General features: G+C 41.3%; 5 protein-coding genes across 5 annotated transcripts in view; 1 reads left to right on the forward strand and 4 right to left on the reverse strand.

Moving 5' to 3' along the window:
- LOC106564845 (ewing's tumor-associated antigen 1 homolog) overlaps positions 1–98 on the forward strand; it is a 4,267-nt gene extending 4,169 nt beyond the window's left edge. The window contains exon 6 of the mRNA XM_014131300.2: positions 1–98. This exon is cut by the window's left edge and continues 660 nt beyond it. The gene's annotated coding sequence lies outside the window, so the exon portion shown is untranslated.
- A 7,045-nt stretch (positions 99–7,143) lies between these two features.
- Positions 7,144–27,141, reverse strand: LOC100380679 (calcineurin subunit B type 1). The gene is made up of 6 exons (XM_014131301.2): positions 26,879–27,141; positions 20,413–20,452; positions 10,603–10,779; positions 10,145–10,204; positions 9,706–9,890; positions 7,144–9,416 (listed from the first exon to the last, which is right to left on the reverse strand). Exons 1-6 carry the CDS (start codon positions 26,879–26,881, stop codon positions 9,369–9,371), a joined length of 513 nt encoding a protein of 170 aa, XP_013986776.1. The 5' UTR covers positions 26,882–27,141; the 3' UTR covers positions 7,144–9,368.
- Positions 27,142–27,674: 533 nt separating this feature from the next.
- On the reverse strand, positions 27,675–29,889 carry cb032 (CB032 protein). The gene is made up of 3 exons (NM_001141013.1): positions 29,690–29,889; positions 28,950–29,094; positions 27,675–28,627 (listed from the first exon to the last, which is right to left on the reverse strand). The coding sequence occupies exons 1-3, from the start codon at positions 29,869–29,871 to the stop codon at positions 28,463–28,465; spliced, it is 492 nt and encodes a 163-aa protein (NP_001134485.1). The 5' UTR covers positions 29,872–29,889; the 3' UTR covers positions 27,675–28,462.
- A 2,412-nt stretch (positions 29,890–32,301) lies between these two features.
- fbxo48 (F-box protein 48) lies at positions 32,302–36,872 on the reverse strand. Its single transcript, XM_045691288.1, has 3 exons — positions 36,759–36,872; positions 33,060–33,397; positions 32,302–32,835 (listed from the first exon to the last, which is right to left on the reverse strand). Exons 2-3 carry the CDS (start codon positions 33,360–33,362, stop codon positions 32,674–32,676), a joined length of 465 nt encoding a protein of 154 aa, XP_045547244.1. The 5' UTR covers positions 33,363–33,397; positions 36,759–36,872; the 3' UTR covers positions 32,302–32,673.
- A 27,887-nt stretch (positions 36,873–64,759) lies between these two features.
- Positions 64,760–70,960, reverse strand: LOC106564843 (NLR family CARD domain-containing protein 3). The gene is made up of 6 exons (XM_045691289.1): positions 70,404–70,960; positions 70,042–70,170; positions 68,043–69,882; positions 66,449–66,616; positions 66,163–66,336; positions 64,760–65,049 (listed from the first exon to the last, which is right to left on the reverse strand). Exons 3-6 carry the CDS (start codon positions 69,860–69,862, stop codon positions 65,040–65,042), a joined length of 2,172 nt encoding a protein of 723 aa, XP_045547245.1. The 5' UTR covers positions 69,863–69,882; positions 70,042–70,170; positions 70,404–70,960; the 3' UTR covers positions 64,760–65,039.
- Between the last annotated feature and the right edge of the window lie 163 nt (positions 70,961–71,123).

A 71,123-nucleotide genomic window follows, 5' to 3' on the forward strand; every position in this document is an offset into this window, starting at 1 on the left:
ATGTTTTTACATTGTTTATGTTTGTCATTTGCACAAAAATGAAACTGCCTCAAAAGATGGCACACAGATATTAAAGTTGCGAAAGGATTCCTCCCCTTTTTCCAGACAATACTATGTTGTGTACAGCAGTGACATCTAGTGTCCTTTTGTTTCTGTGTCATGGAAGGTCACACTTCCTTTAGCATACACTCAATTGTTGTATTCCACAAGAAGAAATGTAAGAACTACTGTCACTACGCACAAAATAACCAGTATGATGCAACAGTCAACACAGTACAATGAGTTCCTTTAGGACCGGCACACATAGTAATGAGTAGTGTGTTCAACAGAGATGGTATTGCATCCCAAATGGCACCCTATTCCCTGTATAGTGCACTACTTTTGACCAGGGCCCATAGGGAACTAAATAGGGAGTAGTGTGCCATTTAGGATGCACCCATGGTTTAAGCCTTGTTTATACCTATCTAACCTTTCTTGATCTTATCCACATTTTGATTGTGCCCACATAGCTGTTGCATCTAGACATGCAAGTAAAATGTCTGTCCACATTGTGACCGGATATCCTGGTATGTACATGTACCCTGTATGTAAATTTTTTTAGATATTCTTTCAAAATAATGTACGTTTTTAAATTAAGACTGTTAATTGATACCATAAGACAATGGTGCTATGCCAATTAATTTATAGACCTGTATTATGATTTCAATAGTTTCATTCAGATCTGTTTACACTTGATTGATATCCGGATACAATGGGTCCCCGACTACCTCCGGAGTTGGTCAGGAAGATCTGATCACAATTAGATAACAATGTGTCTTTTAATTGTCTACACTTGTCTAAAAATGTGGCCACAATCAGGATGTGGACAAGATAAGAACAAATTATGCCTGTTAGAACCAGGTATAAACAGGGCTTTAGGAAGGTTTGAAAGCGGTTAGCCTTCGACTACACCACACATGCAGTCTGGTAGAGCGTGTGAGTAGAGACCTGAACCCTTTCAGCATCCTGTAACTTGGGATCTTATGAATCCTTCAGCCATAGTCGAATATCAGTTTGCACCGTGGGAGCCTCAGGATCTGGCCCTGACTGAACAGTCCGCTCGTTTGGATTTGGCCCCACTTCAATCACATCCACACCATGTATCACTTTATTACATAGATCCTTTACACTCGGTTATTCGAGGAGCTGTATTGGTCTGCCTGCAAGCTCTGCTCACCGTGTTGATGGGACAAGCCATAGACATTAGAGACAAAGGAATATTAATGTAATGTCTATGGTAAACTCTTCAATCCAGCGCAGACACACACACCACTCAAAACCTTTAGGGAGTCTTACTATTAAAGTGATGCTCCAGGGCATTTGTATAATTTCACACAGTTTAAGGTAGTGCTCACCAGCAATTTTATTTTTTTTGCAATTCGTATGATATTTTATGAATTTCTAAGTGCTTAAGATCTGGGACTGAATCTTTGTCTATAAAGCTTGGCAAACCATTCAACCCAGCACACACACCACTCAGTGCATTTCAGTTTCATTCGAGGAGTGCTCCGAGGCACCTTGCTCAGCAGCCCAGCCTATGCAGTCAACCCATCCGGACGGACTCGTCAGGTCTCTTCGTTAGTTGGCTGGCAGCTGTCTGATGGAGAGGCTTGCTACCCACCCTGGCTGGGGCACATGTAAGGAGAGTCGCATTATCATCAGACCGGTGTGTAACTGTACCGGTAGTCTGGGTGCACAGCATTGTTGCTGCAAATCAGTGGCAATTGTTGTTGCTGCAAACCAAGATGCCAATCTCCTACCTACTGGACTTACAATGCTATTGTTGTTGAATTTTTTTTTTTAAGTATCTGTTTGTAAAGGGATTTGACTAGACCCTCTCTTGCCAAATGTAAATAACAATATTTCACAGTTCACTATTGCAAATGTTTTAAAGAAAACTGGTAGGAGTTTTGTAATGATATCACCTATGACACACCAAAGGGGAACAGTTTGTGGTTTTATGGCCCACCTGACACTTAGAACAAGATGGCTGAAAGTGTTTACTAGAGGTTGACCGATTATGATTTTAACGCCGATACCGATTATTGGAGGACCAAAAAGGCCGATGCCGATTTTTACTTTTTTTAAACATTTATTTGTAATAATGACAATTACAACAATACTGAATGAACACTTATTTTAACTTAATATAATACATCAAAATCAATTTAGCCTCAAATAAATAATGAAACATGTTCAATTTGGTTTAAATAATGCAAAAAAAGTGTTGGAGAAGAAAGTAAAAGTGCAATATGTGCCATGTAAGAAAGCTAATGTTTAAGTGCCTTGCTCAGAACATGGGAACATATGAAAGCTGGTGGTTCCTTTTAACATGAGTCTTCAGTATTCCCAGGTAAGAAGTTTTAGGTTGTAGTTATTATAGGAATTATAGGACTATTTCTCTCTATACGATTTTATTTCATATACCTTTGACTATTGGATGTTCTTATAGGCACTTTAGTATTGCCAGTGTAACAGTATAGCTTCCGTCCCTCTCCTCACTCCTACCTGGGCTCGAACCAGGAACACATCGACAATAGCCACCCTCGAAGCGGCGTTACCCATGCAGAGCAAGGGGAACAACCACTCCCAAGTCTCAGAGCGAGTGACGTTTGAAACGCTATTAGCGCGCACCCGCTAACTAGCTAGCCATTTCACATCGGTTACACCAGCCTCATCTTGGGAGTTGACAGGCTTGAAGTCATAAACAGCGCAATGCATTGCGAAGAGCTGCTGGCAAAACGCATGAAAATGCTGTATGAATGAATGCTTACGAGCCTGCTGGTGCCTACCACCACTCAGTCAGACTGCTCTATCAAATCATAGACTTAATTATAATATAATAAACACACAGAAATACGAACCATAGGTCATTAATATGGTCGAATCCGGAAACTATCATCTCGAAAACAAAACGTTTTTTTTCCCCCAGTGAAATACGGAACCGGTCCGTATTTTATCGAACGGGTGGCATCTCTATGTCTAAATATTCCTGTTACATTGCGCAACCTTCAATGGTATGTCATAATTACGTAAAATTCTGGCAAAATAGTTCGCAACGAGCCAGGCAATGAACGCAGGAGCAGTGACACAATTTCATGTTAGCAGGCAAACTAAATATGCAGGTTTAAAAATATACTTGTATATTGATTTTAAAGGCATTGATGTTTATGGTTAGGTACATTGGTGCAACAGTGATTTTTTTCGCAAATGCGCTTGTTAAATCACCCGTTTGTCGAAGTAGGCTATGATTCGATGAGAAATGAACAGGCACCGAATCGATTATATGCAACGCAGGACACGTTAGATAAACTAGTAATATCATCAACCATGTGTTAACTAGTGATTATGTTAAGATTGATTGTTTTTTATAAGATAAGTTTAATGCTAGCTAGCAACTTACCTTGGCTTCTTGCTGCCCTCGCATAACAGGTAGTCAGCCTGCCATGCAGTCTCCTCGTGGAGTGCAATGTAAGGCAAGTGGTTAGAGCGTTGGACTAGTAACCAGAAGGTTGCAAAAACGAATCCCCGAATCCCCCCTGAACAAGGCGGTTAACCCCCGTTCCTAGGCCGTCATTGAGAATAAGAATGTGTTCTTAATCTGACTTGCCTAGTTAAATAAAGGTGTGACAAATATCAAAAAAAAAAAAAAATCATCGGTGGCCAAAAATACCGATTACCGATTGTTATGAGAACCTGAAATCGTCCCTAATTAAATCGGCCATTCCGATTAATCGGTCGACCTCTAGTGTTTACTGACGATAATGTTTCCCTGTTGCAGCCACCTGACATTCGCTTCAGGTGAAATTACGTTATCTGAGAATTTCATTGAACTCCCAATGACCCCTTCTTTGCCCCAACTCAGTGTTCCATTAATTAGTCTCATCCCAATCAGTCAGGACACTGATACTTCTAGGCTTCCTTCATCCCAAATGGCACCCTATCCCCTATATAGTGCACTGCTTTTGACCAAGGCCCAGAGGGCTCTGGTCAAAAGTAGTGCAATATATAGGGAGTAGGCTACCATTTGGGACAGACGTTCACACATTGAACCGGGCATCCCGCCAGAGGCCATATCCCTCTCTGGACAACGGGTCGAGCACGAGGAAGGAGAGGGAATATTCACTTCAGGGTCCTCTGTCTTGATATCCTGTAATCTCTGTCAAGTCACATCCTCGTAACTCTTTGTTGCTTTGCCTGAAACAACTGATCAGTCAGTTCACCCATCTCAGGGAAACCTGAAAGCTTGCAAGTCATTTGAGCAAAATCGAATCTTATTGACATGGGATGTTGATACACGGTGTTCTCGCTGGATTAATATTAGGATGGAGGCCGAGACCAAGTTTATTCTTGATAGATGGTAATTCGTGTATTTGGTTTCTTTAACGCTGCATAGTCAAGGAACTACAGACTTTTGGTACAACATTTGCTGACTAAACTCAACTCCATGGTGCAGGGTTTCTGATTAACTCCTCCAATGGAGTTGAGCAGAGACCAGGCTTTGTGGAATTCAGCTCAGAATATTGATTCGCCCAAGGTCAATACTTAAAAAAATGTAAATTATGAAACGCTTACCTTCTACCTGTGTTTCGAAATCCATACTTTTTTATTAAAAGGTAATCAGCACAGACGTTTGCTCGTTTCTGTTTCTCGAAGATGGCAACTTTACACAATCTGTAGATTGTGATTTTACAAAACCTGCTCTCTGCTCAACAACGGTGCTGGAGTTCATCAGAAACTTTCTTCACCATGGAGTTGAATTTAGTCAGCTAATCCAAAATAAGCATTTTTGGATATTAACGAGCATGGTTCCCATGCGAGGTGAATAATCTTGAAGGCTCAATCAGTAATTCTTATTACCCAACTTATTTTATTGTACAGCAAACAAATATACAGGCCATTTGATGAAAATGGCTTTTGAACACCCACAGGGCACAGGCAACTTACGAGCGAACCTCATTAAAAGAGCTGGAAAACCGACAATCATTAAAACACTAGTGGGCTGAATGAAATTTTGTGGAACTAAGTAGCCCAGAGTAATCAGAACCACATGAAGCTCCGCTGGGAGATCGGTCAGAGAGTGGTTTTCATTAACAGGGAATCTATCACCAAGGGATTTGGGTTTTTGGAAAGCTATACATTCTCTTTTGGGAGGGAATTCCATCACACGATTCAAGAATGACAAGCTACTTTTCTCAAAGGCTAAGAGATGTGTAGTTCTATTATGCTGAACAATTTGTACTTCACATTTAAATTATAATTGACCCCAACCCTGTCAAGCAACTCTCACCAAACTCTCTATTCTCCAAAGCCAACCCACACTAACTTTCTCTATTGCTCGACAGTTCGCTTCAGGTTGAGCTATGGGTTCTGGTCTAGAAGTTCTGGTTTAGTCATTCACACCTCAGAGAAATTGATTATGACATCTGTACAAATGAGGCAGATTTTCCCCCTATGTTAGTGGAACTGTAGGATGTCTGGAGTTCATTCCAACTTGTGCTGTCCCTTTTCACACTGGATCATTTTCAGTAACCTGAGCTACTAAGCCACCCAGAGGTTTTCCTAACAGTATAAAAGGTCCTCAAGATCGACCAGAGGTTCAAATCGAGTACGGTTTCCTTTCATGAGAATAAAGGCGCAACAGTTGGCGCTTCTTTCACAGGTTATCTATCCATGGCCATCAGTACTGCCGGGATTTACTAACTACTACGGTCTTTGTCGAATGTTCAATGAAAGCTTTTAGATGCAAAATGTTTAAACGTTCCAACAAACTGTCAACTGCATTTATGGTACCTTTCTATGCATTATTCATGGATACATTTTCCTTGTATCCTTCATCTAAAAGAACCATGCAATGGAATCGACTTCACTTGTCCCCCCCCCCCCCGCAAAAAAACCTCAAGACATGTTGAAATCAAGGGAAATTTGTCCCACCCCACAAAAAAAAAAAAAGTGTCTGAAAATACACATAGGTTGTAATTGTATTTGTGTAGGGTTCAGCCATTTGGCAAGATTATTTGGAGGGGCCAAAATGGCATTTTTGAAGTTGGGTCTTTCATGTTGGGCTGTTTAAGCGAATCTCCAGATTTATTTTTAAAGTCCAAATCACAAACAGATGAGCAGGTTCCATGAGAATGGCAGTCTTTTGGAGGTCCATGTGTGGCTCGGCTGAGGAATACAAATGGGACTTTTAATTGGCAGTGACAGGCACAACTGGCCACATTCTGAACTGTCCAGGAAACAGTGACATGTTATCTGAGGGAAGGGGATTCTAGTGAAATATGATCCACGCATCCATGGGTATTTTGTGTGTAAAATAAAGGGTATCTTATTACAAATCGATGGTTTTCCAGTGGCCTTGTGCTTGAAATCAAACCCAGCTTCCGAGACATTTGCCTCTTTTCCCAGTTTCTTTTATACCAAACAGTAGGGTGCAGTACTTGCATGCAACATAAGGCAATGTGAATGGAAGATGCAGCACTCAAGATGACGCTGCTTTAATCTTTCATTAGTAAGTCTAATTAAGATCTTATTCAGAAAGTGTCAAGATATTAAGTGCGTGGCAAGCTCGTGATAGCCGTTCGGTAAATAATAAAAAACACTACTCTGAAGACGCGTCTTTTCACCACCTAAAAACAAGGCCCGAGAGAAGGAACCATTGTGAGGAGACAAGGAGAGAGGACACAAGGAAACCATTTTTGAGATTCACCCACACTCAATAGCAACTTTTGAGTTCTTATGCTGCCATCTAGTGGTCAGTTTAGAGTATAACAATAACACACCCATGACCATCTGTGCATTCTGCTCCTGCTTGGTTGAGTGCATTTTTCAGTACAATAGAATTAGGTTGTCCTATTATGAAAACAGTGCTGTACATGTGGGGATACTAATCATCAATAAACACATTTCCCCTCCTACTTTCATAGGACAAATATCCCTTTGCTGCTGGTCTTTTGACAAATCGGCTGGCATTCTACTAAAGCGCATTCACACTTATTCTGCAGCGTGCCATCACAACTGCATACATTCTAACTGAAGCCCCATCTTGCAACGGTCAAAATTCACACAGTACATGTATTGTCACACAATTCACAGCCTCTGTAACAACTTTCAAATCTTTTATTTCTCTTTTTCATGTAGCAAGTTTCAATGGTTCCCACAGCAGATGCAGCATGCAGAGATGGATAAGAAGAAAAGTAAAACCTAAGACTGAAACTGTTTTTGCCTTCACCCTATACCACCCCATAATAAAACACACACACACACACACACACACGATCCCTTTCATCCAATAGTGGACATATTTAGCACAAACCTAAAAAAATAAACTAATGAGGGAGCACTAATACTACCGTGTGTATAACAAATATCTGTTAAAATACCCAAAAAAATACAGGGGGAAAAAAATACCATTGAATGGTTTCCACCTGAAACAGAGCTGGTAGTCTACTCTGGGGCATAAGTGAAGCTTTGCTGGAATAGAAGTGACAGAGATATCCAAAAGATTATAGTTGTTTAGAATAACAGTTACATGTAGTGGAGTTACTTTTAGTCATTTCCATATTAATTCAACATTTACCAATATTTTTTTTGGCAACATCCATATATGTCATTTTCATTCATGTTATAATATATTAACATTAAGATTCATATGTAAACAGAGCTTATCAAAAATGGATCTACAAGCACAAAGAGAAAAAAGGTGGGCGGGGCGGGGGGAGAAAGAGAACCCTCCGTGTCATGCAAGCACGTCACAAGACTTCGGGGCCTTTTAGGATCTGATAAGAACCATCGTCGTGCAGCACGCCGTCGAAGAAAACAGCGGCGCGAGGTTGGCAGGCGCGTGTGGCACAGGATCACGCACTTCATCACCCGCCCGTTGGTACATTCAGTTGAGCAAAAAAAGCAGAGCCTCAAACTGAAATACGTTTAATTCCATAAAATGTATAGATACAAATAAAACCTGTTCCGTCTTGTCCCTTATCTCTGTGTAAAAAAAACATCGGTAGCTTTGTAATAAAATGCCCTTGTTGGTTGCATCTTCTCAACAAAACTCAAAAAAAAAAAAAAAAATGGTCAAAGGTAGGGAGGAAGAGGGACAGTATACCTGTGACCTTGCACTATTACTTCAACTCACGGCAAGAGTCCATACAATGTTTGAGAAACCGAATTAAAGACGTTCATGAAATAAGCAAATTACATTGTCGAGAAGGCAAAACGTGTACGTTGAAATCAACGCCTCTCATAAGCCTAACCAACTTAACATCCCTCAATGTTCTAACTATAGCCTACTTACTGGAAGTTACCTCAGCTCTGCCTGTAGTTAAAGTTGGTAAATTAAACATTTACCATATCACAAACATTTAAACCAAAAGCACTCATCTCTACTTCTATATGATAGTCTGTGACCAATCCATATCTGTAACTTAAACATGGCTGACGTTAAAGCAATAAATACAAAACACATAATATTCTAACGGCCTGTGATGTCATACCATCCAGAATGAAGACGTGCTTTTTGTTGGATTTAGAGACTAAGGTGAAAATTATTCACATAACCAACCAGTGACTCAAAAAAGACTTGTCCTTGAAGTAAACCGTAAGCTTGTATGTGCATAAATGTAAATATTATTTTCTCTACTCCACTGCATCTTCAAAAGCAAGATGATAGATGTCCCTGACAATATAAACATGTATTGTGCACAATCCCCCTTATTAAAAAAGCTGTCTTACATGATCTTAAACTTAGCTGTTCAAAATATTGAGTGAAAGTAGAGGGAAAAGCATTAGCCCTGAAAATGTAAATCAGATTGTTTGAATCGTGCCAGGTACACGTTGAAATAAGCAATTCTACCGAATTTTGATTGAATATAATGGTATATATCTTCTATCGGTTTATAATATGTTCTGATTGGCACTTCATGCTCTAATTTTGTGTTGTGTTGAAATCAAGTACATCTCAGTTAACTACACACATCCCCCCAAAAAGCCAAGACCAAAATAAATATGAAAAAAATCCCAACTGCCTCAAAACGAAAGAAAAAGAAACACACTAACCTTCCTCCACCAAACTGAAATACTCACTCAACGATAAAAAGCTGTCCTTCAGGCTTTTAAAGTGCTACACCGGGTTATTGAGAGAAATCATGTTCAATAACTCTTACAAATGGTTGGCTTCAGAAGGCTCGGGTTGGAAAAAAGGTGGCTTCACAGAGAAAAATACTTCCATTGAAAAATACACAGAGAGCGTTGCTGGATGACGCCTTGAGCAGATCCTCAGAAATGGAGAAGAAAGCGAAAAGGTGTTTTGAGGGGGCCCGTGAGGTCAGTCACACGTCCACAACCATCTTTTTGTGTATGTCTAATCCTCCCACCACCTAATGGAAGACAGAGGGGCAAGAAACTGTCACAGATGCAACAGACACCTTTGAATTTGAACAGAAGTGATGTACTGCGATCATGGGAATATGATTGCAACATTTCAGAAAGTTCTGGTATTTTTTGTTGTTGCAGAAATCCTTGTTGGAGGATTCCCTCCCTGATTATTCCCTACTGGTTCCAGAAATCCTCCAAATGGGATTTCTCAAAAACTTGTGACCATTTTATGGAACGTTTCAGGAAATCGGCAACCCTACCACAGAGTAAACCTTTGTTTCTTCGACTCACCGCACAAAACTCCTCGAAGGATATTCTCCCATCGCCGTCTTTGTCTGCGTTGATGATGGTTTTATCAACAATCTGCTGAAGCTGGGTGTCCTTTAAGTTGTTTCCCACCATCATCTTGAGGACCTGGAAGAGTTCTCCATTGGATATGTAGCCATCCTTGTCCATGTCATAGATCCTGAAGGCAACTATATGACAAGGGAAAGACGGAAGATTGGGTCAGACCTCTATTTGAAAAGGTTTTCAAAATATGCACTTGAGGGTTTTTGAAGGAAGAACTTCTGAACATCTGAGAAGGTGGATACATGTTCATACAGGCAATCAAATCACAAACATTTGCTTTATGAGCTCAGCATTGGTGTATCAACAAAGGTGGGTAATCATTTTAAAAATGGAGGAAACTTCAGTGAAAGCAGTTGAGATTAGTTGGCATTATACTTACAGCGCAATTTCATCTCTTTATCACCTTTGACACTGAACTGGGAGACACCCTCAATGAATTCTGTAAAACAATGTGAAGCCATTTTGAGTCAACCAACAATTAAAATGACCGTAACAAGGACATGAATACACATTGGGTCGTTATTCCATTCACTCAGTTGTATAAGAGCTAGAGGGTGCTTTCGAGGAAAATGCCCAACGGCACGACAAACCCTTTCACAACTTTTAAGGCATTTTCTGATTTAAGTAGGTCAGCATAAAGTCATATTGCAGGCTAACACTTACTCGAGAAAAAAAACATACATTTAAGCATTTGGTTGATGATTTAATTTCAAGGTGAAACAGCACCTATCGTTATCCACAAGGATAGCCTACACAAAGACACCAGACTAAACTAGACAACAAAAGCTCTTTTGAAGTTATAATTTAAAAAGGTGAATAACCCCATATCAGTCTTACCTTTGAAGTCGACTTCCCCATTGCCATCTGTGTCAAATATATCGATTACTCGCTGTACAAGGGGATTCTGTTGGAGTTCCGGTAAGGACATAAACTCTTCCACGCTCAAGGAGCCAGAGTTATCTAGGTCGAGTTTCTTAAATCTCTTTCCTAGCCTCTTAATCTCATCAGCATCAACTGAAATAGAAAAGGAGAGAGCAAGAAGGGCGGAATTAAAACAGTCCTATTCACATATAGGGGAACAAAACTTCCACAGCAGACTCCATTTTCTAGAGTAGCTACCACCACCACTGGGTTTCGGAAGCAAACTTTCAGCACATGGGGAAAAGAAAACAACGGGTCGGGCCTGCCCGGCCACTTACATCTGCTGTTATGGTCCTTTGCTGCCTTTAGAATCGATTCACCTGTCCCCGATTGATTCTTACCCGATTTCTTGCGAGCGCTGGCCATAGCATAGCCGTCCCAAGCTACCGCCCACCTTGTGTAGTTTGATACCGGTGGCCAACCTTGAGCTACAGAAGCAGCACACCTCTCGGTTCCCCACTCTAAGCTCTTTCATTGTGTCATGTGACACCTCCTTTACACACTAATCACTGGACTGATATCCATTAATCGTAACGTGGACTTAAGTGTGAGCTGTAATGAGGGCGGGACTTCACAGAATTAACCTTTCCCCCGGTGTACAATGCTTGATCCAGTTCTCTGTTTAGCGTTTAAACACCATATCATTTTTTTTACGTTTAATTCGACATACACTACCGTTCAAAAGTTCGGGGTCACTTAGAAATGTCCTTGTTTTTGAAAGAAAAGCACATTTTTTGTCCATTAAAATAACATCAAATTGATCAGAAATACAGTGTAGACATTGTTAATGTTGTAAATCACTATTGTAGCTGGAAACGGTTGATTTTTAATGGAATATCTACATAGGTGTACAGAGGCCCATTATCAGCAACCATCACTCCTATGTTCCAATGGCACGTTGTGTTAGCTAATCCAAGTTTATCATTTTAAAAAGGCTAATTGATCATTAGAAAACCCTTTTGCAATTATGTTAGCACAGCTGAAAACTGTTGTGCTAATTAAAGAAGCAATAAAACTGGCCTTCTTTAGACTAGTTGAGTATCTGGAGCATCAGCATTTGTGGGTTCGATTACAGGCTCAAAATGGCCAGAAACAAAGAACTTTCTTCTGAAACTCATCAGGTCTATTCTTGTTCTGAGAAATGAAGGCTAGTCCATGCGAAAAATTGCTAAGAAACTGAAGATCTGGTACAATGCTGTGTACTACTCTCTTCACAGAACAGCGCAAACTGGCTCTAACCAGAATAGAAAGAGGAGTGGGAGGCCCCGGTGCACAACTGAGCAAGAGGACAAGTACATTACAGTGTCTAGTTTGAGAAACAGACGCCTCACAAGTCCTCAAATGGCAGCTTCATTAAATATTACCCGCAAATCACCAGTCTCAACATCAACAGTGAAGAGGCGACTCCGGGATGCTGGCCTTCTAGGCAGAGTTGCAAAGAAAAAGCCATATCTCAGACTGGCCAATAAAAAGATTAAGATCGGCAAAAGAACACAGACACTGGACAGAGGAAGATTGGAAAAAAGTGTTATGGACAGACTAATCTAAATTTGAGGAGTTCTGATCACAAAGAAGAACATTCGTGAGATGCAGAAAAAAATGAAAAAAATGCTGGAGTTCTTGACGCCATCTGTCACGCATGGTGGAGTCAATATGATGGTCTGGGGGTGCTTTGGTGGTGGTAAAGTGGGAGATTTGCACAGGGTAAAAGGGATCTTGAAGTAGAAAGACCATCACTCCATTTTGCAACGCTATGCCAAACACTCTGGACAGCGCTTAATTGGAGCCAATTTCCTCCTACAACAGGACAATGACCCAAAGCACAGCTCCAAACTATGCAATAACTATTTAGGGAAGAAGCAGTCTGCTGGTATTCTGTCTATAATGGAGTGGTCAGTCACCGGATCTCAACCCTATTGAGCTGTTGTGGGAGCAGCTTGACCGTATGGTACGTAAGATGTGCCCATCAAGCCAATCCAACTTGTGGGAGGTGCTTCAGGAAGCATGGGGTGAAATCTCTTCAGATTACCTCAACAAATTGACTAAAATGCCAAAAGTCTGCAAGGCTGTAATTGATGCAAATGGAAGATTCTTTGACGAAAGCAAAGTTTGAAGGACACAATTATTATTTCAATTAAAAATCATTATTTATAACTTTGTCAACATCTTGGTTATATTTCCTATTCATTTTGCAACTCATTTAATGTATGTTTTCATGGAAAACAAGGACATTTCTAAGTGACCCCAAACTTTTGAACGGTAGTGTATATGATAAATATTCCAGTAGTTTGTTAACATGATCAACCTCGCACTAGTATTAAATCCCCTGCTGAGTCTCATTGTAAATAAACAAGCTATTTCTATCAGTCTTAGTGGCACAATTCATATCTACAGACTCAGTCTTTTGCATCAGCTTTATTTGACAGTGACTGACAATCCCAAGTTTCTCTCTGACCCGATATGGGTTGGGTTTGCTGAGCCGCTCCTCTAGGCACCTCAGCATGCCAGTTGTGTCTTAGTCAGCAGCGTTGAACCACGATGACAGGCTTAACAAGTAGGAACCAACTGCTGCCATAACCGAGACCCACCACTAGATGTACCACAACAAGTGAGTGGGGTGTCACCAGAACTCCAATAATACTATGGTGGCTGTGTGTGCGCTGCCAATACAGCACTACACTGAAAACTGATGCCCTTTTACATCTATATGTGAGCATTCCCTTGGGCTTAGCATGGCTAAGTGGCCGGCCTATATGAATGAACTGGCTTTTATGACATGGACAGCTTAGTTTGCGGCCATTAGATATTTCCCAGTCATCCCGAATTCCTGTTGTAGGGTGTAGACAACAATGTTAGCAGCACCTTACGATGTGGGCAGGGCATTGCTCAATAAAGACATAGGAAATTCCCCAGATTCCTCAGTGCAAGGGAGTGCTTCAGTTCCAAACTCTGATTACAAGGTCAGCATTAATTCTAAAATGATACAGATAGAAACTAAATCAAACAAAATGCTTCAATTCAACTCCGGCTAAAGAGAAGTAGAACATCTATTTTAAAAGTATTGTCAATTTTGCTTGGTTCTTGGTTAATATTCATGCTTGCTTCCAGCTAGATGGATACAAAAGCATTTTTCTTTTACAAACTCTATAACCTGTCCAATTTATACAACACTTGTTTTCGGGCAAATAGCCTCGTGGAGAACTAGGCTTCCCTAGACGGAAAGCCTGATGAAGTCAAATGGTAGAAAGTAGCTAAAGAATTGGAAACACAGTGATGTCTCACGTGTCAAACCAATCAAATGCCTTGCTTGGGCCGTGCTCCAAAAAAGGTGACCACTTATAAATTCTCCTTTTTTTGTTTTGTAGAGTGTTCAAGCAGAGAAGTTGTAATGCCATCATCGACTCGATTGTGTGTATGGAGCACACTTCTGGAAAAACATCATTCAGTTTTTACTCTAGGGTTTCTTCCATTTTATGCAATGTTGCAAACTAGCATACGGAACAACTCTCTGAAAAATATGTCCTACCAAATTGGAAAACATAAACATGCAGCACCTTTCTACAGGCATATGGGGGTAGGGTTCTTGAAATCTAACATCCAATCAAAATGTAGCCGCTTCATTAAGCGGCCCATTCTAGGCGTTTTGGCTAATAGAACATTTTGGATGGCTACGCGAGACTACCAGGCAACAGGTGCTTAAGCATTGGTAATTTCATATCTCTACACCAAGAACCTTATTCACTATATGGAAAATGTATGGAAGACAAATCAATATAAGCCAGAAAGTGATCCTTATGCACTCTTTTCCAGCCCCCAAAATCCCTTCTGTAGTAGTCCAACATGCAGACAAAGAAGGATGCCATTGAAAATAATTTGGATATAGCCAGCCCATTTTAGTTACACTGATTTAACTTATAACTTAATAATTTCAGCGTTAATGATGGACTAACTCTTGTATACAAGTTGCTAGACGAACTGAGTAAAGATTCAAAATACCGCAATAGCTCCTCCCCTGACACAACCTCTTTAGTGGGTACACAGAAGTACAGGCCCCAACAGCACTGCATTAATTCAATTACACCGGCACAACAGCATATACCAGACAGCGCTGGGTACCATTCTGTCCGTGTATACAATCCACGAGTGTAGCTCAAATAGATAGAGGGGAAAAGTATTTATAGCAGAGAGAGAGAAACACCCCTCACTCCACACACAGCTAAACGGCTGGTGCTGCCCTCCCCTCGGGAAACCCCTAGCAACAAGGAAACCCAGCTAGCTAACATAAAGAAGGGGGGAGGGTATTTTGAGGGCTGCAGTCAGCCAGCCAGCTGGAGAGGCTTTCAACACAAACTGAGCTGCAGAAGGAGACGGTGTGCTGCATTCACATAGGTCTCATAATTCGGCTCACTGGGCCTCATCTCCCTCACAACCAATGACCACACATACACAACAGCAAGTAAGCTCATGCGGAAGCCAGTGCAGTCAAGTGTGCGCTTGAGAGTTCGGAGACGGTCTTCGAGTCCTCATGAATCAAGCCCCGGTTATGATATTTTAGGAACAGGGTTACCTCCACAAATGGGTTTATCAATAATTTGTTATGTTAGTGTTACTAGCATTCAGGCAGGTGTCAAGATTTGGCCCCATAAGTCTAAATAGTAATGTTATAGTAATTCTAGACACTGGCTTGCTCTAGAGACCTGTAAACAAATAATGTCCCCCCCTTAGAGAGATATAACGGCTACGCAAGCTAGCCAACGAGCTAGTCAACATCACACCTATGAACCAGACACGCATCTGAAAAGAGGCAGATAATGAGCCAGTACCGGTGACTACGTTGCCATTTACGCGAAGGGCCTACGATCAGTGCCATCTCAAATGGGCTGCCATCTCTCTTAATTCACTGCCGCAGAAACACAACCCCTCCCACATGTGGGCCAGTCACGCCGCTGATCTTACTGAAAAAGCAGCACCCACTGGGGCGCATCAAAGCACTGCAGCTCTCCCAAACAGCCGGATAAATACTCTCAGCTCTCTCTCTCTCTACAACGGCTATTCCCAAACTGAGGTATGTGCAATGCCGTCGGGAGTACGCCAAATTAAAATTTGAATCACATTTTCAAATAGTCCATTTAGATTTTCCAACGGGGCTAAACATTTGGGTGCGATTTTCTCTCTCGCCAGAGTAGCCTCGTTTCACTGCCAAAAATACATTTAAAACCATCTAGTGTTCAGCGAAATAACAACGCAGTGTCAAATACAGGTGGCCTAGTCAAATAATTAACATCCAATCACATTAACCGTTACTCTCTCGCGGGAATTCCACTAACGGTCAGTATGTAGCCAAACATAGCTGCTGCTCATTCCGTTTGCTCGAAAATTGATAGTTATTGATGGTTAAATAAGGGCCGCGTCCATAGAGACACATGCCAGCTCTACAGGTAGTACTGCTACTACCAGCAGTACTACACCTGCACCTGTCGACGACACAAGTTGATCCGCTTCCACGAGCACATCCAATGCTAGCATCAGTAATTCTACATTTGTTGTTAGCCCAGCTAGCATGGACACTGACAGTTGTGAATCTGATGCAGCCGAAGAGCTAACGCCCCCTTACCCGGGAAAGCACCCAACAACGGACAGGGATGTTGGACCATCAAAGAGGCGCAAATATGATGAGAACTACATTGATTTGGGGTTCACTTATATTGGAAGTAGTGCCTTTCCTCAGTACTTTTGCACATATCACACACCGTGGCTATCTTACAACTCGATGAAACCTTCACTCTTGCGTAGATATTTCGAAACGAAACATGCCAGTTCGAAAAATAAGCCACAGGAGTTTTTTTGAACGAGAATTAAGACGACTTTCGAGTAGTAAAACATGTATAAAAGATACCATTAATAAGAAAGGGCTAAAAGCGTCTTATATGGTGAGCTACTGAGTGGCTAGGACAGGCAAGCCCCATACTGTGGAGGACTTAATTCTTCCTGCTGCCGCAGATATGGCTGGGACAATGTTGGGGGAAAAGGCCAAAAAAAACTATAGACAATGCCTTCATCAAACAACACTGTTTCACGACGCATCAGTGACATAGCAGGAGATGTTTTGTAACAATTACTGCTTCGCATACAAGCCAGTGAATTATATACGTTACAGCTGGATGAGTCAACAGGCGTGGCGGTCCTGGCACAGCTCCTGGTATATGTCCCTTATGTTTATGGGGGGTCAATTAAGGAAGACATCCTCTTCTGCAAACCATTGAAAACCAGGACAACATGACACAATATTTTTAAAGTACTGGACAGCTTTGTGACATCAAATGGACTTTTGTGGCCAAGATGTGTTGGTATCTCTACTGATGGCGCAAAAGCCATGACAGGGAGACATAGTGGAGTGGTAACGAGCGTGCAAGCAGTTGCTCCCGATGCCACTTGGGTAGACTGCAGCATCCACAGAGAGGCTCTTGCTTCCAAGGGAATGCCTGACAGCTTGAAAGACGTTTTGGACACTACAGTGAAAATGGTTAACTTTGTTAAAGCAAGGCCCCTGAACTCTCATGTATCTTCTGCATTATGCAATGATGTGGGCAGCGACCAAGTAACGCTTTTACAACATACAGAAGTGCACTGGTTATCAAGGGGCAAAGTATTGACACTTTTTTCAATTGAGAGACGAGCTTAAAGTTTTTACTGACCATCATTTTCACTTGTCTGACCGCTTGCATGATGACGAGTTTCTCACACGACTGGCCTATCTGGGTGATGTTTTATCTCACCTGAAAGATCTGAATCTAGGATTACAGGGACTCTCCGCAACTATATTCAATGTGCGGGACAAAAATTGAGGCTATGATTAAGAAGTTGGAGCTCTTCTCTTTTACATTTGAGTCATTTAGCAGATGCTCTTATCCAGAGCGACTTATAGTAGTGAATGCATACATTTCATACATTTTTTTCCGTACTGGTCCCCCGTAGGAGTGTCATCTGATGAAGATCAAAGGTTAGTGCTGCATTTAGCTGTGGTTGGGGTTTTTGTGGCATATATGCTTGCTTTGAAAATGGCTGTGTGATTATTTTTGGCTGGGTACTCTCCTGACATAATCTAATGTTTTGCTTTCGCTGTAAAGCCTTTTTGAAATCGGACAATGTGGTTGGATTAACGAGAGTCTTATCTTTCAAATGGTGTAAAATAGTCATATGTTTGAGAAATTGAAGTTATAGCATTTTTAAGGTTTTTTGTATTTCGCGCCATGCTCTACCATTGGATATTGGTGAGGCTAGCGGAACGTCTGTCCTCAACAGGTTAAGACAGACTCTCCAATACAACCCAACATTGCAGAGTTATGTGCATCCTTTCAAGCACACCCTTCTCATTAACCTGTGGTGAGTTATTCACAATTTTTGATGAACAAAAAAGGTTTTATGTAAGATGGCAAAATAAATAATTGATTATTATTATTTATGCCCTGGTCCTATAAGAGCTCTGTGTCACTTCCCACGAGACGGGTTGTGACAAAAACTCACACTCATTCTTATGTTTAATAAATGTATTGTATAGTGTGTGTGTGTGGCAGGCTTACAATGACGGCAAAAAACAACATTTGAGAGTGTGCTGACCCTGGTGCTAGAGGGGGTACGCAGCGGGAGGTTGAATGTTTGAAGGGGTACGGGACTATGAAAAGTATGAGAATCACTGCTCTACAATATATGGGAAGTTAGTTTGTCTTGATGTGCCAGTTTGTAGCTCAATTTAGATGGTTTATTATCTCGTTTTATATACATGTTTTTGTGATTGGAATGTGCCTGTGTGAATATGTGTACAAAAAACAAGTAAATACAACCTGTCTACTATATAGATGCAGACACTCTTATAGTTTGATGAAGAACAGATCATGAATTGCTCCAAAGAACACGGTGGCCGTCTGTGTATATACATGCATATTTGTGTGTGTGTGTGTGTACCCATGCTGCACCACGATGCTTGACTGGTGCTCCTTACGACCAAAGCTCTCAGGGAGGGGACGTGAATAAACACTGACGAGTCTTTTTACTCTCGATGCATCTCAAATCGTTTTGATACAATACAATTTACTTCAAAAGGGCTAATTGAGGTGCTAAATGACCTGAGCAGGTCAGTTGTTGAACAGTGGGTACTACTACAGAAAAACAGAAGTCTGCAACTCAATTGAAGGTGTTAAGCAGGGAGTCACCATGTTGTGCAGGGCCAGTAGAGTTTTGTCTGCTAAGCCACAGCTTCAGCCTTGCACAGGGAGTCACCTAACCCTCCGAGTAGAAGTTGCCCCTCTGATAGAATCAGCTTCCCCATATCCAACCTTCACCATTCGGGATAAAAGACTGAACTGACCAGCATTCTAGGGGTCCACTAACGAACGCCCTGACTAGGGATCTGGGTGAGCTACCAGTATTCAGACCCTGCCAGTTCGGAGCGCACAGCTGATTTAAGGCTGTGCGCCTTCTTGACACGGTGAACAGCTGCCCCACGCCCTGCTCCCAGGAGGGAGGGAGGAAAAGACTCCCCAAAATACCCCACTGTGGGGAAGTCCATCGGCTGGCTGAGGTTTGAGACACCTGTCGAAGTCTCTTGTTTTTGATTGTCCTGCAGGTGCGCAACCCAGACGTGACTCTGTAAACACAGGTGTGTTTTGATGATGGAGGTTGTGTCAGCTGGTCCATAAGCCCAAGCTGTTTGGGAAAATGTAAACTGAGGCCAACATTAAAGTGTCAAGTCTTTATGTCTTTATGAAGTAAACTTTATGAAGTTTAACTGTCTACTTGCACTCTACGTTATAGTCAGGTCTCTCTCAAAAGGACTGAAAACTGAGCATTTGGCATTTGCTTTTCCAGTCAAACACATTCTGTAAAAGACTGGGCAGGGAGAAACAGAGAGAGGGAGATTGTTTTGGGTTTCAAGGCAAGTGAAGTAAAAAGTGCCATCGTAAATCACGGTCCGACGGCCACCCCGTGACACCTAGCGTAACAGCTCGTTAGGGATGTGCAGAGGTGGGCCCCCCCCCCCAGAACACACTCGACACCGGCCAACATTGATGTCCGAGCTCCGGCTCTGCACGCCACAATCCTCCACAGGAGGGAGTTCCTGAAAAAGACCCTTAAAGTTCAGTCCTGAAACTCTAATTAGCCCCCTTGTCTCTTGAGGGGTGGGGGGGATTGATGAGGGCGGAGGGATGGCACAGCAGAGCGACAAACCAATTAAAAATGGAATATTACTCAGACTAAAAATAAATAAGGCTCTCCCACCAGCCCTGAAACTGACCTTTATGTGGGGGGGGGGGGGGGGAAGAGGCATTTTTAGCCATGGCAGCAAAGTGCTCACGCTTCCCAGCAGCATCTGAGACTGGGTCACACTGAAGGGCTGAGGCCTGAAGAATGCAGTATAGCGTGTGGTGATGTATATATTGGTCTGCTCAACGTTGGCTGTCATATTGATTCCCCCAGCCAGACCAGTGTCCCAGACTTATGTGAACTGCAACGCCTATGGTAGATTCTGGCCTTTGAGTTGACCAGACAATGCAATCCCATAGCCTAAACTTTTTGACATCAAAATTGTTCTTGGTCAATGCATTTACATGCATTCATTTTTATGTATTTACATGCAGAAATTAAGATTAAACTCCAGTCATTTCTGAATATTACATACAGGGCAGCCCACAGCTGATATCATTGCCAGCAATAATCTCAAATACTTACAGTGTGTACACATCTCCAAGGGATAACTTGCTTCATTTCCCTAGAAAGAAAGAGGACAAATTGTGAGAATGACATTACCATTTTAATGTCTATTTTTAAATGAAGACAGGAAACCATAACATAACATTCACCATTAAAATCTGTATTTTCTTCAAATATAGGAATTATGTTGCTATAATAAGATGGCATTTGCACCAAGGGTCTGAAATATTGCCATTTACCATTGCAACAAGTCTCCCTGGACAGACCAACTTAGCGTTCCCCATTGTCTTCGCTTCCTAATCAGATTTAGTGACGATCTAGGTAGTTGTGGGGGGGCCACTGGTTGTTGAGTGGTGACAATCTCAGGTAAAGACCCGATTGTATACTACCATCTCAACATTGACACATGAAAGTGATGACGTGCTAATATGTTGATGTGAGCTTGGTACGTTAATAGGGAAACAAAATGAACAGACTTGTACAATATCCTGCCACCTGCCCCTAAAACAGCAGGTAGAGTTGAAACCCGTTCTCGGTCCATCCCACTCTAGGAATTCTGTTTATCCCTAAGAAGTGGCATTCTCCATTATGCATGAGAACAACAGAATGAACTGGATTCTGCCAGAGCTGGAAATTAGGGCAATCTATTGCCTTTGCCTTACCGCATCTCTGTGGGACATAAAGGAATTGAAAAAGGCTGAGAGGAAGGCTGTGACTTCCTCATTAGATAAAGACTTGGGCCTTGACTGAATGTCTAGCCAAAAGGGGGCATGGACTATCCTAAATGCCTCGAAATAACTATCCATTTAATCCAAGTTAAAACATTTTAGCGCATCATCTCCTGAATATCATAGAGCACTTCTGTGGCTCAGTTGGTAAAAAGCATTAGCAATGCAAGGGTCATGGGTTCAGTTCCTGCTCGGGTCACATATACAGTGCATTGGGGAAGTATTCAGACCCCTTGACCTTTTCCACATTTTGTTATGTTACAGCTCTATTCTAAAATGTATTAAATACATCCTCAATCTACACACAATACTCCATAATGACAAAGCAAAAACAGGTTTAGACATATTTGCAAATGTACCTTATTTAAATAAGTATTCAGACCGTTTGCTATCTTTCCATTGATCATCCTTTAGATGTTTCTACAACTTGGAGTCCACTTATGGTAAATTCAATTGATTGTTTCTATCCAAATCATGTCCACACGCACGTCTATGTATATAAGGTCCCACAATTGACAGTGCATGTCAGAGCGAAAACCAAGCCATAAGGTTGAAGGAATTGTCCGTAGAGCTCAGAGACAGGATTGTGTCGAGGCACTGATCTGGGGAAGGGTACCAAAACATGTCCGCAGCATTGAAGGTCCAAAAACACAGTGGCCTCAATCATTCTTAAATGGAAGAAGTTTGGAACAACCAAGACTATTCCCAGAGCTGGCCGCTCGGAAAACTGAGCAATCGGGAGAGAAGGGAGTTGGCCAGGGAGGTGACCAAGAACCCGATGGTCAATCTGACAGAGCTCTAGAGTTCCTCTGTGGAGATTGGAGAACCTTCCAGAAGGACAACCATCTCTGCAGCACTCCACCAATCAGGCCTTTATGGTAGAGTGACCAGACTACTCAGTAAAAGGCACACGACAGCACGCTTGGAGTTTGCCAAAAGCACCTAAAGGACTCGCAGACCATGAGAAACATGATTCTCTGGTCTGATGATTGAACTATTTGGCCTGAATGCCAAGCGTCACGTCTGTAGGAAACCTGCCACGATCCCTATGGTGAAGCGTGGTGATGGCAGCATCATGCTGTAGGGATGTTTTTCAGTAGAAGGGACTGGGAGACTAGTCAGGACCAAGGGAAAGATAAATGGTGCAATGTACAGAGAGATCCTTGATGAAGTCCTGAGCGCTCTGGAGCAGATTCTCAGACTTGGGCGAAGGTTCACCTTCCAACAGGACATCAACCCTAAGCACACAGCCAAGACCATGCAGAAGTGGCTTCGGGACAAGTCTCTGAATGTACATGAGTGGCCCGGCTAGATCCCGGACTTGAACCCAATCAAACATCTCTGGAGAGACCTGAAAATAGCTGTGCAGCGACGCTACCCATCGAACCTGACAGAGCTTGAGAGGATGTGCAGAGAAGAATGGGAGAAACTCCCCAAATACAGGTGTACCAAGCTTGTAGCGTCATACCTAAGAAGACAAGGCTGTAATCGCTGCCAAAGGTGCTTCAACAAAGTACTAAGGAAAGGGTCTGAATACTTATGTAAATGTGATATCAGTTTATTTTTAATACATTTGCAAACATTTCTACAAACCTGTTTTTGCTTTGTCATTATGGGGTATTGTGTGTAGATTGATGAGGAAAAAACTAACAATTTAATCAATTTTAGAATAAGGCTGTAATGTAACAAAATGTGAAAAAAGCCAAGGAGTCTGAATACTTTCCAAATGCACTGTATACTAAAAATATATGCACTGTATGTACAGTAAGTTGCTTTGGAAAGAAGTGTCTGCCAAATGTTATACTGGCTAGCGAGGCTACATTGTGTAAATTCACACATCAACCAGAATGTGCTGATATTGACGACTCTTTGGCATATCTGAATCAGGATTTCAAGCTGAAATTAATTTTCTCTGTGATGAATACAAAAACAGCAAAAAGTAGGAGACCTGTTTCGACTTGCTGCCGACCACAAAGCCCGTCATAACCCAAGACTGATCATTGACAACCAGAAAGACATGACCATGAGTCTTTCCATCTAGCTAAGCTTGGGATACAATACCAACAAAAAATATGGCATGCATATAGGCGCCATATCCCATCATTTGAAGTCATAAAAGGAAATGTCAAGAAAAGCATCATTCAATTTGTTTCAAGAACAGGATTTTAGAATTAGGCTCGAACGTCCAGTGCGTGTGACTAGTCACTACGACTGGTGTACGTTACTTTTGGTTTGGCGAATAGCAAAATGTAATTTCACACTTTAAATTTGATATAGTCTAACCTCAACTCCAAGAAGCCCATACTCAGTGTTTTCAAATCACTGGCACAGTAGTGTTGATGCTGCAATAGTACTGTGCCTCTGACTTCAAGTCACACAGAGCATTAAATTAAAGTGGATTGAGGGGGTTTAGGATTACACCATTTACTTGGTGTAAGGTCATGTCTGTGTGGTGGGAGTTGTAAAGTTGTAGAAGTAAAGCTAGTTTTGTAGTTATAACATTGCAAAATGGTGGGAGGGCAGATGGGTTGGATTTAGGCCTAACTCAGCTGTGTAATTTGTACCACAAACATAAAAAGAACAATGATCTTGTTACTTTCCTTCAGGCAACTCATTTGTCAAGAATCATTCTAAAAAAAAATGTTGTCTAGGCCTATTTAACATTGTTACCAGTTACTCACATTACTACAACTGGGTTTGGAAAGTGAGGAGTATTTTCTTCCAAAACCATCCCCTTTGTTTTATCTTAAACATCTGTATTAAGGATTAAGAAAAGGCAACCCAGTCTCCTGGTACGCATTGTATTGACAAACTGTTACAGTATATGCCAAGGTTGGTAGTAGGCTACACATTTTGCTTATGAGCAACATGACAGCATTATCTGTCAAGCGCTAAGAACTTCATACATTTTATGAAAATGTGATATATTGCAGCGATAGCCTAATACACTTGACTTCAGCACTTTTCACTGAGATCCTGCTTACAATTGGAATGTGGTTTCAAAGAGACAGCTTGAGTGTACAATCCATCTACCAATAGAATCCATTAAAACCAAATCAGCATCATCCCGAGTCCTGGCTGCCTACAGCGACAGCCTATAGGAGTACACGTAACAAAAATATAAAAAACGCAACATGCAACAATTTCAAAGATTTTACTGAGTGACAGTTCATAATAACGAAATCAGTCAATTGAAATAAATGCATTAGTTACTAATCTATGGATTTCACATAACTGGGAATACAGATATGCATCTGTTGGTAACAGATACCTTAAAAAATAAAAGTAGTGGTGTGGATCAGAAAACCAGTCAGTATCTGGTTTGAATGTCATTTGTCTCATGGTGCGTGACACATCTACTTCGCATGGAGTTGATCAGGCTGTTGATTGTGGCCTGTGGAATGTTGTCCCACTCCTTTTCAATGGCTGTGCGAAGTTGCTGGATATTGGAGAGAACTAGAACACTGTCGTACATGTCAATCCAGAGCATTCCAAACATGCTGAATGGGTGACATGTCTGGTGAGTATGCAGGCCATGGAAAAAAACTGGGACATTTTTCAGCTTCCAGGAATTGTGTACAGATCCTTGCGACATGGGGCCGTGCATTATCATGCTGAAACATGAGGTGATGGCGGCGGATGTATGGCACGACAATGGGCCTCAGGATCTCGTCACGTTATCTCTGTGCATTCAAATTGCAATCGATAAAATGCAATTGTGTTTGTAGTCCGTAGCTTATGCCTGCCCATACCGTAACCCCACCGCCGACATAGGGCACTCTGTTCACAACGTTGACATCAGCAAACTGCTCACCCACACAACACTATACACGCTGTTTGCCATTTGCCTGGTACAGTTGAAACCGGGATTCATCCGTGAAGAGTACACTTCTCCAGCGTGCCAGTGCCATTTGAAGTTGAGCATTTGCCCACTGAAGTTGGTTACGACGCCGAACTGCAGTCAGGTCAAGACCCTGGTGAGGACAATGAGCACGCAGATGAGCTTCCCTGAGACGGTTTCTGACAGTTTGTGCAGAGATTCTTCGGTTGTGCAGACCCACAGTTTCATTAACTGTCCAGTGGCTGGTCTCAGACGATCCCGCAGGTGAAGAATCCGGACGTGGAGGTCCTGGGCTGCCGTGGTTACAGATGGTCGGTGGTTGTGAGGTCAGTTGGACGTACTTTCAAATTCTCTAAAACGACGTTGGAGGTGGCTTATAGTAGAGAAATTAACATAGAATGATCTGGCAACAGCTCTGGTGGCCATTCCCACAGTCAGCATGCCAATTGCACGTTCCCTCAAAACTTAAGACATCTGCCGCATCGTGCTGTGACACAAAACTGAACATTATTACTGTCCCCAGCACAAGGTGCACCTGTGTAAAGATTGTGCTGTTTAATCAGCTTCATGATATGCCACACCTGTCAGGTGGATGGATTATCTTCGCAAAGAATAAATGCTCACTAACAGGGATGTAAACACATTTGCGCACAACATTTGAGAGAAATAAGCTTTTTGATAAATTTGGGGGTTATTTTATTTCAGCTCATGAAACACGGGACCAACACTTTACATGTTGCGTTTATATTTGTTAGAAGCAATTATTCAGATCCTATAGGGTATTTGTGGTTGATGCATTTGTGTTTTTCCTGAAACCACTATGCACACTTGGTCTGAGCTAAACACAGGTGCTTCAGAAAGGCCGGTATGCATGCTTAATAATTAAGTGGCCTACAAACCCCGCATACATGGGCTATGCAAGTGCAAATTAATGTAGGCCTATGACTGTTGGAAATTGGGAGGAACAGGAAATGGTAATAGGTCAGTGAACTACAAGATATCAATCTTTTTTATTGGAACTCTGATGCAAATTGATATGACTGAGGTAGTATTGAAACTGTATCTGGTCTTCTGCAATACATGTCATTTTAAAGCCATTTCTTCAGATCCCTGTACTAGGACTGGTAAAAATACAATTAAAATAATGTAACGAGAGGTAATATATAGAAAATGTAAGTTAAGGTGGATCTTTGGGAAGCAATTGCTTCTTCCTGGAAATGTAGTTTAACATTTATAATGTGACTTACTAACTATAACAGTCCTGTTCTTAAAAAAAAAAAAAAACATTTCCACGAGTAGTTAGCTAGCTGTATTGATTGGGGACCACCTTAACATACGGTGCAGCTCTCTTAAGTGACAACCAGGAAAAGTGCCCATTTGCTGTGGCTATGTTGTAACTAGTGCTCGTCCAGCCTAGTTGGACCTGCGTTATAAAGCGGAATATTACCGATACAAAGTGACAAGCGCATCTAATGTATGCGCAAATGGAAGGCGTGACAGCCTATAGATATTGTTAGTGTTGCCTGTTCGCGGGTTCGGAAACGATACGATGTTTCACGTTTCCCCCACGAGCTCGCGCCATTATTCATGTGCCTATAGCTTAGCTAACTGGCTAGGTGGTTGGGTTAGCTACTTGTCACACATTTGAGAAATCTCAATATAGCTTTTCAGAACACACCAGAATGCGAGAAATCACCAAAAACACAACGTTGGCCACATTGTCATATCTGTAAACATGAAATTGTGCGTGCAAAAAAATGTAACGCGACAAACGCTTTCAAGCGCATTTGGTCGGAAGAATAGTACGTAGTGCAAGCGAGATGTAGGATAGGCTTGAGAGCTATGCATGCGTATGGTGTAAGATTTTGTAGACATTTGGTTCAACACTAGAATAGCAAGCTATAGTTTTCCTTACCATTCTGTCGGTCGGGTTTCTTCACCTGGTGAGCAAGGGAAACAATTTGAAAGGACGACGTTGCACAATCAATTAAGACTGTTTCAGGGAAATCTTTCTAGTCGTAATAAATATAGACCAGCTTGACTTGCTCTCGCCTTTTCTCTTTACGGATGACGGATTCACTGCAGTAGCTACGGTAGAACCGCAGAGGAGGTTGTGTTGGTGTAGAGAGCGAGCGAGGTTGAAAGGCGAATAGGGGGAGGTGCGACTATACAGTACATCCGGGTACTCTGTCTATTTCTTTTAATGTATGTATGCCAACCATGTATTGTGACATTTATATGAAATTGTAGCCTATCCATCAATACAATTTTTAAGCGATGAGTTTAATGCTTTTCGACCTAGGCCTATGTCCTCATCTCGTTTCTAAACGTAGACCTATGTATGCAGTAATGTTTAAATATGTGGAAAAAACTCGACCAATGAATATGAATGCCACACCTACGGACTTGCCCATGAAGATGTTTGGTTGTAAGACTATCGCAGCTCTCTCTTTCACAGGCATGAATAGCCATACTGTACTAGATTTAAAAGATGAGGCCTAATTTTTCTAACTGATTGGAATATGATGTGCAAGTGGGCCTGTGAATAATAACACTGCTAATGAGGACAAGGAAGCAATGGCACAACTGTAGTCTATAACAGGCTTCTGAAATGAGAATTGGATCGTAAACACTTGGATCAATTTAAACAACAGTAACAACAAACTACTTATTCCAATTATTGCACAATTATGTTAATCAAGTACGCTATAAACTGGTATGGGTTTATTTACTTCCACACTTTTCAATTACATTTATAACAGAACTGAACATTTTAGGCAATCTGATATCATTTTGCATCTGAAGAACAAAACCTTTAGGCATAGGATTATTCAGCCATGCATTTACAGACAAAACTGAGACAAAACAATGATAGTGACCCACAACATAAAAAGAGTAGAAGCACTTAATAGACTATAGAATATGAATATCTCCATAAAATAATATAGAAGTTTTAACAAAAAAACTGTCTCACCCCTTTATAGGCTAATCACAACTGTGCTGTTCAGAAGTAGACAGATGTTCAAAGGCTTAAACAACACTAGAACACATAGGATAACACAAATATAATGTCAATTTACTCATACAACTCACATCACACACACCTCACAGGTAATAAATCAGGTTAGATACATTTCCACCCGCAGCTGTCTTCAATCCTGGTCCAGGAGGGCCACAGCTTCAGCTCGTGTGGCCAGAGCTGAGAGTCAAAACAGCGGATGTTGTATAGCTGTGATTCCCAATGATATTGCTGATAATAACCTGACTATGTTTCTTGATTAAAACCAATCAAGAACAACCCCCGAGATCAGCCTGGTAGATAACTGCCCCCCTCTCTCTAAAACAGACAATTATGGTGCTCAGTGACTTGAAACGCATGCCTACAGTAAGGCTTTTTCCTCTTAAGTTGATGGTAAAATAGTTATTGTGTGTAACTCATCTCCTCTGCTTGTTTTTCTTCCGTTACTGGTCATTGGAAGGAGGAGTTGATTGGTGCTCCTCAATTGAACACCTCTTTGTTAATCCACATCAGGCTGCGCGTCTCATTGGGCTTGCACTCATACTCGATATTGGTGAATTTGTTCCCAAACTGGCATTGGTCTCGCTTGTAGTAGTTATAGTACTTTACCTGCCATATTGTCTCGAATTGGCCCGCCTTTCCAAACTGACACAAAAACACACAGAGAAAAGAAAGACATTAATTGAAGGGGCCTCAATCAGATGATGTTGTAGATTACTTTAAATCAATCAAACTGTATTTACTGTCTATAGCACATTTCTTACAACAAATGCATTTTGAAATGTCTGAAAAGAGTTTTGATAAGAGAATTGAATAGTTATTAGTGCTGATAATATCACTATTTTGAGTTAGGTCTAAATATGAGAAAATGTACATTTATATTGCCAGAAGACACCCCTTAATTATCAATAACTCAGTTAGTTACCTCTTAGTTAAACAATTAGGATGAAGTATTCTACTGGATTACCTCTATGCTGACTTGGACAGGTTGCCTGTCCCCACTCTTGGTGTGAGGCACTCCCTCTGTGTCATACTGTCCATGGTACACCACTGACTCCTCATCTTTGGACTGCTGCTCTAAGGGGATGGCGATGCCTCCGATGTTCATGGTGCTGGGAATATATGAAACAGACCCTTTAGTTAGTGCGCATCATTCCCAACCCCACCCAATGGGCCTGTAGCCTACCTGATTATAGGCTAATGGTAGACCCATTTTAACTTTATTCTAGCTTGTTTGTTTTATTTCCTATGGCAGTGAATTGTTGAGATGTGAATCAGGACACTTTCTGTCATCACCCTCCTTGGTTTGATTAAAAATGCATTCACACACCGTGACAACACATTATTTATTAACGCAGAATATCCGTAGGCCCCCCAGAAGGCTACTGTAGCCTATGCTATTGCATCCAGGCTGTAGCCTATGCATTGTAAAATAGCCTGAAAGATAGAGGGTATGCAGACATGCTTTTGCAGTCAACCCATTTGGTGATACAGTACCATGTAGATACATTGGCCTGTATGTCAGAAAAACAACATTTAATCAAACACTCAGGGAAGGCAAGATATAGCGCATGCATCAGGCTGCATCCACAGACGCACTGTAATAAGACTGACTGGTGAATTTAATGTGAGTGTATTGTAAACTAATTCAATATTACAAATGCACATTTCCAGTGGTTTTCTTGATATAGAGTGTTTTGTACTTACGTGGCATCAGCATTTCCCGGCTTCATAACCACCTCAACCTTATACTTCGATCCTGTAAGCAATTTTATTGTCCTGCTCTGGCCGAATCTGGTCCCATCCACCTTGAAAAACACCGGTCCATCATTCGGTTGAATTTTTAGAGCGATGGCAATATTTATAATCGGTGGAACATCGTCGACCATGATTGAAACGTAGCCTATTATGGTCTCGGGGCCCCCTATAACTATTAAAGAGGAAGCGGAATGATGCAGCGATGGTGCATTTCCAAACGCACCAGAGAGAGGATGCTGTGACGTGTACAGCTGGCGAAAAGGGTAAAATCACTAACAATGATGGCTGCATCCCTCCGACACAGTTCCTCACTGAGGATAATCACCATACGGATTACAATTATCCATAGCCTTCTGCCATATATAGTCCTACAAATAAATATCTGATCTGAATGCACGTAATTATACACTGAGTGTACAAACCATTAGGAACACCTTCCTAATATTGAGTTGCACCCTCTTTTGTCCTCAGAACAGCCTCAATTCGTCTGGGCATGGACTACAAGGCGTCGAAAGCGTTCTAAAGCGATGCTGGCCCATCGTGACTCCAATGCGTCCCACAGTTGTGTCAAATTGGCTGGATGTCATTTGGGTCGTGGACCATTCTTGATACACACGGAAAACTGTTGAGCGTTAAAGTTATTGACACACTCAAACCCGTGCGCATGGCGCCTACGTCCATACCCCGCTCAAAGGCTCTTACCTTGCCTTCAAAAAGTATTCACACTAGGCACATCAGTTAACGCATTCTTATTTTCAATGATGGCCTAGGAACAGTGTGTTAATAACTCTGCCTTGTTCAGGGGCAGAACGACAGATTTTTACCTTGTCAGCTCTAGTCCAACGCTCTAACAACTAGGTGGTTAGAGATTTTGTGTCACTGGTCTACACACAACACCCCATAATGTCAAAGTGTAATAATGTTTTTACACATTTTTACAAATTCATTCAAAATGAAAAGCTGAAATGTCTTTGAGCCAATAAGTATTCAACCCCGTTAATCCAAGCCTAAATAAGTTCAGGAGTAAAAATAAATACATTGTACTCACTGTGTGCAATAATATTGTTTACCATGATTTTTTTTTATGACTACCTCATCTCTGTACCCCACACATTCTATTATCTGTAAGATCCATCAGTTGAGCAGTGAATTTCAAACACAGATTTAACCACAAAGACCAGGGAGGTTTGCAATGCCTGCAAAGAAGGGCCCCTATTGGTAGATACAAATTTTTTAAAGCAGACATGAAATATCCCTTTGAGCATGGTGAAGTTTTAATTAGCTTTTGACAGTGTATCAATACACCCAGTCACTACAATGATACAGGCGTCCTTCCTAACTCAGTTTCCGGAGATTTCACCATGAGGCCAATGGTGACTTTAATACAGTTACAGAGTTTAATGGCTGTAATAGGAGAAAACTGAGGATGGATCAACAACATTGTAGTTACTCCTCAATATTAACTTAAATGACAGAGTGAAAAGAAGGAACAGAATAACAGAAACAAATATTCCATTAACCTACAGTGCATTCGGAAAGTATTCAGACCCCTTGACTTTGTCTACATTTTGCTACATTACAGCCTTGTTCTAAAATTGTTTAAATTGTTTCTTCATTCGACACACAATACCTTATATAGACAGGTGTGTGCTTTTCCAAATCATGTCCAATTTACCCTAGGTAGACTCCAATCAAGTTGTAGAAACATCTCAAGGATGACCAATGGAAACAGGATGCACTTGAGCTCAATTTCAAGTTTCAGAGCAAAGGGTCTGAATATTAATCTAAATAAGGTATCTGCTTTTTATTTTTGATAAATTTGCAAACATAAAAAAAAACGTTTTCACTTTGTCATTATGGGGTGTTGTGTGTAGATTGATGAGGAAAACAATTAATTTAATCAATTTTAGAATAAGGCTGTAATGTAACAAAATGTGGAAAAAGTCAAGGGGTCTGAATACTTTTCAAATGCACTGTAAATGAAAGAGTGAAAAGGGAGCCTGTACACAATAAACATATTCCAAAACATGCATTGTGTTTGCAATAAGGCACTAAAGTAAAACTGCAAAACATGTGGCAAAGAAATGAACTTTATGTCCTGAATACAAAGAGTTATGTTTGGGGCAAATCCAATGCAACACATCACTGAGTACCACTCTTCATATTTCCAAGCATGGTGGTGGCTGCATTATGTTATGAGTATGCTTGTCATCGGCAAGGAGTAAGGAGTTTTTTAGGATGAAAATAAACTGAATGGAGCTAACACAGGCAAAATCATAAAGGAAAACCTGGTTTTGTCTGCTTTCCAACAGACACTCAGAGACAAATATACCCTGGAGTTACAAAGATGACATTGAATGTTCCTGAGTGGCCTAGTTACAGTCTTGACTTAAATCTCCTTGAAAATCTATGGCAAGACTTGAAATTGGCGATCTAGAAATGATCAACCACCAACTTGACAGAGCTTGAAAAATAAATACAAAATATTAGATGCAAATATTGTACAATCCATATGTGCAAAGCTCTTATGACCCAGTAAAACTCACAGCTGTAATCGCTGCCAAAGGTGATTATAATATTTATTGGGGTGTGAATGTAAATTATATATTTCTGTATGTAAAAAAAAAAAAGACTAATACATTTATAAAAACATGTTTTCACTTTGTCATTATGGGGTAGATGGGTAAGACATTTTTTTTTAATCCATTTTTAATTCAGGCTGTAACACAACAAAATGTGGAACAAGTAAAGGGGTATGAATACTTTCTAACAGCACTGTAAATCTTTGTCTGTCCCCATCAATCTCCTGATTATTAACCATAATCACATATAAAAACTGTATAAAAGGTATAAAACAAATTAATAAGTGCTTAAGACATAATTATAAAAGAAAATCTAACGGGTTCATTCATAGCTCTTTATAGAATTTGCATCTATCTCTCCAGCTCTGCTTCCAGAATCTCGCCCCAAGTCTCGACATCCAATGAGCACATGTTCCTGTCCAGTAGTTCATCGGCAGAATGAATGTTGCTGTATCGTCCCCTTAACCATTCTCTCTTCAGAAAACCTCTCCTGTAGTTCCGCACCAGGGTGACCTAATAAGAAATAATTAAAGAATGACAAAAGGCATTTGTTATTGAGATAATGCTCTTTGGATGAGTGCCATTTATTGTATTAACGTTTTGTAAGGGGGGTGGGGGGGGTGTGTGTGTGATGTCTATGATACGTCTATGATATTTGCGATCTGGCAATGACGTTATAGGCAGGCATTCCAGTAGTCTAGCATAAGGTGAAGCTGTTTAAAAACCAACAGACCCACCTTCCATGACAGTCCATACTGTCTGTCCCCATCAATCTCCTGTTGACAGAACGCTCGCACAGTCAGGCAATGATTCCTCCAGAGGTGGTCGCTGTCTTCAATGATGTGGTGCCACAGTTTGCAGGTCAACAATGCACTACATAAGCTGTCAATGTCCAGTTCGCTAAAAATCTTCAAGCTCATTTCCGTGGGCAGCATTTCGGCAAAGTTGTGTGGGCATGTCTCTGTGGCAGAGGTCAAAGTGGGCCTTCTTTCACAGACAAAATAGGCATTGGAGATCCTTTGGAGACATACATGCTGCATAGTTCAGTGTCCCACACTTTGATTTAACAGTGGCCCTGTGAAAAAGTTTGATCATGAGCAAGGTGCAAAAACAATGATTATAAAGGCTTAATACCTATACCTAGCTACCTGTTAAATTAATTCAGGTCTAAGTGCCTAGTGCTCGGGGTTGTCACTGTACACGGCCAAATATGGGTCTGGGTCAGTGCAATGGACAAGCTCTGGGGCTTGCTAGCCATGGTTTTGTTAGCCATTTAACATTAGCTTGCTAGGACACGTCGACTTCATGGCTTACAACTAGAAGCACTTCCCACTCTTATTCTTGGTTAGAATGCAAAGTAGCAAGTAAGCTAACTAGCAACATTAACGATGTGTAAATTAAATTACCACCAACATTTGCATTATGCATGCTGCCAGCTAATACCACACCGGATGGGTGAAACGAGCACAGCTAGCTACTTATACTTGAGATAGCTAGCCAGGCCCGATTCGATTGAACTCGGCGTGGTGTAACGTTTGCATACTATTTCGTCAATTTCGTTGTGTCAAATACATTGTAAAGCTTGATTAGACGAGATATGAACATTTTATTCCCATATGTTAAGTTTGATCCCAGAGCTCCAAGGCATGCGTCAAAATTGGTAAGCAGTGTACTTCAAAGCACTGTGCCGATGCTGCAATCGCTTTATCAGAAGTACGTGATCAATGACGTTTGTTTCGTCGAATAACCACCTGATTGGTTTCGATCTTATTATAGCTCAGTCAAAGACAGTACAGTATGAAGATATAAGCAGTTTCTGCCTCCAATAGAAATCCTGTTCACAATTGTAGGCGATGTCATGGCGACGTTGGCTAGTCATCGGGACTAACGGTCGTCTCGCGCAGAACTGCGCATGTGCAGGCTGTCAACTCAAAGCAGTGCTGCCATGTTCACAGGTTTCCCACCAAATTGGGCTACCTTGAAAACGATGTCGCAAGCGAAAATGTATTCGTCGCGGGTGGCAGATTTTTGGGCTCCTTCTAAATTGCACCGCGGCGGCCATGACATTTCTCTGAAAAAATATATAGAATTCACTGTGACCTGCTGCTGCTGGGGGTGAGTAAGTGGGGTGTGTGTGCATTGAGAGCACTGGTTGAGAGCGCTGCAGCAGAGGCAGCTGAGTCACATGCTGACGAGACCGGGCACGCGCGTGCGCCATCGCACACATGTTGATTTTGGCCATCCATAACCAGACGTGATCAGGGGACACAGGTTGAAAAATCAAAAACTCTGAAGCAACTATATTCATTTGGGGACAGGTTGAAACGCATGAAACATTCATTGCAATTTAGCTAGCTTATTTGTCCTGAGATAAACATTGGGTTGTTATTTTACCCGAAATGCACAAGGTCCTCTATTCCTACAATTAATCCACAGATAAAAGGGTAAACCAAGTTACTTTCTAATAATCTCTCCTCCTTCAGTCTTCTTCTTTTCCTCTTCAGACTTTATATGGTAGTTGGCAACCAACTTTAAGTTGCATTACCACCACCAACTGGACTGGTGTGTGGACCTCAGTTCATCTTTCAAATCACCCACGTGGGTATATGCTCGTTGATGCACGCGAGCAGTTTGGATGAAATTATTGAATAACATGCATTTTATTTGCAAGGCTCACGCACGTAACGCAAGTGGTGTAGTCAACATGTCCTGGAGACAGAGCAACACACACGTCGTGACAACTTCTTACCAGTTGTAGGTAGGCTATTTAGATTGGTCGTTATGGCCACCCTTTTTTCATAACACATTATTAACGTGCTAGAACTGATATAACGGCAATAAAGCAATGGAAAACGACTTTAGGCGCACTAGAGATCTTTAGATAAATTAGCTTACAGATGGTTTAAAGTAAACTGCATTCTAATGTCGACTTCTCTTTTGTTTAACAGTATCATGCGAAGGGTTTTTACTCATGCTCAGTTCTATGGTCCACAATGAAAATTACATTAAAATGTGCATCTGTTGGCCATCAAGTAGGCTATTCATTGCGATTCCTTTGCAGGCTACTGTAGCCTACCAATTGATACAATATATTGAAATGGCAATATCACTGGAGTCAATTTGTGCCACTTGGAGCTGGCAAACGGATTTAATAAATAGCCTATAACTCTGTTGTTGTAACCTTGTGTTATTATGCAATTATTAATGCCCATGTTTAGTTAATTAAATTGGAAGTTATCAATTGTGATCATGGTCACAGCTCTATCGCAAATGTCTCATCCTCCACATTTAGTGTCAGTTTCATTGTGAACTTTTCCCTGGAATGAGATGTTGGCCTATCAGGGCCTATTGGCTACCTGCATCTAGCTCAGAAAACCATGGCAAAGTTGAATTGCAATTATAAATCCAGATTTTAGTCAGTAGCCTATGCCTATTGAAATAAGTAAATCTCACAAATAGGCCATTTATAACGGTTTGTAGTTTTCACATCTGGCATATAATGAAGGAACAATTGCCAGAAAATAGCCCAACATTCTTTTTTTAAAGTTCGTCTAAATGTTTCTCGTACAGAGATTGCGAGATCCTTTGTCCAACTCTCATCACTCAAACTCTCCTGTCTCATGCACATGCGCACGCAAACGGGAATTATTTACAATTATAAACTAGGTGGTTTGAGCCCTGAATGCTGATTGGTTTAAAGCCATGGTATATTAGACTTGTACCACGGGAATGACAACAACTTCATTTTAAATGTTCTAATTACGTTGATAACCAGTTTATAATAGCAATAAGGTACCTCAGGGGTTTGTGGTATATGGCCAATATACCACGGCTAAGGACTGTTCTTTGTGTTATATGGCCAATATATGAATTGGGCATATACCACAAAGAACAGCCCTTAGGTCTGCCCTTATTGCTTAATCATAGCAGTCAAAACAAGTTAAATCGAAACCCATTAATGGAAAATGATCTGGAGTTTAATTTATATTTTCTCTTGCGACATATTCTTAAACTCGCAATAATTATTATTTTGATGGAAACCCACATTTTGCTTCTTAGCCAATGTTGTTAAAAATTACGTCGACATTCCTTAATTCGCCCGATAACGTTATGGGAAAACGGTTTATTGAATAAATGTGGTAACTCAGTCCTTGTGGACGGGTTTTCAAACGTCATTGACGAAAATTAAAACGTGTTTGTCGCTTTCACGAGGTTGGAATACTAACATGTTCAACTACATAAAACATTGGCTCAAATCTAGGTAGTGCCTTTCCTTTACAGTTGGAGAAAATGTACGAATAATTGTTCTCATTGACTAGTGTAACGTTACACTGTGTTGATCAACGCCTCGCGTAATAATGGGGAAACAATCGTGCATTCCTGATTGTATTATCTGTTCAGATAAAAGAGTATGAAAGAACCAAACATTTACTTACCCCAACAAATGTGTAGACCATGACAGCTCACGGTTTAAATATCACTCCCTTCCGTTAAAAATCTTGTTTACCTACGTCATCGTTTATAGGCCGCGCATGCGTACATGCTCAACATGAGCAGCGAAAGCTAGGGTTAGTTCGATTTGCATCCCCCGGTTCCGCGGATTAGTGGAGACTTCACTTTTGGGCCAATGGAATGGTCTAAATTAAAATGTGCAAACTCCTCTCAACTGGGGCACAGGACCATGCAAAACGTCAGAAAATAGAATATCTTTGAGATTAATATAACATTTGTGTAACATCAAGGCTAATCAAAACAAAGGTCCTAAGGAAATGTATTAAAGGATACATGTTTAGGCCTTTTACTTGTAAGGGCTGGGTAAGAACAATACAAAACATTAACAATATGTAGTACACAAGATGCTCTTACTACTTTAACTGCATAATTCGCTACAGTGCTTTCACATAAACCAAAAACAGTGGCAAAACAACATTTTAATGGAGGGCACCAGACCTGGGTTCAAATACTATTTAAAATATCTCAATTACTTTAACACACAACTAGCTGAATATTGGAATGTATTTGGAAATATACTGACTCAAATTCCCATACATTTAACCCAGGTATTTGAAAATAGTATTTAAAATAAAGTATTTGAAAATACTTTCAAATACAATTTGGAAGACAAATTTTTTTATTTTTTACAAATAACCATTAATTAAAATACTAAAAATAAAACTACTTGTTTTGGGCTGTGTATTTGAAAATTCTAAAATAGTAATTTAAATAATACATTCTCAAATACACTGTATTTGAACCCAGGTCTGGAGGGCACTAACAAACTTCTTTGACCCCAAAGCCATCAAAGCCTCTCCCACTACATTACACATGCTAGAACCAAAAACACATTTAAAATCAAATCAAAGTTTATTCGTCATATGCAAAGGATACAGTGTAAACAGTGCAATGAAATGCTTACTTGCGATCTTCCTCAACATTGCAATAAATAATAAAATGAGCAGTAAAACTAGAGCAGTCACAAATATAAATACTAGGTCAGTAAAAAAAAAGTATTACAAAAAGTAGAGAATAAAGTAAAAAATGTTTTTTTTTAAATAAAAACAAGAACTATATTGTCAAATGTACAGAATATACTGTGGATATACTATGTCAGTGTACAAATAGTAAAGTGAATAGTGACTAGTTAGGAACAAGGTAGACTGGTAAATAAATAATAATAAATAAAGACAGCAGTGGTGTGTGAGTGTATGTGTGTGTGCGCGTGTGTGTATGCGTGCATGCGTTACTAAATGTGTGTGTATGTGGAAATGTAGAAAATCAGTGCAAATAGTACTTAAGTAAATACTTTAATGTACTACTTAAGCAGTTTTTTGGGGTATCTGTACTTTATTTTACCATTTATATTTTTGAGAACTTTTTCTTTTACTCCACTACATTCCTAAAGATAATAATGTACTTTTTACTCCATACATTTTACCTGACACCCAAAAGTACTTGTTACATTTTGAATGCTTAGCAGGGCAGGAAAAATGGTCCAATTCACACACTTATCAAGAGAACATCCCTGGTCATCCCTACTGCCTCTGATCTGGCAGACACTCTAAACACAAATGCTTTGTTTGTAAATGATGTCTGAGCGCTGGAGTTTAAATTAAAATCAAAAGAAAATCATGCCGTCTGGTTTGCTTAATATAAGGAATGTGAAATGATTTATGCTTTTACTTTTGATACTTAAGTACATTTTTTGCCATTACATTTACTTTTGATACTTAAGTATATTTAAAAACAAATACTTTCAAAACTCAATTCAGAAGAGGAATACGTATCAAGCACTACACTCCATACTCGATCAACAAAAACAGTTCTATAAAAATCTTTATGGATTGTACCAACAAAAGGGTTGATGATCTGTTTAAGGATGTAATGGAATTTAAACACAGTTTGAAGTTTACGCTTGACAAGCACTCTTCCAAAGGAGACTACCTGGAAAACCAATCAGGTACAATAACATCTTAAAATCGATAGAATTGAGGACGTAAAGACTGAAACTTGACATGAAACAGAAGTCAAGGCCAAGAAACTCCTGGCAGATCAACTCAAACTGTACCTTAAACTCATCGAGAGCGCACATATGAATGGCACTTTCTTCCCATTTGGACAGCCCAGATCTACAGTATAGTGGTGAAACTGCTCAGGTTCAAAGACAAGGAGAGTCTCAGAAGAGCCAAGTGCCTGAAGGGAACCAAAATCGTAATCAATGAAGACTTCTCCGAACTGCTGCCACGACTAATTTAACAACGAAAATAAGGCAACATCGCTTAGAGTTGCCAACTTTCTCACTACCAAATAAGGGACAAAAAGGTGGCGTGTGCACGGCGAGTGCACAGTGCCACAGCGGTGTGGGTATGGTGTTGTGTGAATGAATATATTCATATTCAATTGGAAAGGCAAACATTTGTATATTCCATTTTGTCTATAACTTTACTAAAACTGCCTTATTATGTAAACTTATATGAATAAACCTAAAAAGTAAATGAACAAAGAAATAACAATTTGGACCTTCACAGCAAAAAAACAACAAAAAAACATTTAAAATGCAAAAGAGGAAAAGAGGGGCATGAGTCACTCACCAAGTGTACTTTTTCCATGGATATTTTTTGCTGCTCTTGACTGATTCAAGCAGTCCTTTGTCTTAGCCAGAGAGAAGTCCTTACATGACAAGTCACAGTTCACAGATATTTGAAGTTCATTTTTGATCAGCTGTGTGCTGCATCTGTTTCTTGAGTCTGACCATTTAATGGTCATCGGAGAGAAAATCCTCTCTACAAAAGGCATTTGAGCCTGGCACACTGAAGACAAATGAGACCAATACTGAACATGTTGATCAAGTTGGCTTTCCCTAGGGTTTGGAAAACTGCCACCCACTTCTCACTGGTGGATTTTGTGGTATCCTGTCTGGCTTTCTGTATTTCCTAGCACAAAACTCTTCATAAAGTTGGTCCATACTGACTGTCTCTGTCATTTTGAGGGCAACCACCATCTGCTCCAGGTCAGTGAAGGAGAGCTCCTCATAGAGGCCTATCGGTTTCAGTTTCACCATTACATTTTCTGGTGACAAATCAAACCACTTGTCAATGTATGTAATGATACTCTTCAGTGCCACAGGACAGGTCTCCCCAAGGGACCTGAAGTAAGAGCTGGCCAGCTTTGCAGGAGACGATCGACAGCTGGATGAAGAGAGCGCCATCGTGTGCAAACATGTCGCAGAATTTCACGCCACTCAATGTCAACAAAGGCAACAACAACAAAAAAGCACGCAGTTCCTCTCTTCGGGAAGCAGATACTGAGAAGCGCCTGTAGATCTTTCAAACAACTGTCTCAATTTCCACTGACAGCAGGCGTGCTTGCAGGCATTATGAGCTATGTGAGCTGGGCAATTAGCTTTCAGAATGCGATTGTTGGCACTGCTCAATAACTGGTAAACGGAGTGGTGTTTTCCAAAGTTGACATTGGCATTATCTGCTGCACAGGCCGTGATGTGTCTAATATCCAGTTCATGCTTTTCCAGACAGTTCATCAGAGCTTGATGTATGCCATTTATAGTTTCATCACTGACTTCATAAAAGTCAAGTAACTTACACTGCACTCCATCAGACACATAAATATCACACGCACACTGGAAACATTTGTCTATTTCCCTTGTTTGAGGCATCACTGGCAACTGAGAAATACACGGGCTCACCTTCGGTCGGTACAGATCATCCAAAATATCCCGCACAGTCACGAATACTGCACCGATATTGCTAGCATGGCATTGTTGTGCATTTCTGTGGATGCATGCTGAGTTAGGTCATTCTCCCCTCCATGGCCAATTGAGAATTCCCGACGGCATAAAGTACAGAAAGCTTTCGTCGAGTCACCACGGACGGGCTTAACCCACGTCTTTGTTGCTTCCAATTGTTTGTCGTAGCTGCACAGTCTTTTCCTTTTTGCAGGTTTATCCATATGTCCTTGATCTGCCAAACCGACCGAAAAACAGAAATTACATTGCAGGAATTGGCGCGTTTACGCTATAGTGTGATTGGATGAATATACGGGACAAGGGAGGTCCCGTATGCGACAAACCAATTTAGCCCAAAATAAGGGACATCCGGGCTAATACGTGACAGTTGGCAACCCTACGACATACACACAAATATTTACGCTACTTTGTTCATACGTTTCATCTAAACTCATGACCAAAAACACACATTGCTCTAAATATCATAACCCTTGGAAGCCTTCAGTGGTGTTATGTGGACTGTGTCAATGGAAGTGCAGCCCTATTGATAACACGAACACACGTATGGTTGTTTTGGACATGTGAGGCAAGCACTTCCATGTTTCCGGTCCACTCTCTGGATGATTCCGACTGTGTATCTCTTAGTTGGGCAAGATATCAACCCTGATAACATGTTTTTTTTAACCCATTAGATATCAATGAAGCGTATACTAAATAGAATAATTGTGTTGATTCAGATTCAAATTTCCGGAAATGTAGCTGAAATAAGTCGTATCACTTCTGATTAATACAATGTTAATTTAACAACCTGTATCGCAGTTCATCTAATTCCAAGAAAAGCTCATTTTCTACCTTTCATTTGAACGTTCGCAGTCTTCCTAAAAATCTTGACCACCTTGTTCATTATCTGTCTTCTCTCAGTCATGAATTTTCCATTGTTGCCCTTTCAGAAACATGGTTGACTGAAGAGACAACCATGCTTTATGACATGTCTCCTGATAATACTGTTCACCACCTTAGAACATCAAGAGTGGGAGGAGTGTCCATTTTTGTTCATAAACGTTTTCAATTATTTGTAAGAGAGGACCTCGCACTTACATCTGATGACATTGATGTTGAATCTCCTTTCATAGATATACCCTCCTGTTCATTTTTTGGGGGTGGTAAAACGTGGTAATTGGATGCATCAATCGGCCGCCCGATTCTGACATTGGTCGTTTCATTCATATCCTTGCATCAGCCTCTGATTTTATTAATAATGAAGATTTTTTGAATACTTTATACTCCAGCTATTTGTATCCCCTCATCTATAAGCGCACAAGAGAGACCAGTTCATCCGCCACCCTTATTGATAATATTTATTCTTTGAATAATGTGACTAATACAGGTATAATTTATACTGACATATCTGACCACTTTCCAATTTTCCACTTCTCTTTGTCAGCTGGAAATGAACAGATGGGAATGATTAGTAGCATTTAATGTGGAATATTTAACAGACGTAATTGTGTGTGTTTTAAGAGGTTGATTGATGATATTTTATGGGAACATTTTTATAATCAGGCCGATGTGGTCTGCTTACAATATTTTTCTCACATCTTTCAATTCTGTATTTCACCACTGCTTTACCGTAGTTAAACCACATAAGAGAGCAGCAGAAGGGTTCCCCTGAATTCTGAAAATTACAAAAAGTATAAGAACAAATTTACTCACCTACTTCGGATATCCAAAATAAGTTATTTTACTAACAAATTCCAAGAATCCTTAAATAATATAAAGTAAACATGGAAAATCATCCATCAATTGTTGAATAAGAAAAATGCATTTACAACTATTCCATCTCAATGTATTGTTGGAAATAAGACCTATAGTGATCCTGATGTTATTTCATGTGAATTTAATAACTTTTTTGTGAATGTATGTTCCTCTCTGTCAATGAAAATTGAGAAAACTGATGGAAATCCCTTGGATTACATTAAAGGACATTTGCTTCAGTTTGATTCACCTGATGTTATGGAGGTGATGGAGGTAATTGGTAACTTAAAGATATCAGCAGAAGGTCATGATGAGACTGGTGCCTCTTTGGTGAAATCAGTGTCTTCCTTGATTACTGAGCCTCTAATGTACTGTATATCTTCGCTAAATCTATGCAATCTGTTATTCTTCCTAAAGATTAGAAAATTGCCAAAGTTACGAATTATCGCTCCCAATATCTGTACTACCATGTTTTTCTAAAATCCTAGAAAAATTGGTGTATCAGAGAATGTTGAAACATTTAAATTAACACTGTATTCTATATGAGCACCAATATGGTTTTCGTGAAACTACTCCACAGATATGGCTCTTTTGCAACTTGCGGGTAAAATCTTTACAGCCTTTAACAATGAATACACACTTGGTATCTTTTTAGGTTTATCCAAAGCGCTTGACAGGGTTGATCAAGAAATATTACTTTCCAAATTGCATTATTACGATTTTAATGATTATACATATAATTGGTTATATAGTTCTGTTTATGATAGAGAACAATTTGTTTATGCATACGGCTGTGCATCTACCAGGGCCAAGATATCCTTTGGCGTCCCACAGGGTTCAATGATTGGACCTTTGTTATTCCTAATCTATATCAATGACCTTGCTGCTGTGTCTTCTACCGGATTTCCCATTCTCTTTGCTGATGATATCAATTTGATTTTATCACACAATCATTTTGATTCACTAATTAATGAAGCAACCTCAGGTATGGCCAACATTTCTGAATAGTTCCAGATAAACAAATGATCTTTAAATGTAAAAAAAATCCTACTTTACTTTATTAGTAAGAATAAGAATTATTGTTTAAAAAGAAAGAGCCTGAATCTCAATTGGTGGGAATGAAATGGAACAAGTCACATCCACTAGATTCCTTGGAGTTCTAATTGATGAAAAGTTATCCTGGGAAGATTATATTCAATTTGTCTGTAGCAAAGTGATGAAATCTGTTGGTATCATCAGAAAGATTTATCATGACTCAGGATATAACCCAGATGCAGACACAGGAGGCGGATAGTACAGTTCTCAGATAATTTATTCTAAACACCGGGCAGGCCGAGGACAGGCAGCGGTTCGTGATCGGGTCAGAGTCAGGCAGGTACACGGCAGGCATGCTCAGGGCAGGCAGAATGGTCAGAATCAGGAAAAACTAGAAAACAGAACTTGATCAACAGGAAGACTGGAAAACACGCTGGTAAGACCTACCATGACAAGACGAACTGGGAACAGATAAGCAGAGAACACAGGTATAAATGCACAGGGGATAATGGGGCAGATGGGCGACACCTGGAGGGGGGTGGAGACAAGCACAAAGACACGTGAAACAGATCAGGGTGTGACAAGATTAGTGGTTTGGTTCATCAGGCTTGCTTCCTAACTTTATACTATAGCTTAATTTACCCATATCCCATGTACTGTAATATTGTCTGGGCCAGCATATACAGTGAGGGAAAAAAATATTTGATCCCCTGCTGATTTTGTACGTTTGCCCACTGACAAAGAAATGATCAGTCTATAATTTTAATGGTAGGTTTATTTGAACAGTGAGAGACAGAATAACAACAAAAAAATCCAGAAAAACGCATGTCAACATTTTTATAAATTTATTTGCATTTTAATGAGGGAAATAAGTATTTGACCCCCTCTCAATCAGAAAGATTTCTGGCTCACAGGTGTCTTTTATACAAGTTAAGAGCTGAGATTAGGAGCATACTCCTAACGGGAGTGCTCCTAATCTCAGCTTGTTACCTGTATAAAAGACACCTGTCCACAGAAGCAATCACTCAATCAGATTCCAAACTCTCCACCATGGCCAAGACCAAAGAGCTCTCCAAGGATGTCAGGGAGAAGATTGTAGACCTACACAAGGCTGGAATGGGCTACAAGACCATCGCCAAGCAGCTTGGTGAGAAGGTGACAACAGTTGGTGCGATTATTCGCAAATGGAAGAAACACAAAAGAACTGTCAATCTCCCTCAGCCTGGGGCTCCATGCAAGATCTCACCTCATGGAGTTGCAATGATCATGAGAAGGGTGAGGAATCAGCCCAGAACTACACGGGAGGATCTTGTCAATGATCTCAAGGCAGCTGGGACCATAGTCACCAAGAAAACAATTGGTAACACACTACGCCGTGAAGGACTGAAATCCTGCAGCGCTCGCAAGGTCCCCCTGCTCAAGAAAGCACATATACATGCTTGTCTGAAGTTTGCCAATGAACATCTGAATGATTCAGAGGACAACTGGGTGAAAGTGTTGTGGTCAGATGAGACCAAAATGGATCTCTTTGGCATCAACTCGCCGTGTTTGGAGGAGGAATGCTGCCTATGACCCCAAGAACACCATCCCCACCGTCAAACATGGAGGTGGAAACATTATGCTTTGGGGGTGTTTTTCTGCTAAAGGGACAGGACAACTTCACCGCATCAAAGGGACGATGGATGGGGCCATGTACCGTCAAATCTTGGGTGAGAACTTCCTTCCCTCAGCCAGGGCATTGAAAATGGGTCGTGGATGGGTATTCCAGCATGACAATGACCCAAAACACACAGCCAAGGCAACAAAGGAGTGGCTCAAGAAGAAGCACATTAAGGTCCTGGAGTGGCCTAGCCAGTCTCCAGACCTTAATCCCATAGAAAATCTGTGGAGGGAGCCGAAGGTTCGAGTTGCCAACAGTCAGCCTCGAAACCTTAATGACTTGGAGAAGATCTGCAAAGAGGAGTGGGACAAAATCCCTCCTGAGATGTGTGCAAACCTGGTGGCCAACTACAAGAAATGTCTGACCTCTGTGATTGCCAACAAGGGTTTTGCCACCAAGTACTAAGTCATGTTTTGCAGAGGGGTCAAATACTTATTTCCCTCATTAAAATGCAAATCAATTTATACAATTTTTGACATGCGTTTATCTGGATTTTTTTGGTTATTCTGTCTCTGATTGTTCAAATAAACCTACCATTAAAATTATAGACTGATCATTTCTTTGTCAGTGGGCAAACATACAAAATCAGCAGGGGATCAAATACTTTTTTCCCACACTGTATGCCTCCTACCTACAAATTGCTCATCATACAAAACACATTTGCAAGACTAGTCACCTCCTCCAAATAACTGGTTCCATCTGCACCTTTCCTCCAAATAGACAATATCTTGTCTATTTACGGCATTAATGTACGCCAATTATGCACTTTCATCTACAAATACTCATACCTCCAAGACAGTTTACATAAACCTTTCAATGGTTTCTTCCAGGTTAATTATGAAATCCATCCATATAACACAAGACACTGCGATAACCTTCACCACTGTGGTTTTTATATAAGCCCTCTTGGGCTTCCAACCTCACCTGCGCAGTTTTTTACCAGTTAAAAAAAAAAATCTGTACTGTTTTGTCTTTCACTTCTTTTCTTTGGTCTGAATAAATGAAACCTAAAACATGTAGGCTAATCATACGTTACGATGGGCAAGTGAAATTAAATTATAGGCCTATCCAACGGCTGCGGGAGGAATGAACAATGAAGCAGGGGTTTTACGCAAGTGTCTGTAGGAGGAGAGGCAACTCAAGGACCACTCCTGCATACGCAAACCAGCTAATCTGAGCCGCTGTTTGAATATATTAATGGATGGATTCTCCTTTCTTTAAATATTCATTGATCTGAATATAGGACTATTAGATAAATCATGATAGGCTATAAAGAAGTAGTCACTGATATGACATGACTTGGTTGGTGGCCTAGCGTAATATCTCCTTTCACTATCCATCTATCGGTCTTAACAGGGGCATCGTCTCTGTTATAGGCTATTTGTTTTAGCTTTTATCACTGACTTAGGCTACCACCTGCTCATTTTAAAGAGGCTTGTGGCTAGACCTGTTGGCTGTTAGGTTATAATAATGGAACGTCAAATGACCGTCTCAGATGGGGCTTTACCCAAACCCCTGCCCCGTGGCTATGCAAGGTCCATGACAGGGGTTTGGGGGCAGCCCTTGAGCTGGAGAGGAACGCGCAATACTCCACGCAATCCGTGACCTACATTCACAAGATAATAAGCATTGGCCTATGAGGCAACTTCATTGGAAATCTTGGACAAATAACATGGAAAACAACTTTTTGTGCAGTATTCATTTACCATCCTTACAAACAACTTAATGTAAATGTACATTACTCTATTGTACATAGGCTGGCCATCTAGGTTTGTACTTGTTGACTTTCCATCCCCATCTAGAAAAACGATGCACAAAACAGTGAGGGAGAGCGAGTTAAATTGTCACACAGGGATAAGTCGTCAAACTGTTCATACCTCCAACACTAGAGGCGCTATCATAAACATCAAATAGCTACTTTGTGTGACTACATGTTCTATGGTCAACTTCCTGTTCACATGTAGTCAAGGGTCACTGATCTCTACTGAAAGGGGAACCCTCGTCACACTGGCCTGTGCTGTCTCAGCCACAGAATAGTATAGCTCCATATTTTATATTCCCCCATGTCAACTTCCGCGATCATTTCCTGATCAATGGGCCACCTAGCAGCAAAGGAGAGGCAAATCCCTCTGGGTGGATGAAAGATGTGCACTTTGTTAACTTCCTGAAACATTTCGTTGAGCATACGAAGTGCTCAAAGGAGAAGCCCTGTTTACTCCTTTTGGACAAAACCACAAGTCTCATCTGTCCATTGATGGACTCAATTATGCCAAAGATAATGGCATAATTATGCTGTCATTCCCACCCCATTGCTCTCATCGGCTTCAACCCTTAAACAGGTCTGTCTACAGGCCGCTAAAGAGGCACATCAACACTGCGTGTGATGCCTGGATGAGGAACAATTCTGGGAAGACAATGTCAATTTATGACATTCCTGGGATTGTGGCAATCGCCTATCCTCTGGCTGCAACCCCCTTGAACATTCAGGCTGGCTTTAGGGTGGCTGGGGTACAACCTTACAACAGGGATGTATTTCTGGAAACCGAGATTGCGCCATCCTACGTTACAGATCGCCCCATTCAGAACCCAACCCTACCAGGCCCCAGCACCAACCCTGCCCTGCCAGGCCCCAGCACCAACCCTGCCCTGCCAGGCCCCAGCACCAACCCTGCCCTGCCAGGCCCCAGCACCAACCCTGCCCTGCCAGGCCCCAGAACCAACCCTGCCCTGCCAGGCCCCAGAACCAACCCTGCCCTGCCAGGCCCCAGAACCAACCCTGCCCTGCCAGGCCCCAGCAACATTCCAGCCCTGCCAGGCCCCAGCACCATTCCAGCCCTGCCTAGCACGAGCTCAGACCTGCCCAGTTTTTATGCTAGCACCAGCTCACCCTTGCCCAGCAATGCCATTGCTGACAGCGGACTACCAACTCCAGAGGACATCCGGCCATATCCAAAAGCTGGACCCCAAAAACCAGCTTGCAAAGGAAGAAAACGGCGCAAAACTAACTGACACACCAGTGAAGCAGGCACTAGAAATGGAAAAGAATAAGGCACAATCTAGCAAAAGGCTGTTTCTGAAGAAAGGGAAGCAAGGGGGGAGGCAAAATCTGGATCGGCAGAGAACAAGAATGCAGCTAAAAAAAGAAAAATTGTAGAAGAGTCATCAGATGAAGAGGAGTGCTTCTGCCTCGTCTGTGTGGAGACATTTTCAAACAGCCTTCCAAAGGAGACTTGGGTGAAGTGTGTGACATGCAACGAATAGGCCCATGATGCTTTGTCACGATTGTTGGGATAGACGGACCAAGGTGCAGCGTGATTCGAGTTCCACATCTTTTATTAGTGAAACTTAAACAAAACAATGAACAAACAACGACCGTAACGTAACAGCACAGCACAGCACAGCACACACATCAGCACTCAACAAAACAATATCCCACAAAGCAGGTGGGAGAAAGGGCTTCCTAAATATGATCCCCAATTAGAGGCAACGATTAACAGCTGCCTCTAATTGGGAACCATACAGCTCACCAACATAGAAATAACATGACTAGAACACCCCCTAGTCACGCCCTGACCTACAACACCATAGAGAACCAAGGGCTCTCTATGGTCAGGGCGTGACATGCTTGCACCTCAGGCCAGTCAATTTATGTGTGCCAGAACTCTGACTCTGAGGATGAGTCTGATTAGTCAGATACGGATGTATGTCATATAGGCTGTTACAAAACAATGCATTAGTGCGTTTAAACACCATGTCTGTTTTGTTAAGACTAAACATTTAAGCAAGTTATCCGCAGCATTACATTCCATTCCGATTCCAACAATTACCGTGGATCTATGTGCACGCCAGAGAACGTTCGATTTTAAAGTTCAAAGTAAAGTGGTAAAGTGGTCGACTCTTGCACATTAATTAATGTGTGCTCTGCCAGCATTGTTTTGATTGAAAGGCATGATTTGCAACTCCGTACTGAAATAATATATGAAGATGTAATGATACAAAATATGTGCTCAAGACTTCCTTCTTTCATTAGGTATGACATTTATACCATTGTGATGTATAGTGTCCTGTGTGGCTCAGTTGGTAGAGCATAATGTTTGCAATGCCAGGGTTGTGGGTTCGATTCCCACGGGGGACCAGTACAACAACAAAAAATGTATGACGTATGCATTCTCGACTGTAAGTTGCTCTGGATAAGAGCGTCTGCTAAATGACTAAAATGTGAAAAAAATGTAAATGTTAGACAATGTGAAAAGTGTGACAACATACCTCGCTCTCCCCTAATTGTGCACATCAAGTGGTTTATGATGTGGCTCAGTTGGTAGAGCATGGCGCTTGGGTTTGATTCCTACAGGGAACAAGTGTGAACATTTATGCACTCACTACTGTAAATTGCTCTGGCTTATCATCTACTGAAATGGAAACGGAATGAATAGAACATTTCCGTTTTCACATAGAAATAAGTTGCATTTGTAAAGTATTTCAAGAAACTGAAAAACAAATATCAAGCATGTATTTTATATTCCACCAGAATTATCAGATGAACTGTTTTGTATAGATAATTATCAAGTTGCAAATGCTGGTAAACACCCAAATACAGTTAGCACAAAAAACATCACAAAAGTAGGTCACTAGGCCTTTACTAGTCCTGTATTAGCGGACCGATATTGATGTCTTTTTTGTTGTTGTTGCACCCCCTACTTTAATCTTGAAATATAAGTGCGACTTTATTCTCAAAATGTTGACTTTATTCTCCAAATTACATTTCGAGTTTATTCTCGACATATTGCCACTTTTTAAAGTATTACCCAAGTACACCACCTGGTGGTACTCTTCCATACATTAGTTATCACAATTACGTTAAAAAAAAGCTGTGTCAAATATTGAATTTTGACTAACGTAGCTCTGCATTCATGGAAAATAACCTTGGCTTTGGCAATACATTTGCCCTTCTCAGATTCCTATGTTAGCTAATAACATTACTGGGATGGCCCCCTGATGTCGTGAGGTGTGGCTATGAAGATGTTGTGTATGGATTGTAGAAGTGTTATACTCGACTTCTGCATGAAAATCCTTATTTATTATACATAAAATACCATGTAGTGAACATTACAATACAGTCCTAATAACAGTGTTGTGTACATGTTTTTTCTGTAGGAGTCCAGTTTTGAAGAGCCGCAAACCGCCCAGGGGCACAGGCATGGCTGCGGAAAGAATGAGACAGGAAGACCTTGAAAGGGCTGCCCGATTGACTGGACAAACTCGCGGGTGCAGCTGCGTGAATTGCAGGGGGACTCCTGCTCCTTACAACACACAACTGCTGCCATTTCACCACTGTAATATTCCATTTATTTATAACCAAGTATGTTTACATAACAGGTTAACACTTTGCATGACTACAATGTACTTTATTCTTCATTTGGATCCCAATTAGGAAAAATACTCCATTCGGTGATATCTTTGTAAGTCGTTTTATTTTCTGGGTGATATCAGTTCAGTACTTTATCAGAATGTTTCCTTTACACTGTGCTTTTGTAATTTTGAGGAAGATTACTGTCACGAACCGGCTCAAAGCCCGTAACAAAAAAGGAGACAACATGGAGATTGTCACGTCCTGACCAGCAGAGGGCGTAATTGTATTAGTTTTGGTCAGGACGTGGCAGAAGTTTTGTGTTATGTGTTAGTTAATTGGGGTTGGACTCCCAATTGAAGGCAGGTGTGTTGAGTTGCCTTTGATTGGGAGTCCTATATAGTAGTGTGTGTTTCCCCTTGGGGTTGTGGGTAATTGTTTCTGTTCAGTGTGATATGCTGTCAGTACTGTTGAGCTGTCGGTATTTTCTTGTTTTTGTAGTGTTCCAGTGATCTTTTTGAATTAAATGATGATGAACACTAACTCTGATGCATTTTGGTCCACTTCCTCAGACAGCCCTTACAGAGATAAGGAATAACAAAAGTAGAATTATTAACTGAGGTATCCTATATACAATTAACAATGGTGTGTGTAGTCAGTAATCAGTAGTGTAAGTGAGCAGTTGCGTGCATAGATGTGATAGTGAGGAGTGTTGAAAGATGCCAAAGCAAACAAACAAACCGGCCACAAAAATGCCACAACCAAAATCAAAGTGTCTGCATGGAGAGAGTCTCCTCAATGAATGGGGAAGAGGGGTATTTATCCCAGGACAGAGGGTGTGTCCTATTTCACTGACGACCCTCACGGTTCCGCCCACCGACATCCTTATAAGGAAAACAAGAACAAAGAGAAAGAATTCTGCAGACAGAGCGGGAGGGTCATCAAAACTACAGAGACTAATTTATTCTTGAGTATCTCCATAATCAAGCTATTTCACCTGATCTGTGTAATCGGACCGACTTGTTTTGTACTGTATTTACACTAGGGTAGTCCAACCGTCTTTTTGGATATCTACCCACCTGTAGGTCTGCTAATTTTAAGTGTAAACCGTCAAGATCATAAATATTCAGGAAAAGCGAACAGTTTAGTAAATCACTCTAAAACCATTCCAAAAGTCCAATAATTATGGCCATAAGCTAGATAAATGGACAAGTATTGTTTCTCACACAAGTTTATTGTTGCCCGTACAAATTTCCCTTATTTATACTGAACAAAAATATAAACGCAGCATGCAAGGCCCACTCCCCAGGCAATCAGAATTCGTTTTTCCCCACAAGAGGGCTTAATTACAGACAAACCCCCCCCCATCCCCCTCGTTCAGACAATCCTGCAAGTGAAGAAGCCGGATGTGGAGGTCCTGGGGTGGTGTGGTCTGCTGTTGTGAGGCCGGTTGGACATGCCGCCAAATTCTTTAAAATGACGTTGGAGGCAGCATATGGTAGAGAAATGTACATTCAATTCTCTGGCAACAGCTCTGATGGACATTCCTGCAGTCAGCATGCCAATTGCATGCTCCCTCAAAACTTGAGACGTCTGTGGTATCATGTGTGACAAAACTGCACATTTTAAAGTGGCCTTTTATTGTTCTCTGCACAAGGTGCACCTGTGTAATGATTATGCTGTTTAATCAGGTTCTTGATATGCCACACCTGTCAGGTGGATAGATTATCTTGGCAAAGGAGAAATGCTCACTAACAGGGGTGTAAACAAATTTGTGCACAACATTTTTGAAAAATAAGCTTTTTGTGCATATGGAAAATTCTGGTATTTTTTTATTTGAGCTCATGAAACATGGGACCAACACTTTACATGTTGCATTTATATTTTTTTCAGTATATAGTGCCCTCGGAAGGTATTCAGAACCCCTTGACTTTTTCAACATTTTGTTAGATTACAGCCTTATTCTAAAATGTATTAGATTGATGATTTAATCAATCTACACACAGTACCCCATAATGACAAAGCAAAAATAGGTTCTTAGAAATGTTTGCTAATTTATAAAAAATTATATTTACATAAATATTCAGACCCTTTACTCAGTACTTTATTGAAGCACCTTTGACAGCTATTACAGCCTTGAGTCTTCTTGTGTATGATGCTACAAGCTTGGCACACCTGTATTTTGGAGTTTCTCCCATTCTTCACTCCAGATCATATCAAGCTCTGTCAAGTAGGATGGGGAGCGTTGCTGAAAAGCTATTTTCAGGTCTCTCCACAGATGTTCGATCGGGTTCAAGTCTGGGCTCTGGCCGGGCCACTCATGGACATTCAGAGACGTGTCCCGAAGCCACTCATGCGTTGTCTTGGCTGTCTGCTTAGGGTCGATGTCCTGTTGGAAGGTGAACCTTCGCACCAGTCTGAGGTTCGGAGTGCTCTGGAGCAGGTTTTCATCAAGGATCTCACTGTACTTTGCACTGTTCATCTTTGCCTCGATCCTGACTAGTCTCCCAGTCCCTGCCACTGAAAATACCCCACATCATGATGCTGCCACCACCATGCTTTACCGTGGGGATGGTGCTAGGTTTCCTCCAGACGTGGCGCTTTGCATTCAGACCTTTGCCTCGACACAATCCTGTCTCCGAGCGCTACAGACAATTCCTTCAATCTCATGGCTTGGTTTTTGCTCTGACATGCACTGTCAACTGTGGGACCTTATATTGACAGGTGTGTGCCTTTCCAAATCATGTCTAATCAATTGAATTTGACACAGGTGGACTCCAATTAAGTTGTAGAAACATCTCAAGAATGATCAATGGAAATAGGATGAGGATACACCTGAGTTCAATTTCTAGTCTCATAACAAAGGGTCAGAATACTTATACTCTACCCTGTCCTTCCTGAATATAGAATATCCAGGGACATTAAAGGCAGAAATAGGAGAAGATTTCTTCAGCCATGTCTCAGAAAAAAGGAAAAAAATCTAGATTAGTGTCATTCAATAAATATTCCACCTGTTCACTTTTAGAAATAATGCTATGAATATTCAGATTGCCACTTAATATTCCTTTAGGATTGTAACGAGGGTCCCAGAGCTCTTTAGCCCAATTAACGGTTTGAAAAAGGTTCATGGTACAATGTTTTCTCAAAGGTGGGTTTTGGTTGGGACAAGTACAGTGCATTCAGAAGGTTTTCAGCCCCCTTAACTTTTTCCACATTTTGTTACGTTACAGCCTTATTCTAAAATTGATTAACTAAAAACAATTTCTCATCAATCTACACACAATACCCCAGAATGACAAAGTGAAATCAGGTTTTTAGAAATGTTTGCAGATATATTAAAATAGAAAACAGAAATACCTTATTTACATAAGTATTCAGACCCTTTGCTATGAGACTCGAAATTGAGCTCAGGTGCATCCTGTTTCCATTGATCATCCTTGAGATGTTTCTACAACTTGATTGGAGTCGACCTGTGGTAAATTCAATTCATTGGACGTGATTTGGAAAGGCACACACCTGTCTATATAAGATCCCACAGTTGACAGTGCATGTTAGAGCAAAACCAAGTCATGAGGTCGAGGGAATTTGTCCGTAGAGCTCCGAGACAGGTTTGTGTTAAGGCACAGACATAGGGAAGATCATTCATGTTCCACCATACAGCAAGGGTTTCAGTCTAGATGGCTAATTCGGGGGACTTTTCTCCACTTCTCCCAGAATTACATCAGCCTTCTTTTCTGCATGTGTCCTAACTCCAGTCTGATGGGGAGCTTGGTACCCTGGGCCGCTTGGGTGCTTGTTGATTCCAGATCCTACCGACGGGACATTAAAAACTGTAATATCTTATGTTTCACCGAGTCGTGGCCGAACAATGACATTAAGAACATACAGCTGGCGGGTTATACACTCTATCAGCAGGATAGAACAGCAGCCTCTGGTAAGACACAGGGCAGGGGCCTATGCATATATGTAAACAACAGCTGGTGAACGATATCTAAGGAAGTCTCGAAGCTTTGCTCACCTGAGGTAGAGTATCTCATGATAAGCTGTAGACCACAGTATCTGCCAAGAGAGTGTTCATCTGTATTTTTCGTAGCTGTCTACATACCACTACAGACTGATGCTGGCACTAAAACCGCACTCAATAAGTTGTATACCGCCGTAAGCAAACAGGAAAATGCTCATCCAGAGGCGGTGCTCCTAGTGGCCGGGGACTTTAATGCAGGGAAACTTACATCAGTTTTACCTAATTTCTATCTGCATGTTAAATGTGCAACCAGAGGGAAAAAAATCGTAGACCACCTTTACTCCACACACAGAGATGTGTACAAAACTCTCTCTCTCGCCCTCCATTTAGCAAATCTGACCATAATTCTATCCTGATTCCTGCTTACAAGAAAAAAATAAAGCAGGAAGCACCAGTGAGTCGGCCTATAAAAAAGTGGTCAGATGAAGCAGATGCTAAACTACAGGACTGTTTTGCTAGCACAGACTGGAACATGTTCCGAGATTCTTCCGATGGCATTGAGGAGTACACCACATCAGTCACTGGCTTTATCAATAAGTGCATCGACGACGTCGTCCCTACAGTGACTGTATGTACATACCCCAACCAGAAGCCTTGGATTACAGGCAACATTCGCGCTGAGCTAAAGGGTAGAGCTGCCGCTTTCAAGGAGCGGGACTCTAACCCTGAAGTTTATAAGAAATCCCGCTATGCCCTCCGACGCATAGGCAGAAATCCCAGGGGGGACGGGGGACACACGACCCCCCCATCCTGGGAAAAATATGATTTGTCCCCCCCAATATATCACTGTAAACATAACTATGTAATTTCAATAATATTAATAATACGCAATGAAAGCAATTGTGCTGATTATAGACACTTAATAGTGTGTTTTTAAGTTTCAAAAGATTGCGACCTCCCGCCCTTTGCCTCATAATGGTTTGATCCACTGCACCCCCCCTTTTCTATCGTCAGTTTATTCCAAGATCAGCATGCAGCTGTAGTGCTTCAAAGTCCCTGTGATAAGGTTAGCGATAAACTGAACAGAACTACACTCTCTTCTACCATTGTCTTAAATATCTTTAATGGTCTCGTTGCAAAAGCTAAATTGTCGCTACGGGACTTTGAAGCACCTGTGTGCCGATCTTGGAGTAAACTGACGATAGCAAATATTATAGCAAACACCACAGAAACGGAATTGGTGCTTGCTAGCTCAGCAAATTCCGCTATTGTGGAAAGCCAGCCAATATAAAACGAAAACATAAACTATATTAAAATTACAAAAGGTTGCAGCATACGTTGTGTAAATGGTGAACTCATACAGCTGTCAACCCTTGTCACTGCAATCTGTTTCACATTTGCTAGCTGACTAGCTAGCTACCTTGTAGATCGAAGCCCATTATAGAATGATAATAGATGATAGAAGCCCATCTCCTACTGTAAATAACCTGCACACTGTGTGTGTGTAGCCAGCCAGCTAGCAGGTAGAAAAATGGCAGAAAAATTTAAAAAGATGGACATCAGAGCATTTTTCAGTACACCAAAATGCAAAGTAAGAACCCTGGTAGTCTAATATCCACTAGTTGATAAAATGTTCATAAGAAAGAAGTAAAATGCTAATGGAAATGTTTCATAATGAAGTCATTAGGCAGAGCAGGCAACAGATGGCACACAGACAGCAGAGTTGGGGACAGATATGCAGGGACAGACTGGCAGAGACAGGGAGTCTCAGGTAAGTTTGTTGAGTCTTTGTTTGGCAACATTATGAAAGGTTCTCTCTTTTTTGGACTTGTAAAATAGGAACATAATTGGAAAATGCCATGGATACCCCCACTCTCAACTTAAACTGGTGACTGAACTAAGATTTTTTTAAGGCAACGGTATTGCTGTTGTGATTACTTGTGTAGTTTTGTGTACCGGTAGTTAGGAGTACGGCAAACACCTTGTTTATTTTCTAGGAGACAGACTGTGAGTCAGTGAGGGTGGTGAAAGGGAAAGAGCCGGGGAGAGAGACTTCAGAGGACAGTGTCACAGCCACGGCAGGACCAGGTGTCAACCTTATTGCCAGCAGCACCAGTATAGGGGACAGTGGCACAGCATTGTCCAGTTACCTCAGTGATGGCACAAAACCATATCAGCCACACCCACAATTTATAGAACCGCAAACTCTTGCCAACAGAGTGTGATAAATGGTTTTGCGATTTCCCCTGGCTACATTATAATCCATCAGTAAAAGGAGTGTTGTGTTTTCACTGTAGCCAAGGGTTTTCAAGCCAGCCATCTTTTGGCCAAAGAGCGGATGCTGCCTTCATTAGTGCAGGATTTAGGAACTGGAGAAAGGCCATTGAAAAATGCACAGCACATCAAAACTGCCAAACCCACCGCCACTTTGTAACTGTAACAGCACACCAACTAAATCCAATCAGTGCCCAGTTATCCAGCGCGTGGGGTAAACAGCAGGAGGACGCAAGGTATTGCTTGATGAAAATTGTTAGTTCAGTTCGGCATGTAGTAAGACAGGGACAGGGGAATTTATACCAGCTTTTGAAACTTAGGGCAGAAGAGGATTATCCCATTTTACTGAGGTGGTTAACAGAGCATACCACAATGTACACATGCCACCCAAGGCACAGAAGGAAATTCTGAACATCATGGCCAATACAGTCATTTGAGGCATCGCAGCTGAGATTAAGTCTCTTCCGATTGTACAATTTTCAGTAATTGTTGATGGTACTCAAGATGTCTCTGGTGCTGAACAGGAGAGTGTCTGCCTGCGTTATGTTGACCATGACCTTGTCCCTCATGAGGAGTTTATTGGGCTATACAGGGTGTAGGAGACAACAGGCGAGGGCATTGCGAAAGTGGCAACTGATGTGTTGTTGATTTGTCCATGTCTGGCTTACGTAGGCAGAGTTACGATGGTGCCTCGAACATGGTAGGAAAATATACAGGTGCACAGGCAATTGTGAGGAGGCAGCAGCCATTAGCCTTCTATGTGCATTGTGTAAATCTGATTACACAGTCTGGCTGCTCAGCCTCCCCACTGAGCCGGGATTCCCATTCTTGGGTCCATCAGTTAGGTGTCCTCTATGGCCAGTCAGGAAAGTTTAAGAGCAGATTTGAATTAATTACCACGTCCAAAGAAACACATCTGACCACCCTGAAACATCTATGACCAACAAGGTGGACTGTGCGGAAGAGCTGTGCTAGGGCAGTATGAGCGGGTACTAAGCAGCCTAGAGGAGATAGCAAAAATTGTATCCAAGACAGCTTCAACTGCCAGTGGCTTATTTGAGCACTTCATCAAAGGCAAGACAGTTTTGGGCCTCACACTTGCCTCCGCTGTTCTTGGAGAGCTTGAATGCCTAAAAATTTCACTGCAGAAGAAAACTCTGACTGTCTCTGGTATGCAGGCTGCAGTCGAGTGTGTGCGGTCATCTCTTAGGGGCAAGAGAAATGACGAAAGCTACCTTGCACTGTATGAGAAAGCAACAACATTGATTGACTCTATTGAGACACACTCAAGACGATTTACTGGCAAAGCAGTGGATCACTATAGGGCATAATTTTTTTAAGTGTTGGATGGTGTGGAGGTTCAGTTTGGTGACCGTTTTGATCAGGACAGTCTAAACGTCCTGCAAAAGTTGGAAAGAGCGCTTCTCACGGGGGAGTTGGATGAGTCTCTAGATCAGTACCCTGAGCTGAACATAGATTCTCTTTCAGTGCAGTTGCCTCTCTTTCGCAACAAATACCCCTGTAGCAGCAGTGGTGAGACAGCAGAGGTCCTCAGGAGGCTTCCATTGGAGGTGCCGGGGTTGACCAAGTTGAGGTGCTGATCAGAATTTTGTTTGTAGTGCCAGTCTTCATATGAGGCTGAGAGGAGTTTCAGTGTACTCCGCAGGTTATTAAAGACTTGGCTACGGGCTAGCATAGGCCAAGAGAGACTGAACGGCGTAGATGTCAGTATTGTACATAAAGACAAGCTGGACAAGAGGGAAAATATCTGCCAGCAATTTGTTGGATCCATTGAAACCTGCAAACATTGGTTTGGTTCTTTTGTTCAGTAGTGTGTTTAGCAGTGGTTCTCAACCTTTTTCGGGTACTGGAACCCCTGCATATTTTGAGGCAAAGCGGGCAGGGTTTTGAGTGGTCCTCAGGGACCTCCACCCCCTCTATATTATATGTAAAGTTACTGGAATCCTTGTGGTACTGAACACGTTCATTGCACCTTTTTATTTCACGCACACCTTGCAATTACACCAGGGACCCCTGGGGGTCCACAGTACCCTGTTTGAGAACCCCTGCTGTATACTATGATATTTGTTCTTTTGTTTAATAGTTTTCAGTTTTTAGTACATGACAGTACACTTACTAATGATTCATTTTATGTTATTTTATTTAAAATGGCATACTTTGTGTGACATACTTGTCCATAGCTATTGTTTGAAGAGTTGAGACACTGACTGAACAATGAATAAGTATTTTAGAAGGACATTTTCGTTGATTTATTTGGGTTATTCATTGAAGTAGTTATTTCGCTTTTAGAACTGTACTTATTTTGAGCTTTTTGTTCTTGTAAAGCTATTGTAGTAGACTCAGGCCAGTGGCACATATTTAATGACTATATAAATGTATCAGAAAAAGTACAATTAAAAGGTCAATTCAATACTGAGACCAACTTTGTGATGGTTCTCAGTCGAGATTCTTTTAGATGAGATTGCATTGTATTTACTAAAACTGCACCCATATACAGTGTACAGTACCATTGCCCCTACTGGCCTTTCTTGGTATTTCTGGTTTTAAATACATACTGGACTGATAAGGAACACTGCTATAGCTATTATTATTAGTAGTATTATAATGATTTAAACAGTTGAACAAGTTGGGACAACCCTTCAGTTAACTACCTATCAATTATCCAGTAGTAGTAATTATGGTTCCTCAATATACATTTAACATATTACAATGTAGGCTATGTGTTACAGCACTACTTTTGGTGTCTCTCTCAGGAATTGCTCTTGAGAAACTTTCATGTAATTGTTCCCTCCAAAGTTGATATCAGACTTTCGCCCTTGCTCCGATGAACCATCAAACAGGCAAAGCGTCAATACAGGACTAAGATCGAATCGTACTACACCGGCTCCGACGCTCTTCGGATGTGGCAGGGCTTGAAAACTATTACAGACTACAAAGGGAAGCACAGCCGAAAGCTGCCCAGTGATACAAGCCTACCAGACAAGCTAAATAACTTCTATGCTCGCTTCGAGGCAAGTAACACTGAAATATGCATAAGAGCATCAGCTGTTCCGGACGACTGTGTGATCACACTCTCTGCAGCCGATGTGAGTAAGACCTTTAAACAGGTCAACATTAACAAGGCCGCAGGGCCAGACGGATTACCAGGATGTGTACTGCGAGCATGCGCTGACCAACTAGCAAGTGTCTTCACTGACATTTTCAACCTCTCCCTTTCTGAGTCTGTAATACCAACATGTTTCAAGCAGACCAGCATTGTCCCTGTGCCCAAGAACACTAAGGTAACCTGCCTAAATGACTACCGACCCGTAGCACTCACCTCTGTAGCCATGAAGTGCTTTGAAAGGCTGGTCATGGCTCACATCAACACCATTATCCCAAAAACCCTAAACCCACTCCAATTTGCATACTGCACCAACAGATCCACAGATGATGCAATCTCTATTGCACTCCACACTGCCCTTTTTTAATGTATTTTTATTTATTTAACCTTTATTTAACCAGATAGGCAAGTTGAGAACAAGTTCTCATTTACAATTGCGACCTGGCCAAGATAAAGCAAAGCAGTTCGACAACATACAACAACACAGAGTTACACATGGAGTAAAACAAATATACAGTCAATAATACAGTAGAAAAATAAGTCTATGTACGATGTGAGCAAATGAGGTGAGATAAGGGAGGTAAAAGCAAAAAAGTCCATGGTGGCAAAGTAAATACAATATAGCAAGTAAAACACTGGAATGGTAGATTTGTAGTAGAAGAAAGTGCAAAGTAGAAATAGAGATAATGGGGTGCAAAGAAGCAAAATAAAATAAATAAATACAGTAGGGGAAGAGTTAGTTGTTTGGGCTAAATTATAGATGGGCTATGTACAGGTGCAGTGATCTGTGAGCTGCTCTGACAGCTGGTGCTTAAAGCTAGTGAGGGAGATAAGTGTTTCCAGTTTCAGAGATTTTTGTAGTTCGTTCCAGTCATTGGCAGCAGAGAACTGGAAAGAGAGACGGCCAAAGGAGGAATTGGCTTTGGGGGTGACCAGAGAGATATACCTGCTGGATCGCGTGCTACAGGTGGGTGCTGCTATGGTGACCAGTTCACACCTGGACAAAAGGAACACCTATGTGAGAATGCTATTCATTGACTACCGCTCAGCGTTCAACACCATAGTGCCCTCAAAGCTCATCACTAAGCTAAGGACCCTGGGACTAAACACCTCCCTCTGAAAATAGATCCTAGACTTCCTGACGGGCCGCCCCCAGGTGGTAAGGGTAGGTAACAACACATCCGCCACGCTGATCCTCAACACGGAGGCACCTCAGCGGTGCGTGCTCCAACAAACTAAAATGGTCCAAGCACACCAAGACAGTCGTGAAGAGGGCACGACAAAACCTATTCCCCCTCAGGAGGCTGAAAATATGTAATACAAATGGTTTTGTATCTGATCCTGTCCGTCCAGAAATAGTATGACATGCCATACTCTTTTTGTCCAGGCAGAATCAGATACATGGTCTACTACACATACTGAGACAGAGGGGTGCTGTTTTGCTCGCTCTGATGCTTTCTCCAGTGATAGTTTCAGCAGACAGGAAGAGGCAAAGTGAGAAGGCTCACTCTAGCCAAAATCTGTCCAGAATTAGCCCAATGCATTTTTATGGGCATATTATGCAGACCTAAGCTTGTAGCCTGCCTTCCTGCCAATGTAGCCTGCCTTAGGGACAATGACTGAGATTGATGCGTCTCAGTCAAATTTAATGATCAATATTTCAATATTTTATTGGACGGGCAAGGAGGTATAGTAATGGTGGGCCAGGCCCCTAAGGCCCGCTGATAACTTCGGCCCTGGTCGTTAGCATTTTGGCATGTTTTTCTAGATTTAAACATAAAACAACATTTATAAAGCAAACATTATCCCTTAGGCCTAGAACAGCAAATATTTCAATTGTTTAAGCGTATGTTGCAGAACAGTGATTACAATATTTTTGAAAAAAATGTATATTAAGCGGGTTAGCCATCGATGACGGAGTTGACAAGTCGCTGACGGAGTTGACAACAGATGCAAAAATATGTCTGTTTTGTGTTTCTAAAAATTAAAGCTCAGTAGAAACATATGGAAAATGATATGGAAATATGGAAAATTATTAATTAAAAAATCCCACTAAAAACATAACTATTCTATCAGATCTTTCAGCACTCTGATGGAGTTGACATTAGACAGAAATCTGACAAAGTTTTTGTTTTACGGAGTGGTATATACAGTAGAAATGTCATTTTTTCTCAGTTGCTTTATGACTCTAAAACCTAATTAAATGTAACATATTTGAACCAAAATGCATATTCTATTTTAATCTATCAGGCAGATAGGGTTGACCATTTATGGTTATGACCATGGTGATTCCAATATTGTTTGTTTAAACCTACCAAAAGTAGAGAACGTTACAGACCATGAGTGGTCTTGTTGCACTACATGTAATGAGGACATGAACAAGGCGCAACAACACGGGGGGTAGCTGACCCTGCTCATTAGACAAATCTGATGGAGTTCACCAAATCTCCGTACATATCTTTTAGGAATCAAAGTTTTGAGATAAATATATTTTTTTAAGTCAGAGAGGGCTATTGCATGAAATTATATATGATCATATTTCAGTTAATATCCATTATTGACACTTTTTAGGATTGTATACACTTTTTTGGAGAGTTTGGAATTTGGATCCTTTGCTCTGGACAAGGGCATTTCCAGGTATAGAGCTGACATGGAAATGAATAATATTGAAAGTATTTAGAAAATTCCAAAAACAAATATTTTCCTTTATAAAAATAAAGTTTCCCTTTCCTTTTTGGACGGTTGGGGCCCTCAAAACTTGTGGGCCCCCCTGCCTTGCGGGAGCTGCAGGGGTTTGTGCTATGCCAGTGACTGCATGGCAAATGGCCCAGGAACACAAGGAAAACACAAAGGACAAAGATTTAAGGGCCAGTACGCCCTTCAGCCGTTGAGGGGCCAAAATGTATCTCTCTCTCTCTCACACAGTATCCAGATAACTGATTACTGGAATGTCTGATAGAATAATACTACTGCAGCCATATCTATTTGAAACATCTTCCCTGAAGAAGACTCTGATGCTATCTTTATGGATGGATGGATGGATGATCTATGTGGTAACTTGTCTGGATTTATCGACCGACAGCCTGTAAGGTCCGGAAAGATTTATCCATATTTTGTTTTGTTATGTTTTGACATCCTCTTGTCTAGTGTTCAGCACAACTAAGAAGCTTCAATTGATGGAGAACACTGAATCCAGCAAATATCTATTTGAGGATCAACCATCCATCAATTCTTGAGTAAGAAGTATCTTCACTGTATAATGCTGAATAGTCTTGTTGATACATTTCAATGTTAAACAAATGACTTTAAATGTCAACACTACAATTAAAATGGCAGAGAGTAGCAGCATCATAGAGGGGGGGATGCAAATAGTCTGGGTAGCCATTTGATTAGCTGTTCAGGAGTCTTATGGCATGGGGGTAGAAGCTGTTTGTTTGGCGCTCCGGTACCGCTTGCCGTGCAGTAGCAGAGAGAACAGTCTATGACTAGGGTGGCTGGAATCTTTGGAATCTTTGACAATTTTTAGGGCCTTCCTCTGACACCGCCTGGTATAGAAGTCCTGGATGGCAGGAAGCTAGGCCCCGGTGATGTACTGGGCAGTACGCACTACTCTCTATAGTGCCCTGCGGTCAGAGGCCGAGCAGTTGCCATACCAGGCAGTGATGCAACCCGTCAGGATGCTCTCGATGAGGATCTGAGGACCCATGCCAAATCTTTTCAGTCTCCTGAGGGGGAATAGGTGTTGTCATGCCCTCTTCACGACTGTCTTGGTGTGTTTGGACCATGATAGTTCTTTAGTGATGTGGACACCAAGGAACTTGAAGCTCTCGACCTGATCCACTACAGCACCGTTGATGTGAATGGGGGCGTGCTCGGCCCTCCTTTTCCTGTAGTCCATGTTCAGCTTCTTTGTCTTGCCCACGTTGAGGGAGAGGTTGTTGTCCTGGCACCACACTGCCAGGTCTCTGACCTCCTCCCTATAGGCTGTCTCATCGCCGTTGGTGATCAGGACTACCACCACCGTAATGATGGTGTTGGAGTCATGCGTGGCAACACAGTCGTGGGTGAACAGGGAGTACAGGAGGGAACTAAGCACGCACACCTGTGTCCCCCGTGTTGTTGTCTACCCTCACCACCTGGGGGCGGCCCGTCAAAAAGTACAGGATCCAGTTGCAGAGGGAGGTGTTCAGTCCCAGGGTCCTTAGCTAGTGATGAGCTTGGAGGGCACTATGGTGTAGTCAATGAACAGCATTCTCACGTAGGTGTTCCTTTGGTCCAGGTGGGAAAGGGCAGTGTGGAGTGCAATAGAGATTGCGTCATCTGAGGAAACGTATGCGAAATGGAGTGGGTCCAGGGTTTCTGGGATAATGGTGTTGATGTGAGCCATGACCAGCCTTTCAAAGCATTTCATGGCTACAGATCTGAGTGCTACAGGGCGATAGTCCTTTAGCAGTGGTGGAAAAAGTACTCAATTGTCATAGTTGATTAAAAGTCAAGATACTTTAATAGAAAATGACTCAGTTTCTACCTCCAGGCCATAAGACTGTTGAACAGCTAACCCCTGGCTGTCTATCTGCACATACTGTAATTGCATCTACCTGCACCTTTAGACTATTTGCACAGACAATCAGTGGTGGAAAAGGTACCCAATTGTCATACTTGAGTAAAAGTATTTGGTTTTAAATAAACTTAAGTATCAAAAGTAAATGTAATTACCTTGGCGTTTTTGGGCACCAGGACTAAGCATTTAATAGGAGTTTGAACTCCTTGAAGAAGACTCCACCGGACACAGGAAGCTATTTTACCTTACACAGGGACACTGAGGTGTTGCACTCAAGAAGCCAAAACCCTGCATAGAGGGGCTCAGTAAACGTGGTGTGGAATGTGTGGAGGTGGGTCAGTGTGTCAGAGGTGACACTGTAGAAGGACAGAGTGCCGGCCGGCCAGTCCAGATACACTCCTACTTTGTGGGAGCTGGAGGAGGGGAAAGGTATGTCAGTGGCACTCTTATTGTGGGAGGCAGAGTAACTTTTATCAGAGCAGTGCAGACTCCAGGACTTGTCATTGGATCCAAGCACACCGTCATCATCCCCCTTGTTCCTGTTGATTCTTTTATATGTCATTCCCATGTAAGACCTAACAGACCACTCTGCTTCCCAGTAACAGCGTCCAGACAGAGCCTCTCTACACAGCACCATTTCCCTTTGTTCAAATCTCTCTGGGTGATCAGGATACGGCTTCTCCTCCAACCATGTCACCTTTCTGTTCTCCTGAGACAGCGTGAGGAGTCTGTGTGCTGTGTTTGGGTCCAGTGTGAGCTCACAAGCATCTGGTGGGGATCAGGACACAATACGTATTTTACAGATCATCAAGAGGTATATTTTTAACATCACTGTGCACCCTCTTACCTGCCGAAACTTCAGGGTGTGTCTCATTATTAGCATATGAACAGAAGAAGCAAAGGAGAGAAGCAAACAAGACATTCTCAGTTGTAAACGGCATCAATGTTCATTGAAACTGTCCCTAATTTACATGCAGCACTGTATAACATGCCACAAACACTGTATTCTGGAATACAGTTGTAATTCACAGCTTAGTGGTGAATTGGGGGAGTTCGCTGCAATGAGCTCACATTTTATTGTAGGGGCTGCTGCACTGCTCTTGCAGTATGATAGGTCCTTCCTTCGATGCAACACATGACGACAAACCATAAATAACCAATGAAAATAGCCTCATCAATAAATGATGTAACGAAAGGTATGGGCTATGTGCTGCATGTAGTTTGATAGTTATAGTTATATCATGAACAAAACAAGAAAGATAGCCATGGCTCTTCAGCAATGTGTGGGTTAGGCTACACTACCGGTCAAAATGCCAAGAGTGCGCAAAGCTGTCATCAAGGCAAAGGGCGGCTATTTGAAGAATCTCAAATATAAAATATATTTAGATTTGTTTAACACTTTTTTGGATACTACATGATTCCATATGTGTTATTTCATAGTTTTGATGTCTTCACTATTATTACTATATATACTATATCACTACTATTATTATTATATTATTACAATGTAGAAAATAGTAAAAATAAAGAAAAAACCTTGAATGAGTAGGTGTGTCCAAACTTTTGACCGGTAGTGTACTTTGTAGTTACTGTGCTACACTGTAAATATAATGTACTGCTTATAACCCATTGAGCTCTGATTTCTGCTTCCATAGAATGAGAGCCAACATTTGAGTCAACATGAAATACACACTTATTCTTCATTGCAGTCAACACACATTTTTTAGGCCCAGGTTTGATCCTGCACTCTCCACCATTTTCCATACTGTAGAGATAGAATAATTGTTTTGAGTGACGCACATATGCACACGCCTACATAACGCATAACTCAGAACAAAGGTATAATTTCTTAATATGGATTTATACAAACCCTCTACATACTTGAGTTTCTCCAGTCTCAAGTGTGGATCCTCCAGTCCAGCAGAAAGCAGTCTCACTCCTGTGTCTCCTAGGTGATTGTAGCTCAGATCCAGCTCTCTCAGGTGTGAGGGGTTTGACCTCAGAGCTGTGTCGAGAGAAACACAGCCCTCATCTGTGATCAGGCAGCCTGACAGCCTGTAGAGAGTTGATCAAGACTTCACACACTGCTACCATTTAGTAATACAGAAAATGGCAGAAGCATATGTTGTTTTTTCACACGATATTCAACAAATACAGGAACATCGACCTTAGTGTTTCCAGTTTACAGTATGGATTCTCCAGTCCAGCAGAGAGTAGCTTTACTCCTGAATCCTGCAGGTCATTGTCACTCAGGTCCAGCTCTCTCAGGTAAGAGGAGTTGAGAGCTGAGGCCAACACTTCACAGCATCCTTCTGAGAGGTTACAATGGTTCAGCCTAAATGATGTGTAAAAAAGAAAATCATAACAGGTTACAACAAAAACACTAACAAGACTGTTTAGTAGTACATACTGGGAATTGCTCGGGGATTCATCCGATAGCATTGAGGAGTTTATCACATCAGTCACGGGCTTCATCAATAAGTGCATAGACGACGTCGTCCCCACAGCGACTATATGAACGTATCCAAACCAAAAACCATGTATTACAGGCAGTATCTGTTCTGGGCTAAAGGCTAGAGCTACCACTTACAAGGAATTGGACACGGACATGGACGCATACAAGAAAGCCCGCTACGATGAGACATCAAACATGCAAAAGGACAATACAGGCTCCAACACTCTTCGGATGTGTCAGGGCTTGCAGACAATAACGGATTACAAACCCAGCCGTGAGATGCCCGCAGAACTCCCAAACGAGCTAAATGCATTTTATTCTTGCTTCAAGGAAAACAACACCCGAGTCTTGCACGAAAGCCCGTTGTTCCAGATGACTGTGTGATCTCTTTCCATGGCCGATGAGAGTAAAACAACAGGTAAACACTCGCAAGGCGGGCCAGACGGAATACCAGGGTGCGTTCTCAGAGAATGCACAGACCAGCTGGTAAGTGTCTTCACGGACATTTTCAATCTATCCTTGTCCCAGTCTGTAATTCCAACATGTTTCAAGCTGACAACCATTGTCCCTTGAAACATCTCCGTAGAGCTCAGAGACAAAATAGTGTCGAGGCACAGATCTGGGGAAAGGGTATCAAACAATAACTCCAAGGTAACCTTCCTAAATGACTGCTAAATAGCCATGAGACTGCTAAATAGTTAATTAAATGGTTACCCAGACTATCTGCATTGACCCTATCTTGCACTGAATCTATGCACATTCACACGACTATGTATGCACACTATATACACTCACTCACTCACACACACTACACTGCCACTCTCAAACAAAACCCACACACATTCACACATAACATACGCACATATGCATACCGACACAACACACATACACACACACACTTTCACACATCATATGCTGCTGCTACTCAGTTCTTTATTTTTACTCTCATTATTATCTGTCCTGAAGCCTAGTCACTTTACCCTGCCTTTACGTACATATCTACCTCAAATACCGCGTACCGCAGCACATTGATCTGGTACTGGTACTCCCTGTATATAGCTTCATTCTTGTGTATTTTATTCCTCTAGTTACTATTTATTTTTTAACTATGAATTGTTGGGAAGGGCTCATAAGCTCTCATTTCACAGTAAAGTCTACACCTGTTGTATTTGGCCAATGTGACAAATAAAATGTTTGTTTGATTTAAATTAATAAAGTCAATTGAGAATAGTAGTGAATAAAACATTATTTTGTAAAAAATAATATTTCTGTCGGATGATTAGTATTTAAATATCCAGGTACTTACCTCACAGTTCTAGAAGCTTTGACCAATGGAAGCAGCTTCAGCAGACCTTCCTCTGATCTGGAGTATTTCTTGAGTTCAAACACATCCAAGTCCTCTTCTGACGTCAGCAACACAAAGACCAGAGCTGACCACTGGGCAGGTGATAGTTTTTCGCTGGAGAGTTTCCCTGAGCTCAGGTAGCTTTGGATCTCTTCCACAAGAGAATAATCATTCAGTTCATTCAGACAATGGAACAGATTGATGCACCTCTCTGGAGAGGGATTCTCCCTGATCTTCTTCTTAATGTACTTGACTGTTTCGATATTGCTCTGTGAACTGCTTCTTGTCTGTGTCAGTAGACCTCTTAAACGATTCTGATTGGACTCCACTGATAGACCCAGAAGGAAACGGAAAAAAAGGTCTAGGTGTCCAGTCTCACTCTGTAAGGCCTTATGTACCGCACACTTGTGGAAGGTGATGGCAGGTTTATATCTGAACATGATCTGCATTTTTCTGATGATGGATTGCTGTTTTGCCATGAGATTTACATTGTTGTTGTTGAATATGAGGAACACATATAAAGCAGCAAGAAATTCCTGAATACTCAGATGCACAAAGCAGTACACCTTCTCTTGATACAAACCAAAGTCCTCACAAAATATTTCTGTGCACACTCCTGAGTATACTGAGGCATCTTTAATATCAATGCCACACTTCTTCAGGTCTGCTGCACAGAAAACAAGATTACCTTTCTCAAGCTGCCAAAAAGCCAATTTTCCTAGTGATAGTATGATCTTTGGATTCCAATGAGCATCTGTCTCACATTTCCCATAATACTTCACATTCATCTGTTTAGCCTGGACAACTACAAACTGTGTGTACATTTGAGTTAGGGTCTTTGGCATCTCTCTAATCTTTTCTTCACCCATTTTCTCTAGAACTGTAGCAGAAATCCAACAGAAGACTGGTATGTGGCACATGATGTAGATGCTCCTTGATGTCTTTATGTGTGAGATGATTCTGCTGGCCAGGTTCTCATCACTGATTCTCTTCCTGAAGTACTCTTCCTTCTGTGGGTCATTGAACCCTCGTACCTCTGTCACCAGGTCAACATACCTAGGAGGAATTTGATTAGATGCAGCAGGTCGAGAGGTTATCCACAGGCGGACAGAGGGAAGCAGATTTCCCTTGATGAGGTTCGTCAGCAGCACTTCAACAGAGGTTGGCTCTGTGACATCATACTTACAATTCTTGCTCTGGAAGTCTAGAGTCATGTGAAACTCATCCAGACCATCAAGGACAATCAAAACTTTGTACTTGCTCTCACTGTAATTTCCTGATCCTTTCAATGTCATAAAAAGGTGGTTGAGAAACTCTTTTTCAATCCCTTTTGCATCTTCGATACATTCATGAAGAATATCTACCAAACTGTGTTTTTCCCCAGTCATTGAATTCAGCTCCCGAAAAGGGAGGGGAAAGATGAATTGGACATCCTGATTTGCTTCCCCTTCCAGCCAATCCAAAATGAACTTCTGCACAGATACTGTTTTTCCAATTCCAGCAACCCCTTTTGTTAACACAGTTCTGATTTGGTTGTCTTGTACGCGTAAGGTTTTAAAAATGTTATTACATTTGATAGGCGTCTCTGGTCGTTTCCTGGATGCTGCCTCGATCTGTCTCACCTCATGTTCGAGATTGACCTCTCCACTTCCACCCTCTGTGATGTAGAGCTCTGTGTAGATCTCATTGAGAAGTTTTGTAACGCCTTGCTTAGCCACTCCCTCAAATACACGTTGACAGTTCTTCCACAGATTGGATTGGAGTTTTTGTTGGCACATCATAACATACCCATCTGAGAGACCTAGCAGTGAATTCAAAATATGAGTTTCAAATCCAATACAACCAGTTTAAGACAAGAAAAAAATATATATTTACAAAAAAAACATATTTACCAAAATTAACAGAAACTAAAATGATTCAATTAATTCACTTTAATTTTGTGTCTCCTCTTATTATTTACCATCTTCTGTAGAGTTTACAGCAGGGTTTGCTGTGGCAATAACAAGGCCTCCAGTCTCATTGCTGTTGGCTGGAGAAGCAGCCTGAGTTGTAGATGTTTTCTCTGGCGCTTCCTCAACACCAACCTCTCCTAAAACAGAAAGAGTAAGGTTTCTATGCAGCACTCTAACAGAGACATAATCACGATAGTTTATCGTCGCTGTCAGATGAAAACATGGAAACTCATTTTTTTATTTTTATGTTTTACATAATCACAATTCAATAAAAAAAAAAAACATGAACTGAATTGTGAAAGAGAAATAGAATAGTAATAACCCTGTACGGTAATAGAATCAGAATGAAACACCATATGATATTATTCACCAGCACTTGGAGAGTTCACATGGATGCTGATGTTAACTGGACCATCAATATGGCAGCCAGTGAGTGCAGGGGAAATGACATGGCCTCCTGTCTGAGCACTGATGGTGGGATGGACAGAAGCTCCCTGATGTGAAATGGTGGATGCTCTCCCAGCATTTTCTTCCTCACCACTGGCATCTCATTAGGACAAAGAGGGGAGGGGATTTGACTGGTTAGCACCCTAACATTATAGGACCCTTTTCCTCTAATAAATTAAGTTTGTCAAGAATGTTGTCTGACTATCAGTAAAAGACAGATGAATGTTGGCAAACATTTGTTATGATTAACTTTATGTGCAGAAATAATAGAACAATTCTGAATGACCTTTTCTACAGTCTGTCATTAACTTCTCAGCTAGATTGTTGTGTTTGAAAATAGCTGTGCAGTAATGCTCCCCATCCAAACTGACAGAGTTTGAGAGGATCTGCAGAGAAGAATGGGAGAAACTCCCCAAATACAGGAGTGCCAAGCTTGTAGCGTCATACCCAAGAAGACTCGAGGCTGTAATCGCTGCCAGGTGCTTCAACAAAGTAAAGGGTCTAAACACTTATGTAAATGTAATATTTCCGTTTTTTATGTTTAATAAATTAGCAACAATTTCTAAAAACCTGTTTTTGCTTTGTCATTATGAGGGTATTGTGTGTAGATTGGTGAGGGGAAAAAAACTATTTAATCCATTTA

This window comes from Salmo salar, chromosome ssa12, assembly GCF_905237065.1.
Source record: "Salmo salar chromosome ssa12, Ssal_v3.1, whole genome shotgun sequence".
Classification (NCBI taxonomy): domain Eukaryota; kingdom Metazoa; phylum Chordata; class Actinopteri; order Salmoniformes; family Salmonidae; genus Salmo; species Salmo salar.

Excerpts from the sequence above, each read along its gene's own strand:
- cb032 (NM_001141013.1), bottom strand. The coding sequence starts at position 29,871 with ATGGTCGACGATGTTCCACCGATTATAAATATTGCCATCGCTCTAAAA. Across the intron at positions 29,095-29,689 it reads CCGGGAAATGCTGATGCCAC|CACCATGAACATCGGAGGCA; the intron begins GTAAGTACAAAA and ends ATATATTCCCAG. Across the intron at positions 28,628-28,949 it reads CTGTCCAAGTCAGCATAGAG|TTTGGAAAGGCGGGCCAATT; the intron begins GTAATCCAGTAG and ends TTTTTGTGTCAG.
- LOC106564843 (XM_045691289.1), bottom strand. The coding sequence starts at position 69,862 with ATGATGTGCCAACAAAAACTCCAATCCAATCTGTGGAAGAACTGTCAA. Across the intron at positions 66,617-68,042 it reads AAAGCTTCTAGAACTGTGAG|GCTGAACCATTGTAACCTCT; the intron begins GTAAGTACCTGG and ends CACATCATTTAG. Across the intron at positions 66,337-66,448 it reads TGTAAACTGGAAACACTAAG|GCTGTCAGGCTGCCTGATCA; the intron begins GTCGATGTTCCT and ends AACTCTCTACAG.
- fbxo48 (XM_045691288.1), bottom strand. The coding sequence starts at position 33,362 with ATGCAGCATGTATGTCTCCAAAGGATCTCCAATGCCTATTTTGTCTGT. Across the intron at positions 32,836-33,059 it reads AGTATGGACTGTCATGGAAG|GTCACCCTGGTGCGGAACTA; the intron begins GTGGGTCTGTTG and ends ATTTCTTATTAG.
- LOC100380679 (XM_014131301.2), bottom strand. Across the intron at positions 10,780-20,412 it reads CTTGGAGATGTGTACACACT|TTGATGCTGATGAGATTAAG; the intron begins GTAAGTATTTGA and ends TTTCTATTTCAG. Across the intron at positions 9,417-9,705 it reads CCTTCGAGGAGTTTTGTGCG|GTGGTGGGAGGATTAGACAT; the intron begins GTGAGTCGAAGA and ends GTCTTCCATTAG.